The following is a 72,089-nucleotide window of genomic DNA, read 5'->3' as shown; positions in this document are numbered from 1 at the left end:
ATTCGTCCGAAGAGATATGATGATCAATTGATAATATTATCTGAATAAACAATACAAGCATAGTATTTAGAAAAACATGAACATGAAAACTAACTATAATAGAGAAACCATAATTTTAAAATTACTCACTTATTGAGGAATGCTGCTAATTAATATGCTTACGTGCACCAAACTTGTAGTTACCTTATGTCCAGTCACCGTTTTCTAACAATCATATCCTTTATATATTTAGGAATTATAAAGAATTTATTTAACCCCTCTTATCTTTGGATCATGTTCTAATATAAGAGAAAACATTGCATCTTCGTTACGTATAATGTAACATAACATGTGTTTGTGAGTGCAACTTTCTGTTTAGATATGTTTTGTATGATGTCAAAACTTTCCATTTATCGTGTATGTACATTGGACGATATCAACTTGAGTATAGTTGTGAATCTTGCAGTATAAAGCATGATAACAAGGTTGGAAATGGTTAAGGGAAGATTTATGCATCAAGAAAATGTTTTGGGAATTAAAGATACATTTTTGGGTGAAAACTGTCTATAGGTCGACACGTACGCTTTATAAGTTGACATATAGAAGAAAAATTGTATACAGGTCTACACATACGATTATAGGTCGACCTATAGAAGAATTGTTTCTACCACAAGTCAACACATATGATGCATATGTCGACACCCATGCCGCAGTATTGAAGCATGTAGTTCTGACTCATGTGCCGCCTCTTCAGGTCGACACACAGGAAGCACACAACCTATATAAGCCGACTCATGACTTGTATAGGTCGACTTATAGATCAAAAATCTTGAAATTTTGGTTTTTCTTTCTACTCCGTTGGCATTCATTTTGCTTCATACATGTTTAAATATATATACTTGGTACATACATCATTGTCTATAAATTTTTTAGTGATTAAAACCTATACGAAATTGGGATTTCAAAGCATTCTCATTGTCTTAAATCTCTCTTCTATGCATACACAAAATCAAACTATACATAATCATTTTTTGATTGGGTGCCATATAGATTAGGGTTGATAACATCCTATTAGGTTGCTTGTACCGTTGATATTGGGTTGAGAACTTTGAGGATTTCAAATCAAAAAACCAAGGTGGGGTTTTCCTTCAAGATCATTAGGGTTTGAAGTTTTTAGACAAGATTACGCATTCCGGATCTGACCTAGTGAAGTCTTTGAAGAACATGAGGTTATTGGGCAAAGTAGTAGCGTTGAACGATGGATCTCATTCGTAAATCTTGGGTTTCAACAAGTGTGCACTTGGAATTAATTCTACCTAGTGAAAGATTTGAAGAACAACGAGTTTCGTTTAAAGAAGTAGCATGAGAATGGTGAATTGAAGCAACATTGTTGGTTACTTGATCAATCTTTGATCAAGGGTTTTGGAGGTGGTAGAATCAACATCAAACCTAGGGTTTGTAGGGTTAGATTTATTCATATCTTGTATTCACACATTTGTAAAGTAAGATATAATATAATATCTCAATTTGAATTCGGATTGAGAGCAGACGTACCCATAGCAAGTGTCAAAGTTTTCATGTTTTCAAACTTTTAAATTTGTCAAAAATCCTTAAGTATGTGTCGACACATGTAACTGATAGGTCAGCACATAAAATAATTTTTTTAATTCTTTGGTATGCGCTTCAGTATGTTCTGACATATAACCTTGACAGGTTGGCACATGCGTTCAGAGGTCGACATATAACCTTTCATTTCCTTCACTCTCATACATGCAACTAAATCCCCAAATCTATTAACTTCATCTTCAACCTTGAAATTCATTCAATTTATATTAAATCTTGTATGTTTCAGTCATCCCATATAATTAACATTCTTATTTTCATCAAATCATTGCATTATTCATCAATTTCTCTCATTTTCCCTTAAAAACCATATTTCACTACAACTTACGAAAACTCCGAATTATCACTTATTTGTGTCTCATATTTACTTATTTATGTGTTTCCTTTATTGTGTGTCTTATTTGAGTGTGTGGGTATTCATAAATCTCTCATACTCATTCACTTTTAATTCAAACATTTCATCAAACACTTGGAGTGCACACTTAATTTCAAAAGTTACCATGGCTCTTAAGCTCTCTAAGACTAAAGGTGATGCCAAAGGAAAAAGTAAGGCCAATTCATCCTATTCTACTGTGGAAAATCCATTGTCCTTGGTTTATAGAAGGTGTGTTGCTGAGTTTGAAGAAAAACATAAAGATAGGCTTGTGGTGAAACAGTATGTGTGGAAGTCAAGTGTGGTTGTTAGTTTGGATCTTTATGTAGTGGTTGGCCTTATACCACATCAGTAGATTGACTATTTTCTGTAGCTACTCAAGACTATAATAAAGATCTAATCCATGTATTTTACTCCGGATTGCATGCTAGGGAAGGTTCTTGCTTCAAGTTTACTATTGGTAATGTTGTATATGAATTTACTAATGAATTATGGAAATCTCTTTTTAGTATAACTGTTGTTGATGTTGGTGTTGCTGATGATGATGAAGTTGATCCGTTGGTGACAGATATTCACACCCATATTCACTTTAAGTGGAAATTTCATGTGAAATAACTAATTAAATCTCCTCGTGATGAAAATTATTATGATGCCATTACCACTGGGCAGTTGAAAATGGTCCCTAGAATTATGTTATGGCTAGTTTCTCATGTCTTACGTCCTAAAAATGGTGGATTTTCTCGCATTGGTTTTGCTGAAATTCATTTGGTATACATTTTGTTGAACAAAATCAAGATCAATTGGCCTCACTATCTTGTCTCTCGTATGTTTGCTATTAAGGACTGCAACAAAGGAACATCTTTTTGCTATATCTCTATGATCCCTAAAATTCTGAATTACTTCAACATCGGCATGCCTAATCTCACAAACAAATCTCTTGGATCTGCTCAAGAGTTTTGTCAACGAACCCTTACTAACTTGGGGTGTTTTGGGGAAATAAAGCGTCGAGCATATTACTTTCGTACAAGTAAAAATGGCAGGAAAATTTACAACTTTGATGATCCTGCTGAGTTTGGTGATGATGCAGTTGAAGCTCATATGGAATATGAGCAGCATATGGGAGTTTCTCATGATGTTACTGACGGAGAAACTGTAATGCAAGATGCTCCTCATGGAAATGATCATGGTACTGGTTTTGCTGATACTTCCTCTATCATGACAATGCTTCAGAATATGCAATTAAGGTAAGATGAGAGATATACAGAGGATTGTCAAAGGTAAGATGTCTTTAAAGCTGCACAAATGGAGTAGTTTCATCTGATACAGGAGCATATGACTACTCAGGATGCTAACTTTGAGGCTTTTGCTTCATATGTGATAGAGAGTCTTGTGTCTTTAAGGAATGAGATGGACATGAATCATGTTGCCATCATTTCCAGAGTCAACCACATGATTGTAGCTCAGAATGAAAATCATTGTCATTATGGTAAGTTTTATAGAGAGATGTGTGATTTCTTGGATTACCATTATGTGAATGATGGTCAAGTATGGCATGTGGGATACATGTCAATGCCTAAGGGACGATGCGGAAGATGAAGTTGTTAGACGATAGTACTAACCTAGAAGGAGGGTTGAATAGATCAGTATTTTAAATTTAGCGCTTTTTAAATTTGTTTTCAACGGTTGCGAAAGCCCCCAAGATTACAATCGTCTAAACAATCTGTTAATGGAAAGATCGGATATGTGTGAAACCGAATGGAATACCTAAGATAGAGATAATCAACCACTATCTAAATCAATCAATTAACTACCACAATCTTTGATATCATTACCTCTAATAATGCGTTAACACAATAAGAGAGCAAGTAAAATATTAATAGATTTGTGTGAGATTAATTTTATCGAACACTTGGTAAGCATTCCTCACCAAATCTCAATTTCACTCAAATTGAATGTGCATAATTTTACTCAGTTGCAATCAAAGTGATTGCACCAATTTATCGAACAGCTACTGTGCACAACAATCAAACGAGATTGATTTTACTATTAATTTCACACACGACGTAATTAATGCAGAATTTAAAGAGTTAAGAGAAAGAGAGAACAACACCGGATTTATTTAGGTAGTTCCCCTACCGTCCTCGCTTAGGGTACGTCTGCCCTCAATTCTAAATCTATAATTGAGATATATTTATTATTAAGTTGCAAAGTTGATACAAGAGAAGAAATCATCACCACCAATCAACCCCTAGTGCTGTTACAAATCCTATTCACTTCTCTCCCCTTGATTCTAGTTGAACCAAGTCCTTCAAGCGTTTCGAACAAACCTCTGGTTGCAGCTACCTTATTGCAAGAACTCCACGTTCTCCAAAACTCTAGCTCGGCTGATTTCAATCAGATATGCGTGAAACCTCCGGTTGTAGCTACCTTATTGCAAGAAATCCACGTTCTCCAAAATTCCACCTTGGCTGACTTCAATCACAGACGCTTGAACCCTAACCTTCCTTCATAATCCTCCAATTATCGTTACTTGTTTGAACGAACCCACCGTTCTTCAAACCTTTCACTCGGCTAAATCTATGAAGCAAAGATCAGTGCAAAAAAACCCAATTCTTGGAGGACAAAACTCTAATGGTTTTATTCAAGAAAAACCCACTCAAAGTCTCTACCCAAAAACTAAGATTACACAATCCTATTTGGACGTTATCACCACAGCAATGCACAATGATCAACAAAGATTGCTATGTGTGATTGTTAAGAAATGCAATGAAGAATGAAGATGAAGAGCACTTTAGGTTATATCTTTCACTTTTCTTGTTATTTGTTGAAGAAGAGACTCTAGAATATTTATATGATGCATGGACCAAATAACAGACATAACAGAATTATTTTTCACAATTACACAGCTGAAAATTGAGTCCAAGCAGCGGCCACTCGACCTGTTCACACAGGTCACTCAACCTGTTCAGACCCGAGGCAAAATTATTCAAGTGAAGCAGGCCATGAGTCGACTCAAACAGGGGAAGAGTCGACTCAAATAAAGGTTTTCTAGGGTTGAGTCGACATATGACTCGACATGTTCAGACCCGTGGCTACATGGTTCAAATGGAAATAGGCAATAAGTCGACTCAGTCAATTTTCCCAGGATTTAGTCGACTTGCTCATACTCGAGAGTTACGCTCTGAGTCATGAGTCGGCTCATAGTTCTTAAACTGGAAAAAATAAGTTTTGAGATGTATTTTGATCAATTTAAACCAATCTCTTATGAACCTAGGGTATTTACGATGACCACGTGCATGATTCACATCTATGATATGCTCTTATATGTTTGGACACGTTGAACTTATACTTTGAACATGTTAGGGGATGAATGCATTCTATGGTATGATGACACCGTCCAAAGTACACGTTATGGGCGACTAGAAAGGTTTGGCATCATTAAAATACGAACTAGGCATATTTGCCTTCACATACTCCCCCTTTTTAATGATGGCAAACTGTGGCACAATCGCGTACTTTAATAGACATAATCCCCCTGATTTTATGCAAGCCTTCAAACATTATGCTATTATAAATCTACTAAATTTGCTATTGTGTTTCCATTGCTTCTCCCCCTTTGACAACATCAAAAAGAAACAATGAAACGGTCAACATGAAACAAAGATATTCATAAGCACTTAGTCAACGACTTTGCAACATATAGACATTAGCAACCATGCACATAACATGAAGTCAATGTAAGAAGTATAGGTATAAATTTACACGGAGCAAAATAAAATAAGTAAATAACATTGTCATAATTGTTCAACATAAACTTTAAGACAAATAAGTAAGTACAATAACATGCAAACATAGGGAAATAGAAAAATGGTCCTAACGATGAATGCATGTTAACTATGATACCTAAGCAAGTTCAAGCATAATTCAAGCATAGAAATGGATCACATTTAGATCAAACCATAAAATGAACATCAAGAATTACATAGAACAAGTATATACATACATAGTTGATCAATATAGGTCAAATAGATAGGAATGATATTACCTCCAATGGTGATAAACGACGAGTGCCCTACCATAGCCTGCACTTATAAATCAAGGAATAGACAGACATAGATATAGAGCAGGCATCATATATATATTTAAATGCGATCCGAGATATCGAGAACACCAAGTTCCCTACGGATGTGGAAGAAAGGCTTTGTCGCAAGTGGTTTTATGAAAATATCGGCAAGTTGATTTTTTCTATCAACATGCTCGAAGACAACATCACCTTTCTCAACATGATCTCTAAGGAAGTGATGTCGAATTTCAATATGTTTAGTGTGTGAATGTAGTATAGGATTTTTGGTTAAATTGATGGCGCTTGTGTTGTCACAAAAAATGGGAATATGTTTAAGTTGAACATTGAAGTCGAGTAATTGTTGTTTGAGCCACAAAATTTGAGCGCAACAATTACCCACATCAACGTATTCAGCCTCGGTTGTTGACAAAGCAACTGAAACTTGTTATTGCCCTTATGTGTCATTCTTTGTGAGTGATTCTTTACTTTGTAAGCTTCATTCTGTGTGATTGTTAGCTTATCTATCAATTTTGTTGTGTTCTGCTACATGTTGCCTTGATAAACCTGTTTTTTCTCTTCTTTTTGATGTTGACAAAGGGGGAGAAATGCAGATGTTGACAAACATGCACAAACTCAGGGGGAGTATCACACATCCTGCCAAAAATTTGCCATCATCAAAGAGGGGGAGTTTGTGAGAAAATTCTTTACTTTGAATAAATTTTGAATGATAGCAAATTGTGTGATCATCATCCAAATGTTGGCTGTGCATTACATTCATTACATGATACATTTGTGTTTTTATTGTGTTTTTATCCCATTCTATTGTTGCATAACTGTACATAAAGACCTACATTGATACATCTCTTAAAATAACACATAAAATCAATTGTGTGTCAGTATGCATCAACACATAAGCCTATGCATCGATACATACAGCATGCTGCAAATTACAAAACTTTTTTGTTCAGTATGCATCGATGCATACGAGTCATGTATCGATACATGGACAGGCAAAATGCTCTATGGATCGATCCATACGTGCCTTGCATCGATCCATGATTAGTTGAAATGTCCTATGTATCAATGCATACGAATTATGCATCGATGCATGTTAGTTGAAATGTCATATGCATCAATACATACGAATTATGCATCGATACATGCTTAATTCATTTCACCAAAAACTCATATATCTTACAGTATGCATCGATGCATACCCTGATGTATCAATACATAAGTTTGTTTTATGTTCTAACAGTTTCTGTTTCAGCATATATAAGACATGTTATGACAACAGTGGCAGCGACGAATTCTTTGAGAGAAAACAATTGAACACAAGATCAAAAGCAGTGTTGGAGAAATTGTTTGAGAGCACATAGAAACCTGAAAGAGACTTCATCTTCTTCATATTCTCAATCACTTTTCTTTAAGAACATCAACACATAATAATTCTTGTTCTTTAGATTAAAGAATTATCGAGATAACGTTCAGTGGTACGATCAAGGATCTAGCTGTGGTTTTCAGCGGAACGATCAAGGATCTAGCTGAGTTGAAGATTGAAGGGGGTTTCTAGGAAAAACCTACTGGTTTATCCTTCAAGAACTGGAGTGTTCTTGAGGGTTTGGGAGTCACGTTTGCAGAACAGATTCAGCCGCAGCGTTGCGATTGGAGATCGGGGGATTTCGCAATCAGGTCGTGGAACCGGTGAATTGTTTGCAATTTCGTGCAGGAAATTCTTGATCGTGCTCAGATCAAGTGAAGGTTCATACAAGAAGAAGTTCTTGGAATTTAGAATTATGTCTTTGTATCATAACCTTGTATCAACGGATTCGGCAATAATTGATAATCAAAGTTCTCAATTTCATTTGAAATTGAGAGGGAGACGTACCCACACGCGAGGACGACGTGGGGAACTTCCTTACCAAATCTCTGCGTATCGTATTCTTACCTTACTCTTTTTACGTTTAAAACAGTTTTCGAAATTTCAGTTAGTGTGTGTTGTGATTGTTCCTTTTGCAAGACAGCAGTGGCAAGAAAACAATTTCAATTAAACACTACTGCTGTTCATCATTGATCACATACACACCAACTGTTTGACAAAATTGTTAGCTAGGTTTTATTCATTGGAAATAGACTTTAATGATAAGTGCATTCAATTAGCTAAAATTCTGGTGTGGATTGTTCCTGTCATTCTTATTCAAATCCAGCATTAAGCTCGTGTGTCCGGTTTTCTAGTAGCGGTTCAGAATAGACGGAAGTCGATTCGGGACTAAATTTTTCCGCCAATTTTAAAAACTCTGATAAAACTTTAAATCCGTTAAATTTCAAAGAGGTGATCTATTCACCCCCCCTCTCGATCACTAGCCACACCGTCTAACACAACTCACTAAGGAATTTGAAAAAAAATCATAAGTGCCACTAGTGCTTTTCCTATCCGATTTGCAACCGGCAAAGTCGGAATCAGAGTAGCCAACCAAAGAGCAATCACTTCCCTTAGAAAACCAAAGCCCATACTTTGAAGTACCACAAAGGTATCTAAGTATGCGCTTGACAACCTTTAAATGTGACTCTTTGGGACATGATTGATACCTAGCACACATACATACAATAAACATAATGTCTGGTTGAGATGTGGTAAGATAGAGGAGAGATTTGATCATACCTCTATACCTTTTTATATCTACGGCCTTACCATTTTCATCCTGATCCATATTAATCGCAGTAGGCATTTGAATCTCGATTACTTTGGAGTTTGTCATATCGAAGCACTTGAGTAGCTTATTATAATACTTCGTTTGGCTCACAAAAGTTCCATCTTCAAGTTGCTTGATTTGAAATCCGAGGAAGTAATTTAGCTCCCCCATCATGCTCATTTGAAATTCTCCCTGCATCAACTTAGAGAATTCCTTGACCAGACTTATGTTAGTAGATCCAAAAATAATGTCATCTACATAAACTTAAACTAAAATGGAGTGTTTTTCTTGATGTCTAATAAAAAGGGTTGTATCAACCTTCCCTCTTGAGAATCCTTGCTCTAGTAGAAATTTGCTAAGACGCTCATACCATGCCCTAGGGGCTGATTTGAGACCGTACAAAGCACGCTTAAGCTTAAAAACATAGTTAGGATGCTCATAGTTTTCAAAGTCGAGAGGTTGAGATACATAAACCTCTTCATTAATGTAACCGTTTAGGAAAGCGCTCTTAACATCCATTTGAAATAGTTTGAAATCTTGAGAACAAGCATAGGCAAGCAAAATGCGTATAGCCTCGAGTCGGGTAACCAGAGCATAAGGTTCCTCATAGTCGATATCTTCCTCTTTGTTATACCCTTGAGCAACAAGGCGAGCTGTATTGTGAGTTATAACTCCGTTTTTATCTAACTTGTTCCTAAACACCAATTTAGTACCGATTACCCGATGGTCTCACGGAGGGGGGACAAGATCCCATACCTCATTTCTTTTGAACTGATTAAGTTCCTCTTGCATTGCTAAAAACCAATTATTCATCGAGTAATGCGTCTTTGGAGTTTTTAGGCTCAATTTGAGAGACAAAAGTGAAATGATAACAAAAGTTACTTATCTTTGACCGTGTGGTAACTCCTTTTGAGATATCTCCTAGAATATTATCGATAGGATGATCCTTAGAAGATTTCCATTCCAAAGGAAGATCATTGTTATTAATCAAATGATCCTCCTCTTTCTTTTCGGATATTTGATCCGACTCTTCCTCATCTTTTTCCGGATGGGGTTCAACACGCTTTTCTTCTTGATCTTTTATTATGTTTTCTGAAGGAACACTTGTACCATCAACAAGAATACCTTCTCCGACATTTTTCAGATAAGATTCATCAAAGGAAACATGCATGGATTCTTTAACAATAGGTAACCTTTTGTTGTATACTCTATATGCTTTACTAGATTGAGAGTATCCGAGAAAGATACCTTCATCGGCTTTTGAGTCAAATTTACCAAGGTTTTTTTACCATTATTTAATACAAAGCATTTACATTCGAAGACATGAAGATGTGAAACATTAGGCTTCCTTCCCTTTAGCAATTCATAAGGGGTTTTGTTTAGAATAGAATGAATGAGTATCCTATTCAATACATAACAAGTTGTATTTATGGCATCGGCCCAAAAATATTTAGGAAGGCCGTTTTCATTGATCATAGTCCTTCCAAGCTCTTTTAAAATTTGGTTTTACGTTCCACTACTCCATTTTGTTGTGGAGTTATTGGAGCAGAAAAATTATGATCAATGTCATTTGTTTCACAAAATTCCTCAAAGAGGTGGTTTTCAAATTCACCTCCATGATCACCTCGAATAATAACTATGCTAGTGTTCAATTTGTTTTGAGACATCTTGGCAAATTTTTCAAAAGCAGAAAAAGTGTCACTTTTACTTGCTAAGAAGATGGTCCAACAAAATCTAGAGTAGTCATCTACTATAACTAAACCATAATAGTTTCCACCTAGACTTTTAATTCTGGATGGCCCAAAAAGGTCCATATGAAGAAGTTCAAGGGGTCTTGTTGTGGAAACAATATTTTTAGATTTAAAAAGAGATCCTTGTTTACTTTCCCATTTGGCACGCATCACATAAGTGATCTTTTGAAATTTTGATTTTGGGAAGACCAACTACTAGATCTTTTGCAACAACTTTATTTAGCAAGTCAAAGTTGACATGCGTTGGTCGCCTATGCCAAAGCCACGAGTCTTCACTCATGGAGACGAGACATTTAGCGCTAGTCAAAGATACTTCATTCAAGTCAAGCATGTATACATTATTTTGCCTCCGGCCCTTAAGCACATCATTATTTTTATCATTATGTTCAATCATGCAACAATCTTTTGAAAATGATACTTTATATCCTTTGTCACATAATTGGCTGATACTAATGGGATTGTGCTTAAGGCCTTTAATTAAAAGGACGTCTGAGATAGTAATAGATGAGGGATTACCTACACTACCTTTTCCGAGTATATCTCCCTTGTTATTATCACCGTAGGTTACAAACCCTTTCTTCTTAGCCACAAAGTCAAATAACAAGGAAATGTCACCAGTCATGTGTCTTGAGCATCCACTATCGAGAACTCATGTTCTCTCTGTATCCTCAAGACATTCCACCTACAAATTTAAATAAGGGAATGAGGTACCCAATTTTCATTGGATCCTAGTGTGTGAGTGAAACTTTGGTTGCATTTGGGCAACCATTGAAAAATGCATTTAGGAACCAAGAATCTCCTAAATCGGCATTTAGCAATAGTATGTCCTCTTTTGCAACAATATACAAAATTTAAGTTCGGATGAGAGTTGCTTTTGCTAACTTGATCCTTTACCACATAAGTGTACTTTTGATAAGGATTATTCATGTTACTTCTAAAATGTTATTGATCAATAGAAAATATAATTTTAGTTTGTAAAGCCTTGTCTAATTTAGCTTGAAGAGTTCTAACTTCTCTTTGCCAAATGTGAAAAGTTTCACATCCAGACCATCTAAACCAAAATCCTTTATCATCTTCAGTTTTGCCTTTAGTAACCTCTATCATAGATTTCTTAAGAGTTTCTAATTCCTTTTCGGAATCAGAAATCTTCTTTTCTAAACAACAGAAAATTTTCTTATTTGAGGCTATGCGTTTGAAAGCTTCATTGGCCTCATTGTGTAGAGTACTAAAGGTGTTTTGCAAATCACAATAAGACATTTTATCAACATGATCATATTTATAATGACTTACATTCTTTTTCTTCTTTTGATGAGCTGTAAGACAAAGATTGGCATTTTCTTCTTCATGACTTGAGTTATCATCGCTTGAGGACTCACTATAGCTCTCCCATGCGATGTATGCTCTTCTAGCTTTGCTAGATTTTTTATTAAGTTTGTCTCTTCCTTTGTCTTTCTTCAGCAGGGGATAGTTCGACTTATAATGACCGGATTTTCCATAATTGAAGCATGATCCTTTTGACTTAGTTGTCTTACCTTCCTCTCGATTTCGGGAATTTTGATTGTCTTCTATAGTTGACAAGATTTTTATCCGAATGTTGAACTTCGTTCTTTCTAAGGTATCAGTTATACCTCCTTACGAACAGCCCCGTGTCTTCATTCGAATCTTTATCATCATCACTTGATTCACTTTTACACGCATCATTGGTGGATGACTTATATCTTGAAGCCTTTAAAGCGATAGACTTCCTTTCGGTGTCCTTAGCTTTCTCCTTCTTTTCCTTCTTTTGACTCTTCTCATGTTTATCAAGGTTCATGAGCTCTTGATCATGCTCTTGAAGCTTACCAAATAATGTTGTCATGTCCAATGTTCTTAGATCATTGGCTTCCTTAATCGCGGTGACCTTTGGTAGCCAGTCCATGTTAAGACATCTTAAGATTTTGTTAGTAGCAACATCATTAGGGGTAGTTCTATCAAGAGCATTTAATGATTGATTAGATGAGAAAATCTCTTTTGTATATCGGCAATGATTTCACCATCCTCCATATGAAAAAGGTCAAATTCTTGAGTTAAAGTGTTGATTCTAGCTAGTTTGACATCATTGGTTCCCTCATGGGTAATTTGCAATGAGTCCCACATAGCTTTAGCGCTAGTACAATGGGAAACCCTATAATACTCATCAACACCTAAGGCGGCGTTGAGTATGTTTCTGGATCTCCAATCATAGCTATACTTTTTCTCATCTTCTTCATTCCATTGTGCTTCAGGTTTAGGTATAACAACATCATCCGCATTGGTCACGGTTATTTCCATAGGACCATCTTGGATGACTATCCATATCTTCCTATCAATAGAGTTGATATGGATACGCATACAATATTTCCAATAACTGTAGTTTTCACTGGTAAAAATAGGCGCCCTATTGTACGCCCCTTTAGGATCGTTACTCATTTTCTAAAAAGCTATATGTGAAGCACTAGATGAACCGGCGCTTGTGATACCACTTGTTAGACAATAGTATTGATCTAGAAGGGGGTTGAATAGATCAGTATTTGAAATTTAGAGCTTTTTAAAATTGATTTAAATGGTTGCGAAAGCTCCCTAGATTACAATCGTCTATACGATCTGTTAATGGAAATATTGTATATGCGTGAAACCGAATGGAATAACTAAGATAGAGATACTCAACCACTATCTGAATCAATTGGTTAACTACTATAATCCTTGATATTGTTACCTCTAATAATGTGTTAACACAATAAGAGAGCAAGTGAATTATTAATAGATTTGTATGAGATTAATTTTATCGAACACTTGGTAAGCACTCCTCACCAAGTCTCAATTTCACTCAAATTGAATGTGCAGAATTTTACTCAGTTGCAATCAAAGTGATTGCACCAATTTATCAAATAGCTACTGTGCACAACAATCAAGCGAGATTATTTTTACTATTAATTTCACACACAACGTAATTAATGCAGAGTTTAAAGAGTTAAGAGAAAGAGAGAACGACACCGGATTTGTTTAGGTAGTTCCCCTACCGTCCTCGCTTAGGGTACGTCTTCCCTCAATTCTAAATCTAGAATTGAGATATATTTATTATTAAGTTGCAAAGTTGATACAAGAGAAGAAATAATCACCACCAATCAACCCCTAGTGTTGTTGCAGATCCTATTCACTTATATCCCTTTGATTCTAGTTGAACCAAGTCCTTCAAGCGTTCCAAACAAACCTCCGGTTGCGGCTGCCTTATTGCAAGAACTCCACGTTCTCCAAAACTCTAGCTCGGCTAATTTCGATCGGATATGCGTGAAACCTCCGGTTGTAGCTACCTTATTGCAAGAAATCCATGTTCTCCAAAATTCCAGCTCGGTTGACTTCAATCGCAAGACACTTGAACCCTAACCTTCCTTCACAATCCTCCGGTTACCGTTACTTGTTTGAACGAACCCACCGTTCTTCAAACCTTTCACTCGGCTGGATCTATGAAGCAAAGATTCGTGCAAAAAAAAACCCAATTCTTGGAGGACAAAAACCCAATGGTTTTATTCAAGAAAAACCCACTCAAAGTCTCTACCCTAACTAAGATTACACAATCCTATTTAGACGTTATCACCACAGTAATGCACAATGATCAACAAAGATTGTTATGTGTGATTGTTGAGAAATGTAGTGAAGAGTGAAGATGAAGATCACTTTAGTGTATATCTTTCACTTTTCTTGTTATTTGTTGAAGAAGAGACTCTAGAATATGTATATGATGCATGGACCAAATAACAGACATAACATAATTATTTTGCATAATTACACATAAGAAAATTGAGTCCAAGTAGCGGCCACTCGACATGTTCACACATGTCACTCAACCTGTTCAGACCCGAGGAAAAATTATTCAAGTGGAGCAGGCAATGAGTCGACTCAAACAGGGGATGAGTCGACTCAAACAGAGTTTTTCTAGGGTTGAGTCGACCTATGACTCAATTTGTTCAGACCCGTGGCTACATGGTTCAAATGGAGATAGGCAATGAGTCGACGCAGCATGTGGATGAGTCGACTCATTCAGTTTTCCCAGGATTTAGTCATCCTATGACTCGACCTGTTCAGACCCGAGAGTTACGCTCCGAGTCATGAGTCGGCTCACAGTTCTTAAACTGTCAAAAATGAGTTTTGAGATGTATTTTGATCAATTTAAATCAATCTCTTATGAACCTAGGGTATTAAAGATGATCAAGTGCATGATTCACATCTATGATATGCTCCTATCTGCCTGGACACGTTGAACTTATACTTTGAACATGTTAGGGGATGAATGCATTCTATGATATGATGACACCGTTCAAAGTACACGTTGTGGGCAACTAGAAAGGTTTGACATAATTAAAATACAAACTAGGTATCTTTTCCCTCACAGAAGTGTTGTGATGATGTCTTGGATTGTGTCTTTTGGTCTCATGTTTCATTATGCATTTTGTTGAGTTATGCTTTGAGTCATTATGCATTGTTCCTTTTATTCGTTTGTTTTTGTTGTGGTTTATGTATTAACAATATTATTTCTTTGTTTGAAGTTGTGACAATGGTTGTGTACTAATGTCTACTAGTTTAAATAATTAATGTGTAATGTTGGTTTGTTTATTAGTTTTATGTATTTTCATTATGGTGAGAATATGTGAGTGTACGTCTTATCTTTGCAACGGCCTCAGTATCGTATATCATATATGTGATATGATATTGCTAATAGCTTTCTTTGTTTATTTTTGATGTTGTTAAATGGGGAGAAGTATATGAAGTTATGATGCATACATTCAGAGGGAGCCTTTCATGGACACGAAACACATCGTCTCAAGTTTTGCCATCATTAAAAAGGGGGAGTATGTGAGTGCAACTTTCCGTTTAAATGTGTTTTGTATGATGTCAAAACTTTTCGTTTAGCGTGTATGTACATTAGACGGTATCAACTTGAATCTAGTTGTACATTTTTATTATGAAGCATGACAACATGGTTGGAAATGGTTTAGTGAAGATTTATGCACCAAGAAAATTTTTTGTGCATCAAAGATTCATTTTTGGGTGAAAAACTGCCTCTAGCTCGACACATACGCTTTACAGGTCGACCTATAGACGAAAAACTGTCTACAGGTTGACACATACGATTATAGGTCGACCTATAGAAGAATTGTTTCTACTACAGGTCGACACATAAGATGCCTAAGTCGACACCTATGTTGTAGTATTGAAACCTATAGGTTCTGACTCATGTGCCGCCTCTCCAGGTCTACACATAGGCAACACACAACATATACAAGTCAACTCATGACTTGTATAGGTTGACCTATATATCAAAAATCTTGAAAATTTTCTTTTTCTTTCTATTCCTCTTGCATTCCTTTTGCTTCATACATGTTTACATATATATATTTGGTACATACATCATTGTCTAGTAAGTTTTCTAGTGAGTAAAATCTATGTGAAATAGGGATTTCAAATCATTCTCATTGTCTTCAATCTTTCTTCTATGCATACACACAATCAAACTACACATAATCATTTTTTGATTGGGTGTCATCTAGATTAGGGTTGATAACATCCAATTAGGTTGTTTGTACCATTGATATTGGGTTGAGAACTTTGAGGATTTCAAATCAAAAACCCAAGGTGGGGTTTTCCTTCAAGATCGTTAGGGTTTGAAGGTTTTGTACAAGATTACGCAATCTGGATTCGACCTAGTGAAGTCTTTGAAGAACAGGAGGTTCTTGGGCAAAGGAGTAGTGTTGAACGATGGATCTCATTCGTAAATCTTGGGTTTCAACAAGTGTGTACTTGGAATTAATTCTACCTAGTGAAATCTTTGAAGAACAAGGGGTTTCGTTCAAAGACATAGCGTGAGAATGGTGAATTGAAGCGTCATTATTGGTTACTTGGTCAATCTTTGATCAAGGGTTTTGGAGGTGGTAGAATCAACATCAAACCTAGTATTTGTAGGGTTAGATTTCTTCGTTTCTTGTATTCGCACATTTGCAAAGTAAGATATAATATAATATCTCAATTCGAGTTCAAATTGAGGGCAGACATACCCATAGCGAGGTCGATTGGGGAACTTCCTAAACAAATCCTTGTGTACTCCGTCTCTCTATCTCTCTCCATCTCTTTCATTTTCAATTTGCAAATTGTCGATTACATTGATTGTTTGATTAATTTTGTTTGGATCATAATTTTGAACATATTTTGAAATTTGTGTTTTTGTGTAGATCACAAACCATTTGGTTGTATTGGATTTCTAGAACAACAATAGCACATAGAATTCCAAACATTATTGATCGCACATTAAGTGTTAGACAAATTGTTTCACTTGTATTTTTGTGTGAATTATCATTGGACATATACTTATCCGCATTACTTTGCATTCAACTAGTTGTGATTAGTTGTTGCTGATTAATTTGTCAATCATTATCATATTGTTATCTTTAATACGCATATCCGAACTTTTTGATAGAGGGTTCAGTTAGACAATTTTTTATCCGAGATATTTGTAACTAGCTTCCGCGCCATAAATTTTTTTAAACAAATTTTTTGTCAAGTTTTTATTTTGGGATTTATTTACCCCCTAGATCTAGGCCTATCGTCTAACAATGTTGGAATATGAGCCAATAACCCATTATGGATCTCTCTACTGGTGGGGGCGGTTGAACAGCTTCCTTTTATGCTTGTACCACGTATAACATTTCTAGCAGGCGATTGATCATCAGTATCATCATCTTCATTTGTACACTATGGGACAGTTCCACTGATTCTCTACATCATAAAAAAAAACACAGGAACATAAAAAAAATTAACACAATATATATATATATATATATATATATATATATATATATATATATATATATATTATATATATATATATATATATATAATATATATATATATATATATATATTATATATATATATATATATATATATATATATATATATATATATATATTATATATATATATATATATATATATATATATATATATATATATATATATATATATATAATATATAAATAATATGAGCCAATAACCCATTATGGATCTCTCTACTGGTGGGGGCGGTTGAACAACTTCCTTTTATGCTTGTACCACGTATAACATTTCTAGCAGGCGATTGATCATCAGTATCATCATCTTCATTTGTACACTATGGGACAGTTCCACTGATTCTCTACATCATAAAAACAACACAGGAACATAAAAAAAGTTAACACAATATATATATATATATATATATGTATATGTATATATATACATATATATATATAATATATAATATATATATATATATATATATATATATATATATATATATATATATATATATATATATATATATCATACATTTCAGATAACACAATTATCACTCTCACATACCACATATAACTCTTTTAATTCTTCAAATCCTTTCCTGCGAGTTTCCCTCTCCATTTCTAACTTCTCGTCAAATTCTTGCTTTTGAGTGTCTATCTTCCTCTTACGCTCTTCCAGCGTTTCTTTTTGAACATGTTCGATGCTTTTTTTAGACGTACTAAAAAACACTCTAAGGCCGATGTCATCTCTTACCCCACGGACACACCCATCATGCTTCTTTATATCGATTGCTTCTACTAATATATCATGTTGTGGTTCTAGAAAAAAGGAACCTTCACGGGCTGAGTTAACCAATGAATCCTACATAACATGATAAGACATACATTGTTTATTATCAAAGGGATTTAAATAACACATAACATATGCACAAAAAATCCTACATACAATTTTCTCAACGACTACTCTTGAGGCATATGAAGTGTACTTTCCATTTGGTCTTTGTCAAGCCCTCTTCCACTTCTCATGTCGTGGTGGTGGAGGTGGTTCTCGATCACGACTCATGGTGTCCCCATCTCCTACTTGTTATTTTTCAGTAATCATTGTTTTCTTAAGTTTCTTGTACCCCCCAATTCCCCGCGCAAGACAATCTATGATTGTATCCATAAAATATTAGGAAAAATCACTCTCTTGAGGGTATTTTGTTTAGACTTGTTCAACTTTCCTACTTCACTTTTAACATATTTTAAACATAGGAAAAATATTAGCATCGATGATTGTATCCATAAAATTATCAGAAAATACAACTCGTACTAACCATGAACTCCTCAGAACTACGAGACTTCACAAACTTTTTCCAAACCTTATTGTCAAGAAAAGGATATTTCACCCACGAGCGCTTAATATTAGGCTTAGGCTTCGCAATGTAGTCACTAGTGAGTCGTAACTTAAAACTTCTCCAAGTTGTACCAGCATAAGTGATCCACATTTTTTTCAACTTTAGATAATCACTAAACTCAAACGTCAACTACACATTTACATCAATAAGTATGTATTAGTGTTTATATAAAGTAATATCAAATCGATACAAATTAAAATTAATATATTTGAATGTATGTCCATATGCTATGTTTCACCTCAACTACTACATCTTTCCAATCATCTAACAATATGCTGACTTTACTACGTCCAAGGAACACGACATAACTCTTAAAAAGCGATGAATACAGACCATCAAGAATAGTATAAACAACATTAAACTCGACCTGAAGTTTGACACATGAGTTGCATACGTTTGCTAATTTAGCCATCATTGTGGCACCTCTTTGATATTTTTTTTTCTTTTGTCCTACTACATATTGAGAATCATTTGAACTTGTTTCATTTGTATACGTAGCTTCGTCGCTACTAGATGAAGAAGGGCCCATTTATCAAGACATAAAATAATCAACAAACATCATCAATAATAGTATCATTAACAAACATCATCAACAATAGCATCATTAACAAATATCATCAACAATAGCATCATCAACAAACATCAACATAATAACATCATTAACAGTAGGATCATCAACAATAACATCATCAACAAAAGTATCATCAATAATATATAGCATCACCAACAAACATCATCAACAACAATAGTGGCATCAAGGCACAAAAATCATCAACAATAGCATTAACAACAAAAAATACATAAACACCAATTGAAAATGACGGTACTGTAGATGCATGGGGAAAAAGTTTACGTATCGAAAACATGATGAATAAGTTAAAATATATTGTCAGAATCTTTGAGTTCCTCCTGATTGCTAAATCGAACGCGCATCAAGAACGAAGAACACGTTGTCGACTCCTTCCTCGATGGTACGAAAGCAAAGACATTGGTTGAAAATGTTGTTGTTTCTTCATGTTTGAAGATTGTGTTATACGTTTCATTAGGGTTGAAACTCGTTTTGTTTCGTTAGGGTTGAAAATGATGTTGTTTGGTTGAAAATCGCGTTGTTTCGTCACAGGTTGTTTCTTAATGGATATGAAAATATGGAACTGAAGAGACAAGTTAGCTAACTTTGTTTAAAGTGAGTAAAACATATCGCCACGGTTGTTAATCAAAACCGTTGTGATATCTGATGAAATTTTATAAAAAAAGTGTAAGGTTTTAAAAAAAAATACATAATGAAAACTATATTATAACGGTGTATTTAGACAACCGCGGTGATATATAATTTACATTAACGATATTTTATAAAAAAACGTCAGATTTTAAGCAATTAAAAATTTAAAAAAAAATAATGAAAATTATATCATAACGGTGCATTTAGACAACCGTGTTGGTTTAAATTACATTAATGACATTTTATAAAAAAAGCGTCATGTTTTAAGCAATTACATTTTTTTAAAATAATGAAAACTATATAATAACGGTGTATTTTGACAACCGTGGTGATATAAGTTTTTTTTAAAATAAAAATGAAAGGCGGTGATAAAATACGGTTGTTTTAAAAATGAAACGTATAATAAAAATGAAACATCAACTGATATCACTACCGTTGTTTTAAAAACTCGTTATAATAAATCAACAACGTTTAATTAAAAAATTAAAAATAGATTTTTTTAATTTAACCATTGTTATAAGTAGACGCTATCCCGAATAATAAAATGCGGATCTATAAATTATTTTACAAGAGTTATTTTATTTACTCATTGTTATAAATAATGTGCTACCAAACTTATAATCACGGTCACTCGCTTGTTGTGGAAATCAAACCGTCATTATATATATATTTCACAATCGTCATTATAATTGTTTTCCATAATAGTATAATAATATTTCTTTTTTAAAATATATAAAAAATAATAATAACTAATTATTAATAATAAATATCAGTTATATAAACACTTTTAAGACTCTTAACTATTTTCAAAGATTCAACTAAAAATGTAAAATTATATTTTATCTATTATAATCCTTTTATTTTCTAAATTAAAAAAAATGATTTTAATTCATTCTCTAGCAATAAATATTTATTATGTGTAGTGTTTTAATAATAAATTGTATCTAATTTGTTATAGTTATATTTTATTATTATTTAAAAGATGTTAAATTTAATTAATTGAGTGGATGACAAATAACTAAGAATAATAATAGGAAAGAAAAGATAAAAGTAAAATGACTTATGTATATAAAATAGTTAAATGAATAAAGATAAAAAATGAAAATGTGGCAAAACTCTAAGAAGCTTGAATAGATGTTTGAGTAGTAGTTGATTTTCAACTACTTGTGTTTCTTATTTATTAAATCCGTTAAATCGGTTTATTGATGAGTCCGTGTTGTTTTTCCTTGTTTAAAATAATGTAATAAAAATAATATTTTTCCAAAAATAAATCGATCACGGTGGGACTCGAACCCACAATCTCCCGCTCCGGAGGCGAGCGCCTTATCCATTAGGCCACGCGACCTGTTTGTTATATTTTGAAGATACAATTAACTATTCAATAAATAACGAGTTTTTGGAAATGGATGTAATTTCACACCTCTAGTAAGTTGAATGCTCTAATAGTACTTTTCAATTAAATGTTACTCTTGCAATATGGACCATTCTGTTGGACTAGTGTTATTTTCTTACAAAGAAAGAAACAAAAATATTATATATTAATATATATTATATATATATATATTATATATATATATATATATATATATATTATATAATATATTATATATATATATATATATATATATATATATATATATATATATAATATATATATATATATATATATATATATATATATTATATATATATATATAATATATATATATATATATATATATCAAGGAATATGATGTTGTCTCTAAGAGATGTAAAGATAAATTAACTCATAGTGGTATATTATATTTTCATAAATTTAAATTGATATATAATTTATGATATATCAATTTTTAAATATCATTATAATTCAAATGAGTTAGGGATTGTGAATTCGGATGATAAAAAATAAAATTAAAACTCTTTTTTTTTATTTAATCGATGTCCAAGATAAAAACTTATCATATCAATGAACGTTCTTTTCTTAATCTCGTACATCCTAAAAGCCATATTATTTATGTATTTCCAGTTATTTATCGTAAGGAAAACCAATCTTTCACTGTATTAACCTAAAAAACTTTACGAGCCTCCTCACTTATACCACATTAAAAACACTTAAATATAGAATCAATTTTAGAAATGATATCTACAAGAGTTTTGAGTAAAGAAATGAAGTAAACCGACAGAGCGCATAAGACAACTTTTAAGGAAATAAGATGACCTTCCAAAGACGTGTTGTGACTATTCCATTAAGGTACGTAGGCTTTGAATTTGTCAATAATAGAGTTTGAAAATATAGTCTTTGAAGATTGTCATTAATTGGTAATTCTAAATATTTATGCAGTGTTGTACCCATTTGACGATTCAAAATATTTGTTACTTCAGTCAACCAAGAACCACTGAAATTAATTTCAACCAACATACTACTATGAAAACTTACTTTAATCCAGAGTTAAGCTAAAAAAACATGAAACATTGTTTATCTTATGAATGTTTGACTTTACTTTTTTTTATCCCCATTCTCTAAAACTAACATTATCTTTATTGTTGTTTTTGTCTTTTAGTAGCTTTTTGTATTCGTGATATTTGGATTAAACTCTAACTTCAACAGAATAACTTCATGGTTCGATAGTAGTCGAAGATGTGCATGCCGAATTTGAAGTTTGTTTTAGTATGTAGTTAAGTTAACTTGTTGTTTAAGTTAGTATGTTGAATTTGGTCAGTTTGTTGGGCCAATTGTTTAGTGTTAGTTAAAAGTTAGAGTTTATTTTTCTTATAAATCGCATACTAGTCATCACTTCTCCAACAATCCCTGATAATCTTGATTAAGTGAAAGTGGTGTGGTTGAGATTCAATTGTAAACATTGTATTTAATATGTAATTGAATCAAGAATCTGGAGTTTTATACCATTTTGAATTGTCTTTCTCTTCTCTATTCTTAGTTTTCTATCTTTGTGGTTTTCTTACTGATAAAGAAACTGATCATACTTTGTTATTCTGGCATCGATTTCACAATAAATTGGTGCGGTGAGCGTGGAGGAGAATATGCCTTCAACAAAGTATGAGATTGAGAAATTCATCAGAGTGAATAATTTCAATCTTGGCGCTTGAAGATGCAAGCCCTTCTTGATTAACATGGTTTTTTAGAAGCTTTGAAAGGATCGGAGACGATGGATGCTTCCCTAACAGCGAAGGAGAAGACAACGATGATAGAGAAAGTCCATAACGCCAACGTATTGAGCCTTGGTGATAAGGTTCTCCGACAAATTTTGAAGGAGAAGACAGCGGCGGGTGAATGGACAAAACTCAAAAGTTTGTACATGACCAGATCGTTGGCCAATCGCCTCTACCTAAAGCAAGCTTGTATTCATTAAAGATGAGTGAAGATAAAGTCTTGATGAAACAAATTGATATGTTCAATAAGTTGATTCTTGATCTGGAGAATATAGAGGTTACCATCAATGATGAAGATCAAGTGTTGTTGTTGTTGTTCACTTTACCAAGATCTCATGCTCACTTCAAAGAAACCCTCTTGTATGGAAGAGAGTCTCTGGCCTTTGAAGAAGTTCAATCAGTCTCATTCTCGGAGGATTTGAATGAAAGAAAAGAGCATAAACCATCATCAGTTGGTTGAGATATGAAGTGCACTTTGATTATCATAGTAAAGGACAGGTAAGCATGATGGTGTTGCTTGAGATCATGAAGAAGGAAACAAAGCCATTGAAGTTCTCGAGTGGCTGAGGCTAAAGCCCGATATTCTGCCTATGCAGAAGAACACATAATAGTGAATTTTTTCTTATACTTGTTGGTGTAAGCCCTAGAGGTCAATACTTTTGGTACTTGTATCGAATTATTTATTAATTATAAAAGGCTTTTTCTTTATTATGTTTGTTTAATAAAGTCCCTAGAATAGCTAGTCCGTTTAATGCATCAAGTGTGACTTAATCATGAGATCACATTAAACATAAGGACATTATTCTTAAAGTATCCGTAGTCGAGATTTATTGTGAAGTGGGATAACATTGAAGCATTAAGACTATTATGTATATAGACTGATGATCACATCTCATGGATCATGGATAAGGAGTTATCAAGTCTTAAACATAGGTATAAATATTAAGAGTAATATTTATACTGGATTGACCCGCTATGAGAATACTATATAGAATGTTATGCAAAGTGTCATAAGTTATTCTCATGGTGATAATGGTGTATACCACCCTTCGACCTGAAACCACTATGGACCCTACATGTAGAGTCGAGTGCCTTGTTGTTGATCAAACGTTGTCCGTAACTAGATGACCATAAAGACAGTTGATTGGTACTCCACGAAGCATGCTAAGGGACATGAGTGACCTAGATGGAATTTGCCCATCCTGCGTAACAGGATAAATGTCTATGGGCCCAATATTGAACTGGACAAGGATGACACGGTCTATGCCTTGTGTTCAATATAGACATAAGGGCAAAAGGGTAATTATACACATAAGTATTATCACAAAAGGATTTGTCAGATCACATGACATTTTCGTGTCTTGGGTAGCAGTGATGTGTTGCTAGATACCGCTCACTATTTATTATGTTAAATACGTGATTTAATATAATTGCCAATGCCGTGAAAACCCACAGGGTCACACACAAAGGACGATTGATGAGAGATAGAGTAACTAAGGAACACCGTAAGGTACGGTGCACTTAAGTGAATTGTAGAACATCGTAAGGTACAGTGTACTTAAGTGATTTTGGCATATTATAATATATGGGCCACATACACTTAAGTGGGCTTTTTAGCTTATAGCCCACACAAGTGGTTCTATAAATAGAACCCTTGTGCAGAAGCATTTGTGCAGTTTCAATTTCGTTTCTCTCTCTCTCTCTCTCACTCACTCAAAGCCTTCATTCGTAGCAGCTAGCACTGAGATTAAAGGAATCCGTTCGTGTGGACTGAGTAGAGGCGTTGTCATCGTTCAACGTTCGTGATCGCTCCGTAGATCTGCATCAAAGGTTTCAATCGTCACAAGAGGTGACGATTCTATCATTGATCATGCCCATTCGTAAGGATCACTAAAGGAGAAAATTTTAAATTCCGCTGCGTTTTGGATCTTTATTCTCCTTCAATACTTCCAAGATATCATGGATTTACCAATGAAAAAACAATAGACTGAAATATAACGCATAGTGTCAATGCATCCGCCCTAATATGCACCATTGAAGTCAAGGATTTGCAAGTCTGAAGATTGGGACAAAAAAATACCTCTAGCTGGAGAGCGTTTGAGATACCTCAAGACACGGAGAGTAGCACGATAGTGGAGCTCAGTAGGTGCACTCATGAATTGACTTAGTCGTTAAGTTGCAAAAGCAATGTTTGAACAAGTGGTAGTAAGATAAAGCAACCTACCAACCAGTCTTTAATATGCAATGATGTCAAGAAAAGATGAGCCACCATCTTAGTGAAGGCGTGCAAAGGCATATAAAGGAGTTGAATCTAGTTTACAGCTAGTGAGACTCGAATCCTTGAGCAATTCTAAGCAGTACTTCTGTTGGCACAAAGTGATACCTTTGGAAGATCGTGCTACTTTGAGCCTTAGGAAGAACTTTAGCTGACCAAGATCTTTTGATATGGAATTTTTTATCCAATTCTCTTTTCAGATCTGCAAACACAGTTAGTGAAGTACATGCGAGGATGATATCATCCACATAAACAAGTAGGGTTGTGAATGAAGTGGAAATAGATTTAGTGAATAAGGTATGATTTGCATGAGCATGTGTGAGTCTTTGTGCTTGAAGAAATGTAGTACAATTTTTAAACCATTGTCGACTAGCTTGTTTCAAGCCATAAAGGTACTTGAAAAGCATGCAAACTTGATCTGGTTTAGGGGGTAACACTCTTTATGGTGTCTTCATGTAAATTGATTCATGTAAATCTCCATTGAGCAAAGCATTGTTTACATCAAGCTGACGTAGATGCCATCCATGAATTGAATCTAAAGCAAGTAAAACTAGAACTATGGATATCTTAGCAAAGAGTGATATAGTTTCAAAATAATCCAAACCTTTAGTTTGGTTGAAACCCTGTGCCACAAGTCGTTATTTGAATCTTTCTATAGAACCATCCATGTACCTTTTTATCTTATGCACCCACTTACTTCCTATAAGAGAAACATCAGTAGGAATATCTGTAAATTCCCATGTGTGATTGTTGTTAAGAGCATAAATCTCAGTCTCCATGGCCTTAGCCCATATAGGATCTCTCGACGCTGCTTGATAATTTGTTGGTTCACTTTCAGAGGATAATGACATGATATAAGCTTGGTGGTATGGTGAATTTTTTTAGTATGAAATGCAATTTTGTATAGGATATTGGCACGAGGGATTAGCATTTGAATTGCAAACATAGTCTTTTAAGTGAGAAGGTGGTTGAATGGTTCTTGTGGATTTTCTAGTGTTAGGTTATAGAGTTGTGTTAAGATGAATGTTTTGGTCATTTGGTATAGGTTTTAAAACATAAATATGTTATACATTCTCATGTTAAATTATAGTATGATCAAGTACATTGTCAATGATAGTCTTATTGACTTCATCAAGTTCAGATTCAAAAGTATTAGAAGGAATAGGTGAATTCAAAGGTTCAGGTTCAACAAGCTTTTGATTGGAAAAAGAATCCAAGTAAATGTGTGTTGGCACACTATCATATGATATATCATGATAAGGGAATTCTAAATAAAAAAACTTCAAATTTCTGGAAATTATAATTTCATGATTCACAATATCTAAGAGAATAAAGCCTTTCATACCTGCCTTGTAACTTAAGAAAGCACACATCCTTGCTCTTGCATCAAACTTGTGCCTATTTGTAGGCAGCTTTGAAGCATATCTTAAGCACCCAAATTTCCTTAGAGAACTAATATCGGGTATGTTTCCATACATTACTTCATAAAAAGACTTGTTCTACAAGATTTTTGTAGGAATTCAATTCATAAGAAACACAGTATGAAGCACTGAATAAGACCAAAATTATTTTGGCAGTCCAAATTAAAACATGAGAGCTCGACTAATATTCAATATATGTTGATGTCTCATTTATAATCTATCATTTTTTTTGCGGAGTATACACACAACTTATTTGATGAATGATACCATTGGAAGCCAACTCAGCTCCATTGTCACTTCTTATCATTTTAATTTTCTTTTCAAATTGAGTTTCAACCATGGTAGCAAAATCTTTTATCTTTTGTGAAACTTTTACTTTGGATTTTAACATCACAACCCATACATGTCTATTATGATCATCTATGATGGTTAAAAAATACTTGAATCCACGCACATAAGTAATGTTTAAAATCCCTCATATATCAAGGTGAATTAGATCAAACAATTGGTGTGGATTATTATGACTGATGGAAAAAGGTAAAATCTTTTTCCTAGACTGCTGACATACATCACAAGTTGTGTGTACACTGTCACGAATGTAGATACATGTCTTACTCGTACATTTCATCCTATCATAAGATATATGACCAAGTCTAAGATGCCATAGAATTCCTTATGATATACTTTGATCAGCTTTCTTGTTAGCAAAGATACTAGAAACAAGGCTTACATTATGTTCTCTTTGGGCTTCCAAGTGGTAAAGGGCATAAAGTTCTTTAGCTAAACAAATATTTCTCAAATCCTTCCTTTCCTGTATCACACATTTTGTCAGTTTCAAACACCATATTACAATCTTGCTCTTTACATACTTTTGAAATTGGTATCAAATTAACTTCAAATTTTGGCAAGTAAAGGACATCCCTAATGATTAAATCATTATATACTTTTACATTCCCACATATAGATGCATCTATTGAATTTCCATTTGGTAGATTAACCATTATAGGATTGATCTCACCATATTTAGTAAGTCAATCTAAAGAATGGCATATATGATGTGTAGCTTCAGTGTCCAATATCTATTTTACATTATTATTAACATTAAGCCTAACAATATGGGAATTACCTCATTTAGTTAAGTTGATTGATCTTGTGTTCTTCTCAAGCAATATCATCAGGCTTTGGTATTGATCTTTGATTTTGAATATTCACCTACTTGGTTGACATATGAGTTTTCTCTTCCAAAATTTGGTGGATATTCATGCTTCTTGTAGCAATTGTCAATCATGTGACATGTTTTTCCACAATAAGTGCAAACCGTCATCTTTCCTCTACCTCTTGTTGCATAGGAGTTACTATTTCCTCTTCCTTTTTCACTTCCAAATTATATTTGTAATTCTATTGCATTCACCATTCCTATTCCATCTTCTACCACAATTGCATTCGAAGAACTTGTACCACGCTGTATCTTCCTTTCTCGCTGCATAACTAGAAAGAATACTTTGTTCATCTGTAGCAATGGATCCATAAGCAAGCCTTGTGAAACCACTCCTTAATATTCTTCATTCAATCCAATAAGAAACTTAATTATTCTATCTTCAAATCTAAAACTCATGGTATTTCTCATTGCTAAACAAGCACAAGCCACGCGATAAGTGCAACTAGGCATTGGTTTATATTGATCAAATTCCCCCCACAAGCTTTTTAGTTCAGTAAAATAATCTGAAACTTTCTTATTACCTTGTTTTATATTTAATATTTCTTAATGCAGTTGAGCAACTCTAATTTTATCACCTCTCATGAATCTATCTTTGAGGTCATTCCATATATCAATTGCATTATCAATGAGCACCACACTTTGAGCAATTGATGGTGTGATAGAATTGATAATCCATGTATACACCAAGTTATTTCACCTTTGCCACATTGTATAATTCAAGTCGTCTTCATCAGGAACCTCAATTGGTCCATCTATGAACTTGAATTTGGTCTTGATTGTCAAATCTCTTCTCAGCTTCATCGATCACGCATGCTAATTATCACATGATAACACATGAGTTACACATATCTTTGATGAGTTTTCCGAAGAATGTACATAGTAGTGATCAAGCTAATCTTGAACTTGATTATTGTTGTTATTATTTCTCGTCATTAAAGACAAAGAAAAAATTTCACACAAATGAATATGAAATTGAAAAACTTCAAGAACGAAGCTTCTAACAGAATATAAATCTTCAAAACAAAGAAATCACCGTGAAACTAGAATTGAAGAAAACTATCGATAGCGCAACAGAAGCCGAGCAAGACGAACCTGCTCTGATACCATCTAAGAATTTTTATCAATCATTTGAGAAAAATAAATTAGAGAAAGAAAACGAAGATGAGATAAAAATCAACTCATATATTGATGATGAAAAAGTAGTTACAAAGATGCATTTATAGTTGCACCAACCACCAAAGTTAGTTATGACACCTTAACACCTATAACTAACTCTCTAAAACTGCATGATACATGATACATGAAATATTCATGGATAAACAATTATTCATGATTACATAAACACATGCATGATGAATATTTATTACTTGTATCGTAAGCAATGAGCTATCAAAGTGCAATCCAAAGTCATCTTCTATGACTTCTGTTAAGATGTATTTTTGTGTCAAATATAAGTGCCAATTCTATTAATGAAAAATTTAGCATGAAGCCAAGAGTAAGACCAAAACATTTGGATAAATGAGCATGAAAGAGAATAGTCGTAGTAATGTTGAAGCTTATGTAGTAATTCAAGTGTTGTAGCTGGTTACCACGGGTGTGTAACCAGTTACAGCTGGAGCTGACATGCATTCCAGTAGCTGAGAATTGGATTTCTCAAAGGTGTAATCGGTTACTAGAAATGGTGTAATCGGTTACCATTGAAGCTGAATTAATTTGTTTTAATTTCAGTGTCAGGTGTAACCGATTACCTATTTTGGTGTAACCGGTTACAGGCCCAAGTTTTTGTTTTTTCTGCTATTGTACTTGGTCAATTACATTCCAATTATTGTGTAACTTGTATATAAGTGTGTAGGGTTCACTCTCACCCTAGTTAATAAAACTATTTATTATCACCCTTAATTCTCTCTCTCTCTCTCTCTCTCTCTCTCTCTCTAAATTCTCTTCTTTCACTCTCCACACACTAAAATTACTCCATTATTGTTTCATCAACTTTATGGTTACTTGTTCTAACATTTGGCATCAAGAGCCTGGTTCAGATCCACAAACACCTTGTGTGAAACATGAATTTAATTTCCAATGAAAGAATCCATGCAAATTTACCCATTCTTAATGTGAAGAACTACGATAAGTGGTGCAAGAAAATGAAGGTGTTGTTTGGCTACCAAGATGTTCTTGAGTTGATCAAGAATGGTGTTACTCCTCTTGTTCAGAATTCTACTGAAGCGCGGCAAGCAACGCATAAAAAAGAGAAGAAGAAGGATTACAAAGCATTATTCTTGATTCATCAATGTGTTGATGGCGACAACTTTGAAAAGGTTGGTGATTTCGATTCATAGAAGCAAGCTTGGGATATCTTAGAGAAAGCTTATGCAGGGGCTGAAAAAGAAAAGGTGGTAAGGTTATAAACTCACAAATGATAGCTCAAATTGATTCAAATGGAGGAAAAGGAAACAACCAACGATTTTGTAATGAGAATCACTCGGTTGGTGAACCAAGTGAAGACATGTGGAGAAACCATTAAGTAGTAGTATGTTGTTGTTAAGATCTTGCATTCTTTAACACCAAGATTCGATATCATAATTATAGCGATTGAGGAGTCCAAGGATCTTGAGACGATGAGAAAATAGGAGATGCAAAGTTATCTTTAGGCTCATGAGCAAAGGATGAAGGAGAGGAATAACGATAACACAAATACGGAGATAGATTTGCAAGCTCGTTTCAATGAGAAGGACAAAAGATCGAAAGGAAAATGGCCCTCGAAGAACAAAGGGAATTTTCAAAATCTTGGTGGAAAAAAGTCCCAAAATTCAAAGAATTTGATGAGTCAAAGGGGTGAGAGCAGCTACAAAAATGATGGTCATGGCAACTTTAAAGGTGAAAGAAAGAGGTTTGACAAGATCAAGGAACAATGCTATAAATAGTTTGGTCATTTTGCGAAAGAATGCAATGCGAACAAGAAGGAATCTCAAGGGGAGGAAGCAAAGGTTGTAAGGCAAGAGTTTTATAAAGAGAATACACTCTTGTTCATGATCACATAAGTGAATTATAGCAATATACGAATGCGGGATAACAGCTGCAGGAGCTTAAAGAATTCAGAAAAATTGGGCAGCAGTCGGCTGAATGATACGGTTGACCGATTGCATGAAGAGGAAGACGCCATGATGAGTATGAAAGGAGTTAAATGTAGTGATGAGTTATATTTGGACTCGAGTTGTTCAACTCATATGATGGGAAGGAAGGATTGGTTTGTCAAAATCAATTGTGCCATGAAGAACAAAGTAAAGTTTGCAAATGACACCACTCTAATGGCCGAAGGTATCGGTGATGTTTTGATCATGAGAGGGGATGGTGGTCATTCCTTGATCAAAGATGTCTTTTATATTCCAGGAATTAAATGTAACCTTCTAAGCATTGGCCAATTGCTTGAGAAGGGGTACAAGATTCATATGGAAAACAAAGGGTTGCGCGTTTTAGATGCAAATGGAGTTTTGGTCCTCAAAGCGCCTATGGATGCCAATAGAACCTTTAAGGTTGAGTTGAAGGTTATGGAGCATAGATGGATTGCAACTGCGGCAAGTAGAGAAGAGTGGATGTGAACCATTTGAACCATTTGAAAGTTTTTGGTTCCATTGCCTACCGACATGCTCCAAGCCAACTTAAAAAGAAGTTGGACGATAAGGGGGAGGTGATGATTCTTGTTGGATACCACTCTATCGATGGTTACAAATTGTTTGATGTTGTTAACAGGAGGACCGTGACCAGTCAGGATGTTATAATCGATGAAATGAAGCAGATGAAATAGGGTGTAACTGGTTACCATTAGTTTGTAACTGGTAACATGCGGGCTGTAACTGGTTACCAGAATCCTGTAAATGGTTACAGGTATGAAATTTTGGATTCTGAGGTAGAAGGAAGTACAAAACAACATGTCGTCGAAGCCCAAGATGAAGGAAATCTCTCGAGGTCAACAAGGCAAAAAGGTTTTCCTCTGAGACTCCAAGATTGTGAGCTGTTTCGTGACAATGAGGTCAATGATGATGGTGATTTCATTCACTTTGCACTTATGGCCTAATTCGAACCTGCTAATGCGGAAGAGGCCTTAAGTGATCCAAAGTGTATTTGTGCTATGAAAGAGGTGCTAGAATCCATTGAGAAAAATAGTACTTGGGAGCTTGTTGATCTACCAAAAGGGAAGAAGGCAATTGGTGTGAAATGGGTGTTCAAAGTGAAGGCAAATCCCAAGGGTAAGATAATCAAGCATAAGGAAATATTAGTGGCTAAGGGATTTTTGCACAGAGAAGGTATAAACTTTAAGGATGTATTTACACCGGTTGCTAGGATTGAAACCATTAGGCTTATTGTCGGTGTCACAAATAACCATAATTGACCTATTTACCAGATGGATGCCAAACCTGAATTTTTGAATGAACTACTTGAAGAGGAGGTATATGTAGGACAACCCCCTAATTTTATTGTGAAAGACCAAGAGCTGAAGTTTTAAAATTTGAGGAAAGATCTATATGGTTTAAAGCAAGCTCCAAGAGCTTGGAATAAAGGAATTGATGATTTCCTAAAGGGCATTGGCTTCAAGAAATGTGTATCGGAGCATGGAGTATATGTGAAAATGGATGCTAGTGAATGAGTAATCATACTTTGTCTATATGTGGATCATTTATTGATCACAGGAAGCAATGGTGAGTGCATTTCAAAGCTCAAGAGTGAACTTATGCATGAATTTTGAGATGACGGGCCTTGGTCTCGTGACTTATTTTATTGGCATTGAGTTTCACAAGTAAAAAATTGGACTGCTCATGCATCAAAGGAAATATGCTCTTGAGATGTTGAAAAGGTGTGAAGTGGAGCATTGCAACGCTTTGATTTCTCTAGTTGAACCAAGGTTGTAATTGTCTAAGAATGAGGATGAAGAAGATGTTGATCCAACTCAATATAGGAAGTTGATTGGATCTTTGCATTACTTGTGCAATACGTGGCCGAACTTAGCGTTTAGTGTCGGTATTATGAGTAGATTCATAGAGAGACATATGGTGTCTCATATGGCAAGAGTCAAGAGGATCCTACGTTATGTCAAAGGTTCGGTTGGCTGCGGAATTCTCTTTCATGGAGCGGATACGGGCAGAAAATGAAATTTTCTCAGTTTTACCGATTCTAACTGGTGCGGAGATAAGGATGATCGAAAGTTTACATATTTATGTTCAGTGCGACACCAATCTCTTAGTGTTCGAAGAAGGAACCGATAGTTGTACTCTCATCTTGTGAGACCGAGTACATTGTCATTTTGTTATGCGCATGTCAAGCCGTATGACTTATGAATCTATTGGAGGAGTTGGGCAACAGTGAGGATGAGGTTGTCACACTCTTAGTTGACAATGTTTCAGCGATTAATCTTGCTAAGAATCTAATTTCACATGGGAGGAGCAAGCACATTGATATGATGTTCCATTATTTGAGAGAACTTGTTAGTGATGGAAGGTTACAATTGGGATATTGCAGAAGTGAGGACCAAGTTATTGATTTGCTGACAAAAGGGGTCACAAATGATGTATTCAAGAGGTTGAAGAAGAGCATGGGCATGGTGGAGTTGCAACACTTGAATTAAGGTGGTGTGTTGAAGTTTATGTAGTAATTCAAGTGTTGTAACCGATTACCACGGGTCTGTAACTAGTTACAGTTGGAGCTGACATGCATTCCAGTAGTAGATAATTGGATTTTTCGAAGCTGTAACCGATTACCAGAAAAGGTGTAACCGATTATCACTGAAGCTGAATTAATTTGTTTTAATTTAAGTGTCAGGTGTAATTGATTACCTGTTTTGTCGTAACCGGTTACATGCCTGAGTTTTTGTAACACCCACATATAATATATATCTAGAATACATATTATACATAGTGTAGAACTGGTACTGAAACACAAAAGCGCCTAACAGCACGATGTACATATACATACATGTCCAAAAGAAATATAACATGGCATAAAATGTACATAAAAGTGCCCAAAATAAAACAACTAGATCTAGATCACTAAACAATGATCCCAAAATATATGAACAGCGGAGTAACCATCAGCCACCATGTAGGCAAGACATCACTCTATCTTACCCTTACCTTTCTCCTGCTCAGAACCACCTGAAAAATAATCAACAACATGGGGTGAAATAATAATCTCAGTGGGTTCCCTATCTTATGGGTCCACTCGACTCTACAGGGTTTTCTAATCAATATTTAACTCATATCCAACTCAAGCCAACAAGGGAACGAAGACTTGAGCGATGGGGAAACTAACTCGCAATATATGGCAACATGCACCTGAGTTCTCACAATTCAACCACGATCATTATTCAGATCACGAAACATCAATTCCCGAACGAACTTACGTCTAAGCCAGGCCCGATTCATGCATGCTCGTATAATTTGACTTTCTCGGTGGATATCGGGTCCTCTATGAGTCTTAATCCCTAGTTCAAGCGACCGTCACCCATATGGGAATCTAACCCACTTAGGGTCTCTTTCACCGTATGGGAATCTAACCCATTTAGGTGTCCACCTTTCCCCTATGTTCGCCGTGGTTGGGGCTCAAACCCAATTGAGGTTCAAATCATCGGTCTCACATCCCAATGCTTACTCATCTAAGCATACCAAATAGAGATGTGCATCATCACAGAAAATACACATTCTGATTACATGATCGGTTCCACAAACATTGGTTCCACGAACCATAACAAAATTCGTCAATCACAGGTGACTTCATTCACCATAATACACAAATGATAACATGGCATGTTCCATACAATGCGTCTCATTTTCAATCATGGCAACAATTCGTCCACGACCTCCACATAAGCGTCATACGAATGAATACCATATTCTCATATTATCTAGGTTGTAAACCTAACTCATGACCTAATTTCAATCCTAAGTTAACTCACTAGATTCATCATGTAATTTTCACCATTAGCATGTATTCAACATAAGCATAGCATCACAATTGATTAATGGTTGGAAGAATGCATTTAGAAACACTTAAGAAATGGATTTTGAAGTTTTTAACATAAGTCAATCGATTGGTTGGGGAAGCCTAATCTTGGTTCCTCTCACATTTCTGTTTTTTCAAATTTTGCTGAGGATCAATCGATTGATCCTAATGTCAATCGATTGGCTCACTAAAAAATTTCCAATGTTCATATACAGAAAGTTTGTGCAATCGATTGTAATGCAGTGTCAATCGATTGGTCCTGCTAAAATTACATTTTTCTGCAAAATAAAGGGTTGTACAATCGATTGATGATAGAAACCAATCGATTGGTCCACTCACATTTTCACATTTTCCACTTCACAGACACCCTTGCCTCTGTTATTTCATTTCTAACACACCATCCATTTCTTATTCCAATAAAAATCATCATATTACATGCTCATATACACATGTATAAGAAGGATTCAAGGTTGATAACCACAAGGATTTCAACATCATAAACACAACCAATCATTTAACCACAACCACAACAAATCATGTTATCACAATAATCATAAAGAACATATCAAGCACATGTTCATAAAAACAACAACATCAAGAGAAATATTCATCACATAGCATGGATTGTTCATGATTTATCTATGAGTCCATAACCCTAATCTTCTAGAAACCCAAGGTTTCTAACTAGAACCCACCTTAAGAAATTGAAGAGGGGAAGTTGTTGAAGATGAGATGAGGATGAAGATGATGGTGTTGGTTCCAAGTTTTCCTTCTTCTTCTTCTTCTTCTTCACTAGCTTGTTGTCTATTCTTCTCTTGAGCTTCTTCTTTCTCTCTACTCTTCCTTCTTTCCTTCTGATGGCTCTACTGATAAATATCCACAAGGAACGTGTGTTATAACATGTGGTGGTGAGTGAGTCAAAGCTAGTTGCAAGTGGCCATCATGATTTGTGTGGTTAGTAAGTGGGTGGAGTGGTAGAAACAAATATCTCAAGTGGTACTAACTAGGGGTGTTCAAATCCAATCCAATCAAAAAAAAAACCGAAAACCGAACCGAAAAAACCAAAAACCAAAAAATACCGAATTTTTTTGGATATGTTTGGACCACCTTGTAGAATAACCGACCGGTTCGGTTCAGTTTTCGGTTGGCTGCATGAAAACCAAACCAATCCAAACCGAACCGATATTTATTCATATAGTATTCTCATTAACTGTAATTAATTAAATACAATGCACCGTTACAAATTAAATACAATGCACCTTTACAGCACATCATGCACTAATTAATAATATTATTTAAATATTATAATTTAAATACAATTAAATACTAATAAATACAATTGTTTAAACACATACTATTACTAGAATGCATACTAGTTAATAGTTATAGTTAAATATGATTTCCTACCCCTAAAAAACGTTTCGGTCATGCTTTAAAAAATATGATTTTCTGCAAATAAATACTATTAAATTTACTAGAATGCATACTAATTAAATATTATATGACAATGAAAAGCCAAACGTTTCGGTGATGATTTCCTACCCCTAGAAAATAGTATTATATTAAATATTTTGTGGGATTCCGCCGCCAAACATTGTCTTTTTAGTCCATAAAACTCAGAACTCAATCGTCCATAATCTCTCCTCAATCTCAATCTCAGATTTTCAATAATATCTACCCAATCTCAATCATCCCCAAAATTAAAAATAATAAATATAATTATTTCTTGGAAAAGCACGTTTAGCTTTAGACAATTCCTCAAGTTCCAATTTAAGCTCTCTGTTACATACAGGAAAATTGAATTGTTGCAAGATTCTAAAGTATATTAAATTCAATTAAATTAAATTCTTTATTGCAATTCTATTGAAATTATATTAAATTTATTGTTGTTCTTTTGTTCAAATCCAATCGTTGACGGAAAATTAAATTGAATTGTTTTCCTGTCATGCAAATTGATTGTTCAAAAAATTCACCAAGGCATGTAAAAAATATTAAATTGTTGCAGGAAAATTCAATTTAATATTTGAAGTGTCATATTGGAAAATTCACCATCCACGGATTCCACGGGCATGTAAAAATTAAATTGGTTTCTTATATATATATATATATATATATATATATATATATATATATATATATATATATATATATATATATATATATAATATATATATATATATATATATATATATATATATATATATATATATATATATAATATATAATGTCATATAGAAAATGTTTTTGTTAGAATTTAAAAAAAAAATTAAAATTATTTAGATTTAGAATATATATATATATATATATATATATATATATATATATATATATATATATATATATATATATATATATATAATGTCATATAGAAAATGTTTTTGTCAGAATTTAAAAAAAAAAATTAAAATTATTTTAGATTTAGAAGTAGTGTTTGTTTAAAAACCGAATAAAACCGAACTGAAGTAAACCGTATAAATTGGATCGGATCAGATTGAATTTTTTTTATTGTCATCCAATAACCGAACCAAACCGTATGCTCTTTGTATCTTTGGATTGGATGGTTTTTTGTCTCAAAACCGATCCAAACCAAACCGCGAACACCCCTAGTACTAACCATAATATTTGTTCTACCAGAGCTATTGACCCATTATTAGTGTTACCAAAATGTCTCAATTAATAAAAGGTCAGTCCCAATTAATATTAATTAAGTCAACCTAACTCACTATTTACTCTATTTATCCCAATCGAAAACTTTTAGAGCACATAGGAACTCAATTAATCTCAATTAATAGGAATTTAGGCATTTAAGAAAATACGGGGTATTACATCCTCCCCCCTTAAATAAAAATTAGTCCTCGGATTTAAATATTACCTGGAAGAGATGAGGGTAAGCTTCTCGCATTTCTGACTCCAGTTCCCATGTAGCATCGCCCAGATGTGATTCATCCCACTGAACCTTAACAAGAGGAATCTCCTTATTCCTTAATACCTTAACTTCTCGTCCTGCAATGCGACTTGGTATAGGTTCGAAAGTCAGATCTACTTCTACTTCTATTGAATCTGGAAGAATAGGCTGAAGAGAATCTGGAATGAACTTTCGAAGTTGAGATACGTGAAAAACATCATGCATTTCTGATAGAGAAGGTGGTAAAGCTAATCTACAGGCTACTTCTCCAATCCTCTCTATAATCTGGTATGGCCCTATATATCTCGGACTTAGCTTTCGTGACTTAAACGGTCCTTTCAGTCTCAACCTCGGAGTCACCTTCAAAAATACATGGTCACCTTCATCAAATTCCAATGGTCTTCTCCTGTGATCCGCATAGCTCCTTTGGTAATCTTGTGCTTTCTTCATCCTATCGTAGATCATCCTTATCTTTTCGGTAGTCTCTTGAATAATCTCCGGTCCTAAGATCCTTTCTTCACCAACTTTCGTCCAACATAAAGGTGTTTTACATTTCCGTCCATACAAGGCTTCATAAGGAGTCATCCCGATACTTGCATGATAACTATTGTTATATGCGAATTCAATCAATGGTAAAAGCTCCTTCCAATTCCTTCCACTTCCAAGTACACAACCTCTTAACATATCTTCCAGTGTCTGTATTGCCCGTTCAGTCTGACCATCCGTTTGAGGATGATTAGAAGTACTTAAACACAATCTCGATCCCATGGCTTGTTGGTATGCCTTCCAAAATCTCAAAGTAAACTTTGGGTCTCTATTGGACACAATGCTAGTTGGTACACCATGCAATCTAAAAGTTTATGAAATGAACAACCATGCAAGATGATTTGCCTTGTAAGTAGTCTTCACAGACAAGAAGTGCGTAGACTTAGTTAACCGATCCACAATCACCCAAATTGAATCATAACCTCCTTGGATCCGAGGTAACCCTACTTCAAAACCCATTGAAATACTATCCCATTTCCAAATAGGAATCTCTAAAGGTCGCAATAAACCACCTGGCTTCTGATGTTCGATCTTTACCTGTTGGCATACAATGCATTCCAACACATACTCTGCAATATCCCTTTTCATTCCAGGCCACTAATAGTCCTTTTTCAAGTCTTGATACATCTTCGATGAACCTGGATGTATAGTAAACACCCTTTGTGAGCTTCCTCCAAAACTTTTCTTTTCAGCTCGGCATCATTCGGAACACAAATCCTTTGATTAAACAGTGTGACTCCATCCGGTGACTGAGCGAAACCTAGTTGAATTGAGATCTCTTGCAACTTCTCATTTATCATTTGTCCTTGTCGGATCTCTTCCCTTAGGTTAGAAGTAACATTCAAATTTCCCATTATCACACCATCCTGTGTCCAACTAAACTGAAGATTAAGATCTCGGAACTTTTCCAACGATGCGTATTCTAACATCATGAACTCAGCTTTATGTATCTCTTTCTGACTTAAGGCATCCACAACCTTATTCGCCTTCCCCGGGTGATACTTAAGCTCAAAATCAAAGTCCTTCAAATACTCCATCCATCTCCTTTGTCTCATGTTTAACTCTTTTTGGTCGAACAAGTATTTCAAACTCTTGTAATCACTAAACATCTCAAAATGTACTCCATATAAGTAATGTCGCCACACTTTCAATGCAAAGACAACAACAGTCAGTTCAAGATCATGAGTCGGATAGTTCTCTTCATGAGGCTTCAACTAACGAGAGGCATAAGCTACAACCTGACCACTCTGCATTAACACCCCTCCTAATCCTTTCTTAGAGGCATCACAAAATACTTCATAAGGCTTACTAGGATCAGGGATGACTAAAATAGGAGCATTTGTTAGCTTTTCCTTCAAACTCATAAAACTCTTCTCACACTTCGAATCCCATTTGAAAGAAATTTCCTTTCGGGTAAGTCTAGTCATTAGTAATGCTATCTGCGAAAACCCCTTTATAAACCTCCGATAGTAACCTACCAAACCTAAGAAACTTCTGACTTTGGAAGCATTCTTCGGTCTTTCCCAATTAATAACTGCTTCAACTTTAGATGGATCCACTGACACTCCTCCATGTGATATTACATGACCAAGGAACTTCACTTTGTTCATCCAAAATACGCACTTACTTAACTTGGAAAAAAGTTGCTTCTCTTGAAGTACTGATAGAACAATCCTCATGTGCTCTCCGTGCTCTTGGGAAGTACGAGAATACATGAGAATGCCATTAATAAAGATCACCACGAACTGGTCCAGGTAAGGTTGAAATATCCGATTCATATAGCCCATGAAAACAGTTGGCGCATTCGTTACACCAAACAGAATTACAAGGAACTCATAATGGCCATATCGGGTTCTAAATGCGGTCTTCGGTACATCCGAACTCTTAACTCTTATTTGATGATAGCCTGATCGTAGATTAATCTTCGAGAACACGCAGGCTCCTTTCAACTAATCTAATAAATCGTCTATCCTTGGTAGAGGATACTTGTTCTTAATGGTAACTTTGTTCAACTGGCGATAATCAATACACAACCACATACTACCATCCTTCTTCTTTACTAATAACACTGGAGCTCCCCATGGTGGGACACTGGGTCGGATCAAATGCTTGGTTAACAACTCTTCCAATTGATTCTTCAACTCTCTCAACTCTAGTGGTGCCATGCGATACGGAGAAATGGAGATTGGAGTCGTCCCAAGTATCAGATCAATAGATAATTCCACTTCCCTTTCAGGAGGAAGAGAGGTGACATCCTCAGGGAAAACTTCCTGAAATTCACAAACAACGAGAATTTGTGTAACACTCAGGTTATCATTAGATTCCCTGGTGAGAACCAAGAGAATTGACTTTTCATTCACAAATAAGAAATTAACCATGCCAACCGTACCTTCCAAGATAGTAGTTAGTACATCCTTTGGAGTAGCTTCACTGGATGGAATGATAATCAACTTCTCTTCACATCCAATAAACACCGAATTGGCGGAAAGCCAATCCATCCCCAAAACCACATCAACCTTCTTAAGTGGTAAACAAATAAGATCAATCTGGAAAATTCTACCATTCACCGAGAGCGAACAATTTTCACAAATCAACGATGTCTCAACCACGTCATCCATGGCGGTAGTAACCACCATAGGAGGAGACAAGGGAATTGCTTGCAAGCCAGGACGCTTCATGCACTGAATTGATACAAAAGAGTGTGTCTCCCCACAATCAAACAATACAAAACAAGGATGATTATTGACAAGACACGTACCAACAATTAAGGCATTGTTGCTCTTAGCCTTCCTTGCATCCAAAGTATAAACTCGACTGGTGCTCCCCCCTGCACCTGATTCTTATTCTGAGGACATTCCCTAAACATGTGTCCCTCCCTCTGACAAGTAAAACACCTAACTCCACTTCTAACACATCTTCCAAAATGAGACTTCTTACACACTTGACATTGAGGAGGTTGGTTAGGTCTTGCATGTTGCACCTGTTTTCCTTTAAAAGCCTGAGATCTAGGCCTAAACTGGCTACCTGGCCTCCCTTGGTCTCTCTGTCCACTCCTATACTGATCCCTTTCTTCTTGAACTTTCTTCAAACTGTTCTCAGCCACATAGCATTGTCTTAACAGTTCAGCATAAGAAGTGAATTCCCTTTGAGAAGCACAATGAGAAATTTCACCCCTCAGACCAAAAAGAAATTGTTCAATCTTCCACCTCTCATCAGGTGCGTACGCGGCTTGTCTAGAATAAGCAGCCATATCTTCGAACTTCTCAGCATACACAGCTACTGGCATAGTACCCTGTCTAAGCTGCTGAAACTCAAACTCCTTCTGAGTCCTCAAAGAACTAGGAAAATACTTATCCAGGAAAATAGTCTTAAAATGCTCCCAATCCCTAGGTATTCCTTGATTGGTCATAAGAGTCAAAGCACTCTCCCACCATCTCATAGCTGGACCCTTCATCATGTGAGAAGCAAACACAACCTTATTCTCTTCACGACAATGCACTATCTAAAAAATCCTTTACATGCTGGTTATCCACTCCCGAGCCTTCACAGTATCCAACCCACCATGGAATTCAGGAGGATTCATGCGGAAGAAATCTCGGAAACTACCACCTGCAGCTTCCTGTGGAACCCCTTGAGGATGCAAACCACTACTCCACTACTGCATCATCTGTTGCATGAATTGATTCTGTTGCTGTTGCATCTGTTGCACAAACTGAGGCCATTGAAAACCTTCACTACCACTTGGCGATTCAGAGTCTGAATTATGGGTCTACCACGACCTCTGCGTCTATCATCCATGATCCTGAATGTCATACAAATAGGATTAAGTTGATCAGACTCAATACTATGAATATAACACCAAGGACAATGATGACAACCCACATATGAGGCAAAAAGAAATACTTATAATATTTCATGGCTAGGTCGAGGATACGACCTGCTCTAATACCAACTGTAACACCCACATATAATATATGTCTAGAATACATAATATACATAGTCTAGAATTGGTATTGAAATACATAAGCGCCTAACAGCACGGTGTACATATACATATATGTCCAAAAGAAATATAATATGGCATAAAATGTACACAAAAGTGCCCAAAATAAAACAACTAAATCTAGATCACTAAACAATGATCCCAAAATATATGCACAGCAGAGTAACCATCAGCCACCATGTAGGCAAAACATCACTCTATCTTGCCCTTACCCTTCTCCTGCTCAGAACCATCTAAAAAATAATCAACAACATGGGGTGAGATAATAATCTTAGTGGGTTCCCTATCTTATGGGTCCACTCGGCTCTACAGGGTTTTCTAATCAATATTCAACTCATATCCAACTCATATCCAACTCAAGTCAACAAGGGAACGAAGACTTCAGCGATGGGGAAACTAACTCGCAATGTATGGAAACATGCACCTGAGTTCTCACAATTCAACCACGATCATTATTCAGATCACGAAACATCAATTCCCGGACGGACTTACGTCTAAGCCAGGCCCGGTTCATACATGCTCGTGTGATTCGACTTTCGCGGTGGATATCGGGTCCTCTATGAGGCTTAATCCCCAGTTCAAGCGACCGTCGCCCGTATGGGAATCTAACCCACTTAGGGTCTCTTTCACCGTATGGGAATCTAACCCATTTAGGTGTCCATCTTTTCCCCACGTCCGCCGTGGTTGGGGCTCAAACCCAATTGAGGCTCGAGTCATCGGTCTCACATCCCAATGCTTACTCATCTAAGCATACCAAATAAAGATGTGCACCATCACAGAAAATACACATTCTGAATACATGATCGGTTCCACAAACATTGGTTCCATGAATCATAACAAAATCCGTCAATCACAGGTGACTTAATTCACCATAATACACAAATGATAACATGGCATGTTCCATACAATGCGTCTCATTCTCAATCATGGCAACAATTCGTCCACGACCTCCACATAAGCGTCGTACGAATGAATACCGTATTCTCATATTATCTAGGTTGTAAACCTAGCTCATGACCTAATTTCAATCCTAGGTTAACTCACTAGATTCATCATTTAATTTTCACCATTAGCATGTATTCAACATAAGTATAGCATCACAATTGATTAATGGTTGGAAGAATGCATTTAGAAACACTTAAGAAATGGATTTTGAAGTTTTCAACATAAGTCAATCGATTGGTTGGGGAAGCCCAATCGATTGGTTCCTCTCACATTTCTGTTTTTTCAAAATTTGCTCAGGATCAATCGATTGATCCTGAGTGTCAATCGATTGGCTCACTAAAAAATTTCCACTGTTCATATACAAAAAGTTTGTGCAATCGATTGTAATGCAATGTCAATCGATTGGTCCTGCTAAAATTACATTTTTCTGCAAAAGAAAGGGTTGTACAATCGATTGGTCCATTCACATTTTCACAGACACCCTTTCCTCTGTTATTTCATTTCTAACACACCATCCATTTCTTCTTCCAACAAAACTCATCATATTACATGCTCATATACACATGTATAACAAGGATTCCAAGTTCATAACCACAAGGATTTCAACATCATAAACACAACCAATCATTTAACCACAACCACAACAAATCATGTTATCACAACAATCATAAAGAACATACCAAGCACATGTTCATAAAAACAACAACATCAAGATAAATATTCATCACATAGCATGGATTGTTCATGATTTATCTATGATTCCATAACCCTAATCTTCTAGAAACCTAGGGTTTCTAACTAGAACCCACCTCAAGAAATTAAAGATGAGAAGTTGTTGAAGATGAGATGAGGATGAAGATGATGGTGTTGGTTCCAAGTTTTCCTTCTTCTTCTTCTTCTTCTTCACTAGCTTGTTGTCTATTCTTCTCTTGAGCTTCTTCTTTCTATCTACCCTTCCTTCTTTCCTTCTAATGGCTCTATAGGCAAGTGTGTTATAACATGTGGTGGTGAGTGAGTCAAAGCTAGTTGCAAGTGGCCAACATGATTTGTGTGGTTAGTAAGTGGGTGGAGTGGTAGAAACAAATATCTCAAGTGGTACTAACCATAATATTTGTTCTATCAGAGCTATTGACCCATTATTAGTGTTATCAAAATGTCCCAATTAATAAAATGTCAGTCTCAATTAATATTAATTAAGTCAACATGAACTCACTATTTACTCTATTTATCCCAATCGGTAACTTTTAATAGTAATTTAGGCATTTAAGGAAATACGGGGTATTATAATTTTTGTTTTTTCTGCTATTGTACTTGATGAAATTACATTTCAATCATTATGTAACTTGTATATAAATGTTTAGGGTACACTCTCATCCTAATTAATAAAACTATTCATTCTCACTCTCAATTTTCTCTCCCTTAATTTTCCTTTTTCACTCTCCACATACCAAAATTACTTCACAATTATTTCACCAACTTTGTGGTGGCGTGTTCTAACCAATAATATTAAGTAATTGTATATACTTTCTTTCAATCACATAATTTTGTTCAGATGCTTCTACCTAAAATACTTGATAAATGATTGCTAATAACTTGTAAAAAGAAATTATGAGAATTTTTGTTCGGCTATCACTTTTAATCCATTTGAGTTTTTGTAGAAAATCGTATTAAAATATAAGAAACAAGATTTTGAATTATAAGTCTAATTTCAGACTTATGTTTTAAAAAAAAATCTAAACAAATTTTTTATAGTAGTCAACAATAATAAAAAAATATATGAGTGATCATTAAAAAAATAGTCTTAAGAGACCCCTGTAATCTCTACATACAATTTGATATTCAAATAATTATACAAGATCGGTTTGTTTTAGATTTTTTTTTAAATGATTTTATAGTGTAGTATAATTTTATTTAAAAAAAATTTACAAATATTTTTTTAAAAAGTTTTAAATAAAAATTTGATATAAATAGTTATTATTAAAATGTTATTTAAAATATTTCATAATTTTATTTTAAAAAAATTGAATATTAAATTTTTAAAAATTATTTAATTTTGAAGTTATTTCAAATAGTTTTTCATAAAAATTATTTTTGAGATACAATTTTAAAAAAAATTATGATTTAAACTATATTTTAATCTTTAATAATATTTATATTATAGAATAATAAATTTGATCTTTTAATTTAAAAAAATTGAATATAAAAAAATTATAATATTTTAATAAACGGTCTTATAAAATTAATTTTAAAAAAAAAAAAGTAATTTAAAGTTAAAACAAACAGACTTATAATATGTTTGATAGAATAATTCTGTGTGAACAATTGGTATTATTGCTATTATATAGAATGGTGAAATGATTTTACTTGACTTGGACTACAATAGAAATGGGTTATAGCCGGTCAATCAAGCATTCCAATGCGTGTGTTGGATGAACGATTCCAACAGCTAATTGACAATTCATACTTCCGAGTCAACGCGCCTCTGATCTGTTTACAGGAAATTCATTTTGTCCTCTCGTGTTTAGAGCTGGCACGAGCAATCAAACAATGTTGTCTCACAAAAATTAAAGAAGGGTTATTGTGGTTGGTTTTTAAAAGAGACTAGGATTAGTGTTTGTTACTACTGATAATTGAACAAGCAACTTTTCAATTTAAAATATTTTACTATATGATGAAACCAATGCAATTAAAATCAAATTGAAGATTAAACATGTAAAATAACTTATTCAAGGTTTAATAACTTGAACCGTTATACCAACCAAATACAAATATTTTTACTAAACATATAATATTTATAGAGCTATAATATTAATTTTAAAATTTTGGTTTGGATTATGATTCAAAGAGAAAAAAACAATTTTATTCTATATTAACATTTTTTATAAAAAAAAAAACATCTATTCAATAGGTAGTTATTCTTTCAGTTAGATAGTTATAGCTTATGTTTAAGGGTAGTGCGGATTTTTGTCTTAAGGGCACAAATTAATAGATAATATAATAAAATTTTATTGAAAATTGTGTTTTGAATTTGATAGATATTTATAATTAATGAGTTTATTATTTTTTTAATACGAATTTTTTATTTTTGGATGTTTTAACATGTGCTTCAAGAACACAAGTTAGCATTACCCTATTTTTAATATCAATAGTTAGTTTTATTCTTCAGAGCCATCAATGATCCATCTTCTGCTAGCTATCTTCGTTATGATCAAACATAAACACGTCTTTTGCATGCATAAGCATATTCATATTACACTATTTGTATTATCTTCTTCCTCTCTGCACAAACACCACGTGTCTAGCTCCTATTGGTTTTCTAAAGATTTCACATTATCTCCCATTATCTTTGAATTTCCAAAAACAACTTTGAAAGTTTCATTCTCCTATTTTATTTCTCTCTCTTGTTTTCTTTCATTCTTCAATCCTCTCTTTTCTCTCACCACATCCAACTCTGCCATACTCATATTGTTCTTCATACTTTCTTCCCCCAAAATCCAGAAAACCATACCTTCAAAACCTCATCCTAATAAAACCCAAAAAACACATACCTTCACACTCGCATACTTTCAACAAATCAAACCCAGAAGACCCTAATTTCTTAGAACACTCTAACTTCTTTCAAGAATCATCAAATATCTTCTTCACACATTCAAACCATCGAACTTATAAATGCCTAATTTCTTCAAAAGTCTCATTTACCACCTTTAAAATCTTTATGTCACATTCATACGAAGCCCGAAACCTTCACTTCAGTCAAACCCTAAATCCTCAATCATCATCTCAACATTTCTTCACATTCCTTCAATGGCTTCCAATGTAAATTCCAAGCCACCATCTCCAGAATCTCCGACCCACACTACATTTCATCCAAAAGATCAAAATCAACATAATTGTGTATCTTTATCTTCCACCTACAACTATCAAGTTGACATGTTGGACCTTTTCGCATGCACCTAAGTGATAATCCAAGTCACGCCATCGTCACATATGCATTTAATAACAACAATTACCACTTATGGTTCAGATCAGTGAAACTTGCCTTACAATCCAAAAACATATTAGGGTTCATCGATGGAACCCTAATTCTCCCTTCCAACACTGATAGAACATTTATATCTTGGGATCAATACAATACCATGGTGATGGCATGGATAACGAATTAAATCGACAAAGAAATCTTTGAAAGTGTCCTATAGATAGATATTGCTAAAGAAATTCAGGATGGGCTTAAAGAACGATATCATCAAGGAGATCTATTTTGAATATCTGAGTTACATGAAGAAATTTATTCTATGAGACAAGGTGTAACACCCTAAACCTACACATAATTTATCGCGTAATTTAAATATAAAATAAAACCACGTATGGTCTCACACATTCATAAAACACACGACATGCTCCGTAACACGTGTTTCTATAGTAAATTTCAATACACACATTTGTAATAAGGATGTTTACACGACATCCAACTTATCTGAATCATACATGGGATGTTTACACAACATCCATCTCATATGATCGGTATCACATATTCACATAATAAGATATTCACAATTTGTCATCGCACGCTCACTTCCATTTTAAAGTATCATTGCAACAAAATCATCATCAACAATTATGGAAGATTAATCAAGTAATGAAATTTAGTCTCAACTTCAATTATAATAAAAAATAAGAGAGTTGTAATTAATCAACTCAACATCTTAAGAATGCTCAACCATAAAATTAGTCTTATGACTTCAACATAATCGGACATAAGGAATAAAACAAGAATTTAACTCAACCCGATGTTACATGATCAGAGCAAGGTACCACTAGTAAAAGCGACAAAGTAAAGAAGTAAATCCAAGAGCTATCTTCTACCTACTTCAGTGATGCTACTCCTGAGTATCTGCATGATGCCCATGTAAAGACAACATTCAAACAGAAGGGATGAGAATACACTTTAATAATTAGCGGTGAAAAATAATCGGAAGTAGATTAACCAAAAATATCACACTAATTACAATAAATATATATATATATATATATATATATATATATATATATATATATATATATATATATATATATATATATATATATATATATAGTATTCTAATCCACACATCATAACACCAAAAATAATCACCAAATGCAACACAAATGCAAACGTACTCAACAACTGACTCAACATGCATGTGATACCAATTTATGAATACTTATGTTCATTTCACTCCATGATCCATACTATAGGATTGATTCCCTCTTGGAACCGGAGCACACAAAATCACTACCATCACCATAGGTAACACTTCACTAATCCCCCACAATAGGAATTAACTACTCGCACCCGGACCATCACCATAGGATTGAGGCTCATCATAAAGAATTGAAGTCCAGACAACATGAATGTGTAGACTCTTGATCATGCAACAACAACACATAATTATCACAACTTAATAGTCATGTTCAAAACCATATCATCAACACCTTAACAACCTTATCATGATAGCATCAACATATCAACATCATTATCACACGACACTATCACAACAATGCATTGATTCATCAATGAACGTATAAACAATCAACTTCACAAATAGATTATACATGGGAATAATAGTCAAAAGATTCACCTATATCTACCATGTTATAGCTCTGTGTGTTAGCTTCCTAACACTTCAAACGACCCGTCGTTTGGATACACGGTTAAAAACTTATGGGGTAAAACATCAAAGTATGTCAAAGTCCAAAACATGAAATTAACAACCAATTGTCACAAAACAACAATCAATTGTTCTAGCCTCTGTAACCCCAAAATCACGTATTTTAAGCATAACAACTGATTGTTACAAAACAACAATCGATTATTCTAACCTCTGTATCCCAAAAATCACGTATTTTAAGCATAACAATCGATTGTCTCAAAACAACAATCGATTTTCATAGTGCACCTTTCCAAAAATCCCATTTTTTCCAGTGACGTGAATCCCTCCTAGTTTTCACTTCAACCACCAACCAGTTTCAATTTTGTGCATCCAAAAACATCCCCATATATTTTCTAACAAGATCAATACATATATCATGGTAATTATCACCAATCTATTAATTTTTATCATGAATTAGACACTTGTATTCATGCTCGAAATCACTCAATCTCATATCAATTTTCATGGATTCATTTGATTTCAAGAACACAACAACAACACATCAACACACACAATTGCAATTCACATCATGGCATATAAAAACAAAATTATCATTCAATTTCTATCAATATTTCATCATAACTCACATGAAGAACAAACCCTATGGAGGTTAAGAGTCCATGTATTCTACCCTTCATCACACCCCTATTATTGAACCGAATTCTCACCTTTACCTGAATTCCTTACAAAAAATTTGAATTAGAATCTTCACTCTCTTTCCTTTATCACCTTGTCTCTTTTCTCTTTGCTTATTTTTCTCAAATGTTACATACTGTGAAAATCTCCTTATACCTAGGTTCCTCTTAACTTTTTATTTTTAGGGTAAACTTTTCCAAATTACCAACTTTGCTCAAACTTAATTATCCTTTATTCCTTCCTCCCGCTAACTTTCTCAATCTCTCATATTTGTCCCAATTATTCTATTTTCACTAATTAATATAATAAAAATAAATAAAACATTATTTTTAATTACTAAAACAACTCTAAATTATTCTACTCACTTATATCATCTATCTATACCCCTAACTCAATGATACATACCCCGCTAACACCCAACCATAACATAAATAATCAAAATGCATAATTAAAACAATTAAAATATAATAAAAAAATCTAATAAAAAATGGGGTGTTACAACTCTCCCCCACTTAAGAAACTTTCGCCCTCGAAAATTACCTGAGGAAAACAGAGTCGAATACGACTTCCTCATCTGCTCCTCACGCTCCCACCAACTGGTCCACCCCAAACTACCTTCACTAAGGTAATCTCTTTACCATGCAACAACTTCACTTCTTGATCCTCTTTCCGCACGGGTGATGCCTCAACAATCAAGTTATCTCTCACCTGCACATCATCCACCTAGATCACATGAGATGGATCTGGAATGTATCCCCTCAACTAAGACACATGAAACACATCATGAAGATTAGCAAGCGACAATGATAAATCAATTTGATAGACCACCTCTCATATCCTCTGTAAAATATGGTATGAACCAACAAAACGCGGTGTGAGCTTTCGAGACTTCAAAGCTCGGCCAACACCAGTTACCGGTGTAACTCTCAAAAACACGTGATCCCCCTCTTAGAACTCAAGTGTTTTCCTCCTCTTGTCATGGTAACTTTTCTGACGACTATGCGACACTTTCATCTTTTATTGGATCATTTTGATCTTTTAAGTCTCTAGTGAACAATCTTAGGTCCGAACACAGCACTCTCTCCTGATACATACCAACACAAAGGAGTTCTACACCTCATACCGTACAACTCCTCATATGGTGCAATTTCGATACTAGAATGGAAACTGTTGTTGTAGGTAAACTCAATCAACGACAAGTAGATATCTCAAGCACCTCCTTGTTCTAGCATACAATCCCTCAATAAATCCTCCAATAACCGGAGAATCCTCTCTGATTGACCGTCAATCAAGCAAAACTTAACTTTAGCTTAGTACCCAAAGCAGCCTACAGACTCTCCCAGAACCTCGATGCAAAATTCGGATCTCTATCTAACACGATGCTTTAAGGAATACCATACAGCTTCACAATCTCATCAATATACAATTCAGCCAACTTCTGCAAAGGATAATTGATTCTCATCGGTATAAAATGAGTCGATTTGATCAATTTATCCATAATCACCCAAATTGAATCACGTCCCTTTGAAGTCTTCGATAAACCTGTTACAAAATCCATGAAAATGCTATCCCGTTTCAACTCTAGAATATTCAATGGTTGCATCAAACCCAACAACTTTTAATGTTTGATCTTTGACTTCTGGCATGTCAAACAAGCATACCCAAATTCTGCAACCTCTTTCTTCATTCCTGACCACCAAAACATCTTCTTCAAGTCTTTATACATTTTGGTCGCATCTGGATGGATACTCAGCTTACCATGGTGTCCTTCCTCAAGAATATTCTTAAGTTCGGGCACATCTAGAACATAAACTATAAGAATACTCTTCTTAAGTTCGGGCACATCTGGAACACAAATATGTCTTTGAATCTCATCACACCATTTTTGTCAATCATGAAGTCACCTCATTCACCATGATTGATCAACACTAACTGATCAATCAATCCTAAGTCGATCTCCTGTCCTTCCATGATCTCATCAAGAATACCACTGGTCAATTTCAACATACCCAACTTCACACTGCTAGGGGTCTTTTCACATACCAAACTCATATATCTGAATTGTTCAATCAATTCCAACTCTCGAACCATAAGCATAAACATGTGCAAAGACTTCCTACTCAATGCATCAGCCAGGACATTAGCCTTACCAGGATGGTAATTCAGACCAAAATCAAAATCTTTCAACAACTCAAGTCATTGCCTCTGCCTCATTTTTAACTCCTTCTTGATCAAATAGGTACTTCAAACTTTGTGTTCACTAAAGACTTCAAACCTAGAACCAAAAAGATAATGCCTCCAAATTTTCAAAACAAAAACTACAGTCGCTAACTCTAGGTCATGCGCAAGATAATTCCTCTCATGAACCTTTAATTGCCGAGAAGCATAAGCCATAACCTAACCATTCTACATCATCACACTGCCTAAACCCATCTTTGACACATCAAAATACACTACAAAAGGTTTTGTCGGGTTTAGCAGAATCAAAACTAAAGCAGTCGTCAACTTCTTCTTAAGTTCAACAAAACTTTCTTCACATGCAACATCCCACACATAAGCTTGACCCTTTCGAGTCAACTGAGTCAAAGACATTTCCAAATTCAAAAAACCTTATATGAACCTACGATATTAACCAGCTAAGCCAAGGAAACTTCTAATCTCAGTAATAGACTTTGGAGTCTCCTATTGCAACACAACACCAACCTTCGACGGATCAATAACAATTCCCCCACTAAAAATCACATGGCCAAGAAAACTCACTTCTTTTAACCAAAATACACACTTGGACATTGGAATAAAGTTTATTCTCCCTTAACACCTCAAATACAACTTTAAGATGCTTCTCATGCTCTTCTTTGGATTTAGAATATATCAAGATGTCGTCGATAAACACCACCACAAACTGATCTAGATAAGGATTGAAGATTCTATTCATATACTCCATAAACACACCTGATGCATTTGACACTCCAAACATAATTACTATATACTCATAGTGACCATACCTTGTTCTGAAAGTGGTCTTCAGAATATCTTCTGGTTTTACTCAAATCTAATGATAACCCGAACGTAAATCTATTTTGCTAAACACACAAGCACCTGCCAGCTGATCCATCAAATCATTAATCCTTAGAAGTGGATGTATGTTCTTGATCGTCACTTTATTTAGATTTTAAAAATCAACACACAACCTCATGCCACCATTTGTTTTTTCTTAACTAGCAACACCGACACACCCCACGATAAAACACTCGGATGAACAAACTTCTTCTTAAGCTGATCTTCCAGTTGCTTCTTCAATTCACTCAACTCTGAAAAAAGCATTCTATAAGGAGCCTTCAAACACCGTACTAGTACTAGGTACTAAGTCTATAGCACTCAACTTCACGCTCTGACATCAAATCACTAATATCATCAGAAAAATCTTTTGGAAAATCACACACCACCGGTAACTCACCAATCACAACCTTACATCCAGCCTTCATAGAAGCTAATATCATAATTATTGTAGCATCATCCTTTACGAACTAATCCACTTGCTTAGCAGGCATAAGCCACTCATCACTGGCGTCCAACTCTAGAAATGACACTGACATGTCAAAATCGTTGATATGAACTTCGAATCTTCCTCATGAACAACTCAGGAAACAACACGGATTCATCCAACAATATGTGCTCTTACAATCAACAACACGCCAAACCAATCTTTCACACCTAACACATCTTAAAAAAGCATAAGCTTCTCCACGACTTATGTCAATCACATTCCTACATGTAAGCGGTTAGAAAACAAGTCAGCTCCGACAATGTTTCACACACATATCGTGTACTAAGGAATAAACAACATTAGTCAACCTTGTTGGACAGACCGACCTGCTCTGATACCACTATTATAACACCCTAAACACCGCACATAATTTATCGCATAATTTAAATATAAAATAAAACCATGTATGATGTCACACATTCATAAAACACATGACCTACTCAGTACCACAGGTTTCCACAATAAATTTCGATACACACATTTGTAAGCTTTTAGTATATTTAATTTAAAATTATCAAGAATTCAAGAAGAAATGTTTAAAATGAAATTATATTTGTGATATAAAATATAATATATGACTTAAATTGAAATTTTGTGATACAAATTATATAAAAATCTTTGAAGAAAAAAATATTTTTGGTCCAATATATTTTGGGAAGTATATCCGATTAAAATAAAATTAAAGATATCGATGTTCATAAATAAAGGTTTTAATTAATTATTTATATACAAAAATTTCCAAAAAAAAATTAGGGAAAAATCTATATATAAAATATAAAAAAAAATATAAAAAAAATATTTTTTAATGCTTCTATATATAATATTGTTGTATTAAAAAATTAATATTTAATGCTTATATATATAGTATTGTTGTATTAAAATTTTTAAAAAATATTTAATGCTTCTATATATAATATTATTGTATTAAAAAAAATTAATATAACTAGTTACTAATTAATATCTTTGATATAATTTTAATTTAATTGATATAATTTCACTATAAGAAGGAAAAAATATATTAATTATTTTTTTTGGATAAAAAAAAGTATTTAATACCTTTTATGAATAATAATATTAGGTTAGGTATTTTTAAATGTATTTAAATTATTATTTTAATTGTGAAAAAATATTTATTTTATAAATAACTTATATATATAAAATATATATATATATATATATATATATAAATATATATATATATATATATATATATATATATATATATATATATATATATATTATAAGTTATTTATAAAATAAATATTTTTTCACAATTAAAATAATAATTTAAATACATTTAAAAATACCTAACCTAATATTATTATTCATAAAAGGTATTAAATACTTTTTTTTATCCAAAAAAAATAATTAATATATTTTTTCCTTCTTATAGTGAAATTATATCAATTAAATTAAAATTATATCAAAGATATTAATTAGTAACTAGTTATATTAATTTTTTTTAATACAACAATATTATATATAGAAGCATTAAATATTTTTTAAAAATTTTAATACAACAATATTATATATAGAAGCATTAAATATTAATTTTTTAATACAACAATATTATATATAGAAGCATTAAAAAATATTTTTTTTATATTTTATATATAGATTTTTCCCTAATTTTTTTGGAAATTTTTGTATATAAATAATTAATTAAAACCTTTATTTATGAACATCGATATCTTTAATTTTATTTTAATCGGATATACTTCCCAAAATATATTGGACCAAAAATATTTTTTTCTTCAAAGATTTTTATATAATTTGTATCACAAAATTTCAATTTAAGTCATATATTATATTTTATATCACAAATATAATTTCATTTTAAACATTTCTTCTTGAATTCTTGATAATTTTAAATTAAATATACTAAAAGCTTATTTCATTCAATTTGTAACTTAGAATTTAACTTGAGTAACAATAATATTTAGTTAAATTGTCCCTTAAAACCCCAGCTGAATCATGAGCAAAAAGCTTCTTTGGCTGAGACTGTTAATGAGAAAGAGATTTGGACTACCCTTCAAGATATAGGAGACTTTAAAGGCCTAGGAGTAGATGGATTTGGAGCTAAATTCTTCAATTCTGCTTGGAGCATTGTGAAACATGACCTTATTGATGCTGTTAAGGAGTTCTTTGATAGTGAAAGAATGCACAGTACAATAAACAACACCTTGGTAACATTGATACAAAAAAAACAATGAAGCCAAAACCATGAAGGACTATAGACCTATCTCCTGTTGTACTACGATCTACAAAATTATTTCTAAAGTGATGACAACAAGGCTTAGAAAAGTCCTCAAAAGTATCATCAACCAGAGCCAAGCTTCCTTTGCCCCTGGCAGAAAATCCATGATCACATCTTGCTAGCTTATGAGGTAATTCAAGGTTACAATAGGAAAGGAGGTACACTTTATTGTATGTTACAAATGGATTTGCAGAAAGTCTACGATACGGTGGATTCGTTAGCATTGGAGAAATTTCTGAAAGAAGTGGGGATTCCTAATCAGTTTATTAGGTGGACAATGGCTGCTGTTACATCTGTGTCGTATAAATTCAGCATAAATGGGGACCACACTAAAGTCATGAAAGCTAGAAGAGGACTAAGATAGGGTGATCTTATATCACCCCTCTTATTTGTCATAGTAATGGAGTATCTACACAGGTCACTCCAAAAACTAAAGGGCATCTATGATTTCAACTTTCATTCCATTTGTGTGAGATTGAATATTATCAATTTGAGCTTTGCTGGCGATTTTCTGTTGTTTGCTAGAGGGGATAATAGATCCAAAAACTAAGGGATGAAGAAGAAGAATTGTAAAGAAACTTTTCTTGTGTATCATTGATAAAAAAGGAAAAGATTACAAGATAAGAGTTTATATACAAACACTAAGAGGCCCAATAAGAAGTAGCCAACTGTACAATATATTATCCTATAGTAAAAAGAATAAAAGAATAATATAAGCTATTCTAATATGCCTCCTCAAGTTGGACTATGCAAGCTGCAGAGTCCTAACTTGTGCAAAAATGATGAAAAAGCTGGATAGTGCAGCGGTTTGGTGAAAACATCTTCCAATTGAGCTGCAGAGGAAATAGGAAGCAAGTGAATAAGTCTTGAGTTAATCTTTTCTCTTACAACATGACAGTCCAACTCAATATGTTTGCTTCTTTCATGGAAAGCAGGATTATGAGCTAGATAGATAGCAAATTTGCTATCACAATAAACGGCTGCTGGTTGAGAAAAACTAATGTTGAAGTCATTGAACAAGTAATGTAACCATTGAATCTCACAAGTAAGAGAAGCTAAAGCTCTGTACTCGGCCTCAATAGAGGATCTGGATACTGTGTTTTGTTTCTTGGGCTTCCAGCAAAGAAGAGAAGAGCCAAGAATCACACAAAAACTAGTAACAGATTTCCTTGTGGTGGGACACCTGGCCCAGTCAGAATCAACAAAAGCACACAATTTAAGAGTGCTGGAAGCTGAGAATAGGATGCCTTTAGCCGGAGAAGACTTAAGGAATTTCAAAACCTTAGTAGCAGCCTGATAATGAGAATCATGAGGTTTAGAAATGTATTGACTCAGATGTTGCACAGCAAATGAGATATCTGGCCTAGTGTTGGTTAAGTAGATCAATCTTCCAATGAGTCTTCTATATAGGGTGGGATCAGCTAGAGGAGCACCATCAGTAGGAGAAAGCTTGAGGTTCGGATCAAAAGGAACAAAGGATGGTTTGGCTGCAAGAAAACCTGTGTCCTCCAACAATTCAAGAGTGTATTTCCTCTGATTCATGAAAATGCCCTGAGAGGATCTAGCAATTTCGAATCCCAAAAAGAACCTGAGCTTACCAAGGTCTTTTATTCGAAATTTCTGATCTAAAACCTGCTTAACTTGTGCAATCTCAGACAAAGAACTTCCAGCAATGACTATGTCATCAACATACACTAAGATAGCAGTAAAACAATTATGGTGAGACTTCACATACAAAGAGTGATCAGCTTGAGATTAAGCATATCCTAAAGAAATCAGAAAAGATGAGAGTTTAGAGTACCATTGTCTGCTTGCCTGCTTGAGACCATATAAGGATTTTTGCAACCTGCACACCTTAGAAGAAGAATCAATAGAAATTCCAGGAGGCATTGTCATATATACCTCTTCATGGAGGTCACCATGGAGAAATGCATTGTTGACATCCAGTTGCTCAAGATGCCAACCTTTGATGGCAGCAATAGACAATAGAACTCTAACTATGGTAATCTTTGCCACATGTGAGAATGTATCAAAATAATCAACTCCCTCCATTTGTGTATAGCCTTTAGCTACCAGCCTAGCCTTATATCTTTCAATGGAGCCATCTGATTTATATTTGACCTTATAAACCCATCTACAACCAATGGGAACTTTACCAGGTGGGAGGTCAACCACTCTCCATGTATGGTTTTCTTGAAGAGCCTGCAGTTAAGCATCCATAGCCTTTCTCCAACAATCAAGTTTAATAGCTTGATTGAAGGTTTTTGGTTCAACAATAGAAGAAACAGAGAAACATAAATGTTTATATGAGGGTTAGCATTTATCATAACTAAGAACAGAAGATAAGGGATAAAGGACTTTGGAAGAATGTTCAGAGGAAGTTACATAGCAATGATAGTCTTTTAGATGTGAAGGAGGATGAGAAGTTCTAGAGGAATGTCTAGTAGGTAAAGGCTGAAAGTCTGTTGATATGAGATTATCCTGTGTATTCGTGACAGGCATGGGTGTAAGGATGTTATTTTGAGTATTTAAAAGAGGGTCACTAGAAGTAGATGTAGTAGGTTCACTAGAAGTAGATGCAATAGGGTTGTGATTGGTCAAATCAGTGAGTACAGGGGAGACAGAGCTAGGAGAAGTAGGGCCAGCAGGATCTGTACTTGTAGAAGATGAAAAATCAGAAGATAAAGTCATGTCTGTACTATGCTGCTGACCAAAAGATGACTGAGATGTGGGAAGGAGGATATCATCCAGATTTTGGGCAGTGTGTGGAGATATAGCAGGGGGAGAAATGTGACTTTTAAAAGGAAAAGTGGTTTCATAGAAAACAACATTTCTTGAGATAAAGATGTCATGGTTTTCAAGGTCATAAAGAATGAATCCTTTGGTTCCTTCTTTATATCCTATGAAAACAGCTTTTCTAGCCCTAGGTTGAAATTTTGTTCTATGTGCCTGGAGGGAAGTAACATAGGACAAGCACCCAAAGACTTTGAGATGCAACATGACAGGAGGTTGCTTCAACAAAATTTCATAAGGGATTTTATATTTCATAAGAGGACTAGGGAGTCTATTGATGATATGCACAGCATGCTGAATACAAAAGTTCCACAAATTTAAAGGTACATTAGAGTGAAAAAAAATTGATCTAGCAACATTGAGAATGTGTTGGTGTTTTCTCTCAACCACCCCATTCTACTGGGGTGTCTCAACACATGTTCTTTGATGAGTAATACCTTTGGACAACAGAAAACTAGTCATGGCAATGAATTTTGTGCCATTGTCTGTTCTCAAGCATTTAAGGGTGGTATGAAACTGATTTTCAATGTAAGCTATGAAATTGATGAGACTTTGTTTGGTTTGATCTTTAGTTTTTAAGAAAATTACCCAAGTATGTCTACTGTAATCATCCACAAGAGTTAGAAAATATATATGTCCTAAAATGGAGATGGTAGAAAAGGGACCCCATAAATCAGCATGTAAAATATTGAAAGGAACAATAGATTGAGATATACTATTAGAAAAAGGCAACTTTATTTGTTTAGCAAAGTGACAAGAGTCACAAGGTACATTGTCATTATTACATGTTGTAACACCTCAAAATTTGCCCTCCTCTTCTTGGGACTAGTTTGGAACATTGCATTTCATGTTTTAGGACATTAGGCATTTGCATTTTTGCATATCATATGAAAATAAGAAGATCATCCTCCAAAGTCTTTTTCAGAATATGGAGAAGTCATGTGGTTCAAGCCTGAGGGTCTATATGAATTGATCATCTACCATTTGAGGGTTTTGCATCTCATCAGGGATTCTTGGTTCTTCAAAGGTTGAGCATTATCTTGATTGCAAGGATATATCATCATCATCATGGTTTATCATCTTCAGGGGATTCATTATTCATGCCTCAGATTCCTTTGGATTAGGGTTTTGACCTCGGGTCAACCCTAATCAATGTTTTCTTCCAATCAGGGTTTATCAAGGAGATGAGGTCTTTCTTGAGATGGAGATAATCATATGGTTATATTGAGGAGCTTACATGAGCTAGGGTTTCATTTCTGAGCCATTTCCCCAAGTGATGGAGGTTCAAGCTGATCAGGGCATTGCAGGGTCATCTGAGGACCATAAAGTCAACTGTGCAAGAGTTGAAACACTTCATTCATGTTCAAGAGAAGTTCATTTGTCATTACAAACACCTATCTTGAGGATTTTGAAGTCATGGCAAAAGTTTCCAAAAATGGAAAGTGACTTGTAATTTTAAGTTTCCAAAAGTGGAAAGTTTTTTATTCACATTCAACTTGACTTTCCAACATCAAAGAAGCTTCAAATGGATTTTTGTTGAACATGAAAGTTGAAGATCTTTCTCCCCTCTTTTCAAAAAGTCCAAGATCATGATCATCTGATGAATGGTTGAAGAATTATGGCCAAAGGATGACAAAGTGCACATGGAAGTTCAACATGGCATAACTTTTGCTCCAAAACTCCAAATTGAACCACTCTTTTTGCATAATTCTTATCATGACCAATATTTTCCAAATCAAGCATTGCATTACATGAAATTAACTCATATGATCATTTGTCCATGCATGAACATTTTGGAGGGAAAATGGAGAATTCAAATTCTATTGATCATACATGAAAAATACCAATGCCATTGTGATCCTTGGATGTTTTTAAGTGATTTTGAACCATGCATGTACACTGTTCACGTGTAAATTTCCCATGCACCTCACACTTGCCAATTTTGCATTTCACCTTACATTTCACTAATCTCAATTAACCATTGCTTAATGATAATTTCAGGGTGATTAGCACATGGTATAAATAGTAAATCATAACAGAATTTGCTGATAATCACAATTCTAGATCTGAAAATTTCCATTCTATCCATTTTTTCTCTCACTTCAAACTTCAAAATTCTTCACACAAACCTTGATTCTCTTTGCATATTCTTACTCCTTGTGGAATTCTGAGCAAGAAGCATTCATCATTCGTGGCAATTGAGCTGGTTTTAAAGCTATTCAAGTGCATGGACATGGTGATGGAACTTGAAGATTGAGCAAGATCCAAGTGCTTTCAACCATTAATTCTTATTCAAAGCTTCAAATCAAGGTTCAGGAGGTTGATCTGGAGCTGGAGGAAGCTGGAGAGCACGATTTCAGTACACTGCATCTCAAGTAGGTTGAAATTCGATTCTCACCATTTGTTATTTCATGTACATGATTATATAGATCTCTTGATGTTGAACATGTTGATATAGTTAGATTTAACTTTGGTTAAGAATTGAGGAAGATATGATGATTTTAAAGTTTAGATCTAAGAACTTCTCGCCTTCGATTTGAGCGATTCATGGAGAATTAGGCTTAGCTATTGTGATATTTGAGATGTGCCTGAAGAGACCTTTCCAACGGTATATAGTTTATCAAATTCTGGAAAAAAAGTTGCAGCTCTGCCGTGTACACGGTCGGAGAAGACGACCGGAACTACTGTTCCGGCGTCTGGTGTGGTGGCCTAGGGTTTAGTCCAAACGCAGCGTTTCAGCGCTTCTTGGACAGGCAGCGTGCGTGTTCGATTCTTCACCATGCATTTTTCATAATTCCAATTGAGCGCTTATTTTACCCGTCCATACCTCAGTTCGATTCCATGCCATGCAGATTTCTGAAATTTATTTTTGAGCGCTCCTATTGACCTAGCGCGCCTGTGTTCAATTCCATGCCAGGCACATTTGTGAATTTATTCTCATAAGCGCTCCATTTACCTTGCTAACTTGTGTTCAAGTCCTGCTGAATGCACATTGTGATTTCATTTTTTGAATTGGCATTTCCCTCTCATTTTCATGCTTAATTCAATTATTTCATCAACTTCCAAAAATCACAAAAAATAGCAAAATGATCCAATTTCACTCTAGTTTTTTTTCACATGCTTGTGTTGATATCTTTTATTTTTTGATGTGATTTTCATGATTTTTGTGCTGCTGGATTTTTACTTTGTGACTTTTGTTTGAACATGATGCCAAAATGACATGTTGTGCTAATTGATTTGTGAAATGCTCATTGTTTATCCAATTGCCTTGAAATTTGACATGCTTATTCCTAACATGTTACATGATTTTTGAGACTTGGTTTGGCATTTTTATCATTTTTCATCTCTGTTTTGGACACATGGATATATGTTGTAACATTTGGTGTCACATTCTTGACCTTGTACTTGTGTATTTTCATTCACACACCATTTGTTATCTTCTGGACCCAATTTTTAGTATGATGCTTGTCCATAACATGTTGTGTTCACATAAAAAATTTCATGATCATTGGATTCATTTCCGTTTTAATGTGGATTTTCTATGTTTGATATCCAATTTTGATCACATTATTTGCCTTTGCCTTATCTTGTTCAATTGATAGCTTTGCTTATTGATTTGGCTTTGATCCTTTTGAGGCCTTCTTCTTGTTTGATTAAATGTGCTTCATATGATTTGTTAGCTGCTGTTTTGACTATTTGCCTTGCCTTTGACCCTAGTCTTTGTACTAGTGGTTTGTACTCACCAATTGTGTTTGTGTTTCAGGTATTTAGCACTAATGGTTGGTTTGGCCTCATTACTTGAGATGCGAATTGCTTTGATCACTAACTCTTGCTGTTTTGTAGGTCATTTGATATGGTGAAACCATTTGAGTGCTTGCACTTATGCCTTGCTTTGTGTAACATTGTTGATTGGTTTTGTCTGTTTTCTGATTGTTTGTCGGAGTTACTAATTGACTAGCCTTTTGTACAGGTACATTAGTCGCTTTTAGCTCTTGCTTGAGCTTTGCTTTGGTTTGTGGTTGGTATACCACTTAGGTAACCATTCTCTTTCTCCACGTAGTCTGGAAGCCCTGTCTCTTTTTTGGCAGGCGTTTGGCTGAAGCCCTCCTTAAGAGGCAATGTCTGTGTTTGTTTATATTTGTGCCAAAGACCTCTAAATGAGGCATGTTGTTTGTTAAGTCCTCCTAAGTGAAGAGGCAATTGACAGATAGAAGGGATTAGTAATCAATCCCCTGTTAGTCGTTGAGTCGTTCACTATGCTCGCACTACGTGCTGATGCTCTTGAACTTAACCCAAGATCCTTGTATAGAGTCAGTCAAGTGGAATAGGGTCCCTCATTCTGGACCCCCACACTTTCATTGATTGGAGCTCACCCAGGCCAGGGTTAAGAACCTGAGGTCTCATCCTCAGTACCATTTTGATTTGCTCACCCTGCCGTTCAATGTCAGTGGTTAAGAGCTCCTGTTTACCTTTGCATTTTGGCTTGTTTGTCGAGGTTGATATGACCCCTTGACTAAAGCCCACCTTTTTTGTCTGAGCCTCTTGTTTGTATATAGAGTGTGATGATTGCTTTTGATATGTTTATCTGCTTTCCACTCCTCACCTCCTTTTCTGTAGGAGTCGTACGATTAACTTCCAAGGAAGTTGAACGTATGTAGAGATAGACTTGAGTTGACTCACTTCCTGTGTGAGTCAAACTCTTGTTAGAGACCTCAATCTAGGGTTATTGTTTGCATGACAACTATTAGGCTCGAGTTAGTCTCCCTTTTAGTTTGTTATTCCCTTGGTCTCTGGTTAGGAGAGAGTTTCTCCCCTGTTGAGGGGAACTACGTCGCCCTGATCCTCATACCAGATGAGGTACGTAGGCAGGAGATCGAGCGAGATCTCTCCGGGCACCCTTTTTCTTTTTGTGTGTGTTTTGCTTGACAGCTATTAGGTCTGAGTTCCAGACTCCTTATTAGTTTGTGTGTTCAACCTTTTGTTTCTTTTGACGTCTCAGCGTCTTCTTGGTGTTTGTGTGACAATTATTAGGCTCGAGTTCCAGACTCCCTTTTAGTTTGTCGGTTGGAGAACCTTTGGTGTTTGCTGGTTAGCGATTGTTTATTTGTCTGGAGTCGGATGTAAGCCCAGCTATTGGCATTCTATTTATTGTTTGCTTTGTCTGGAGTCGGATGTAAGCCCAGCCATTGGCATTCTGTTTCCTGTTTGCTTTGTTTGGAGTCGGATGTAAGCCTAGCTTTTGGCATTCTGTTTCCTTGTTGAGTTTTTCTTTTGACGTCTCAGCGTCTCTGTTTTGTGTTTGTTTCGGCGTGCGTTAGCCGAACTACGACAACTCTGATTCTTATTCCAAATGAGATACGTAGGCATAGGATGCGATATCCTAGCGAGCACGTTTCCCATTTCCCCGAACTACGTCGACTCTGATGTTTGTTTCTGATAAACTACGTAGGCCCAGAACGCGACATCCTGCCGAGTCCGCTTCCTCCATCTCCTTTCACCTGTTTTATTATTCCAGTGTATGCATTTCTTTGAGCAGTATCCATCAACCTTTTCCTATTCTTTTGAGCGTGGATCCCGTCGAGTACGGCGGACGTGAGGGGTGCTAATACCTTCCCCTTGCGTAACCGACTCCCGTACCTTGCAATCTCTGGTCGTAAGACCGTTCCTTTTCCCCTTCTTAGGTTAGTCCTGCGCTTCCTTTCCGTCATAGGATGAATAGCGTCGGTGGCGGCTCTGTAAACTTGTTTTTCCCGCCGGTTGTTTTTCGCGTTGCGACAGCTGGCGACTCTGCTGGGGATATACTGAAGTTGACCTCTTGTTGGTCCATCTTCCCTAAGCGAGTCAATCCTAGCGCTCTCTAGGGTAGTTTGGGTTGCTTTTATTGCTTTATTTATGGCATTTATGATTATTATACTGTGATTGTATATATTTGCATATATGTTTGCATGCATCATATTATCATTATGCTGGATTCTGTACAGGTTGGTTCCTCTGATTTGGGGTGGGTGTTCTGAGTGGGGCTAAAACCCAGGCCCGAGTATACACCTAGGATTAGCGTGGTCTCATGTTGCCTCTCATGTTAGGTCAACATGTTTTTGGCGACGTGACATACCACAAGCCGGACGAGGTTCTTTGGAGAAAGCCCTTCCGGGTGGAGTATTCCACTTTGATTGGGTTGCCTCTTTTGAGCTGTTGACTTCGGTGACCGTTCTTTCCCGAATCTTTGGTTTAGATGATCTTATGAGAGCTGCAACAGCACACCCGAAAGGGCAAACTCGTTGAGTATCTTATCCGATTGTCAAGACCATTATCCGCCTTAGGATGGCCTTATTAGACTTCACCTGTGAGGGGAGGGGTTTGATTCCTATAGTACAGGTTCTGTCAGCGATTCTGTGATGGTGACTTTGATTCGGGTTGTGATTAGAGTTCTATTTATGAGTCGGATTTATGGAAATTTATTTCTGACACGCCGGAGTTCTGTCCGTGGTATTTATCAGCGGTGTCATACGGTGAACTGGACTTTTTGTGTTTTTTATCGCAATGTCGCGGTTAGCAAGAGTCGCCACCGACTTTTCTTTTATCCAATAAGGAAAGGTGGAAAAGAACAGGAAAGACCTTAATTTAGATTTTTGGGTTCGGGAGGTACATTATACAAAGGGAAGGTGTTAGCACCCTTTGTATCCATGGTTATCCATGGGCTCTTAATTGCTCGATCACTTATATTATTTTTGTCTAAAAAAAAAGTGTTTGTGAATTGTTTGGAAAATTGTTTTGAAAAGAGAATTTAACTTTGTAATGATTCTTGTATGAATGTATACAAAGTGGTTATCCCGTTTTAGTTTTGAAAATTGTTTAGAAAATATAACTCGGTAATGATTCTAGTATGAATGTATACCAAGTGGTGATTTTCTAAAGGCATTTTGAAAGGTGTGAGGTGCAAAAAAAATGTTTTAAGTTGTGAGCCAGCAATTAAGAGTTATACCGACCCAAGGTCTTTACGGGCATTTCCTATCCTTATGAGGGTAAAACTGTCCTTATTATTGAGAAATAAGTAGTTTTATCCTTTGGATGTAAAAGGGTCATCGTAGGGTCATCGATTGGTCATTGAAGGCAACAGTTATGAGGATACCTTAGCATTCGAAGGGACTATCATCTTTTAACCGTAGGCAACATCGGAGGGTCATCGAGGGACAAAGTTGTATATTCGAAGGCAACATCCGAGGGACTATAATTTATTTTATGATGATTTAACCGAAGGGTCTTTGCTAAGGGTATCCCCACGTTCGCGGGACATGACCGTAATATCGTAATCGTAAGGCAACAAAGAGAGGTCCAAGATCACTTATTCAAAGGCAAAGTTTTACAATTAATTATATAATTAGGATGAAACTCCACATTAAAATTATTAAAAATAATATATTAAAAAATTAATACATTAGAAATTAATACATTAAAAATTAATTTAGGGTGAAACTCCACAAGGGTATCCCACAAATAAAGTGGAATACCTAGCCAATAACCTTTTCCTGGGATATGTGAACCTTTACGAAACTCAAAAAAAGAAACATGTCAGAACACCAAATCAGGGTGCAATCGAAGATTACACCGGAGAAATATCACAACAATAAATAGGATAGGATGAATAATGCATGGCTATGATAAAACATAAAAAAAAAACAGAATAGAAAAGTCAGCTACTGTCTCGTTCGCCTCTGCCTCGCCTAGCGAAGGCCAGGCGAATACTCGCCCCAGGCTCGCCTAGCGAGGTGCTAGCGAGCGGCCACGGATTTTGAATTTGAAAACAGCCCCACGTTAGGAACTTTGAATTTTATGGCATTTTATCACAGGAATAACATGATCAAACATTCAGGGTATTCAGGCATATTTAAATTCCCATACGAAAGCAAATTATATATCAACATTTAATCATGATGCATTATATATGTAGATATGGCCAATTGAAAGTATAAACAATAGAGATACGCAAACCTGTTTGCCAATTCAAGGTTGAAGGGATTGACCACTTGTAGTATCGGAATAAGTTAGGCAGCGGGAATTGGACGGCGATGGCTTCGGTGCAGATGGGCTGCCTTCAGGGTTTCTTTACTCTGAATTCTCCGGGTAGGCAGGGTTCCTATGCCAAAACTTCTATTCGTTCTTCTCTGTTCTCCTCCTCTTTTTTTTTTTTTCAGTGAATCTCCCAGTGTAACTCCAAGTGTAACTCCCCTACTGAAACTTCAGTATTTATAGACTAATTTCGTGGGTAATGGGCTTGGAATGAGGGAGACCCAAGTCCAAAATAATTTGTTATATTTTATTTATTTATTTATTTTAATTATTTAATTAATTAATTAATTAATTAATTAAATTTTTTTTCTTTTTTTTTTTTTTTTTTTTTTTTTTTTTTTTTTTTTTTTAGGAAAAATGATGGGTAATTTTTGGGGTATGACAGCTGCCCCTGTTCAATATTCTTGAACCGAGAGAGTTAGGATGGCGTGTATGCCATTCGTGGTCTGGAGGTGGAAGATTATTGAACACTAGAATGCCCCAAAAATTTGCACTTGAGAATCGACAGTTGGTCTTGATGGAGATGGGCTTAAAGATGCCATCCGGGAGGTTTGATGACGAAAGCTTCAGATCGCGCCGTATATTAGGCCAATTTGAAGACATGGGTGCCACACTGGGTCGTACGTTAGACCGTATAATGAGTCATCCATTAGGCTGCCGACTTCGCTGGGGAGTCGGAGTGTGTCATATGCTGTTGGGGATAAAGGATCAGAATGGACCATACGCTAGATCGTATCTGAGTTGCAGAATGAGCCGTACGTTAGGCTGAATCTGATGACGAAAGGGGTAGTCGTACGTTAGACTACACTTCAGAAATGTACCGTATGTTAGGTAGGATCTGATGATGAAAGGGGTAGTCGTACGTTAGACTACACTTCAGAAATGTACCGTATGTTAGGTAGCATCTGAGGGGATGGACATCCGAACGGGTCGTACGTTAGACCGTCGCAGAATGAGTCGTCTGTTAGGCCGCATCTGATGATGAAAGCGGTAGTCGTACGCCAGACTACACTTCAGAAATGTACCGTACGTTAGGTAGCATCTGAGGGTTGTAAGATCCAAACGGGTCGTACGTTAGACCGCGTTGGGGTTGTTGAAGTTCAGACTGGATCGTACGTTAGATCGTATCCGAGTTGTAGAATGAGCCGTCCGTTAGGCTGCATCTGAAAAAGAAAGTAGTCCGTACGCTAGACTACACCCCTGAATGTACCGTACGCTAGGCAGCATCTGAGGATTTGAAGGTCCAAATGGGTCGTACGTTAGACCGCATTGGAGTTGCTGAAGAAGTCATATGTTGGGCTGAATCAGAATGAACCGTACGTTAGGCTGTATCTGATAACCTGTATATGTTGTACTTGCAATAAATGTCTGGGATGGGCTTAGAGATGCCATCGTTAGGAGGATATCGAAGTGTTGTCAGAATGAATGTTCCCATGAACTGTATTTGAAATATGTATCTGAATCTTGAATGTGATTGATAAAGGTGTCTGTCTGAATGAACCTTCTACTTTGACTATATCAGGAGGATAATTAACCTGCAAAGAAAAAGTTAGCTTCATGCTATGTCATGATGCATGAGATGTTTCGTGTTATGCTAAAATAAATGTGAATGTTGTATGCATGCGTATGCTGTGAAAGGATGTAATGAATGAGTTATGCGTATGAGAAGTTCTGCTTGGGGACTCTATTGGGGAAAATAAATCCCCATCTACTGATTTGAGACATTTGTGTCGATGACCCTTTCTCGGCTGGGGATGCTTGATTTCTGTCTGATGGTGGAAATATTCAACAGAGCCTGGCTGGGGATGGATGAGATGATCAATCTGTCTGGTGACACCGACCTCTGTTGGGGAGTAACTGGCTGTGCCTGGGGATACTGCCATTTTCTGAGGAAAAAAAAAACAGGCTTGCTGGGGAAGAGAATTGGTAGCGGATTCATTGGAAGCATGATTAGACCTTTTCCTTGATCCTGAAGTCGGGTAGTAATTGCTATTGCTATTCTATGCATGTATTTTTGGTAAACATCAGTCATATTCAAATGCACATATTAATTCAAATTAAATCAATGGACATTTACGCAACCAAAACAGAAAAGTAAAAACAAAAACATCTTTTTTTTGAAAGAGGGTTGTATTGATTTTGAAAGGAGGCCTATAAACAGGCAATTTGTGTACAAGGAGACAGAAATCCTAGTAAGAGGAAATTGTCGAAAACAAAGAGAAAGCTATGTGGAAGAAGTCCTATTGATTTTAAGCCTACTACTGTCATTATGTCTTCGAGCATCTCATCCCTTGCTGTCGGATAGAAGTGATTGGCTTGGTCAGTCCCTCGAACTTGGATGAAAGTTGACTGAGAACGGGACATAGTCATACGCTTTAATCCCTAATTTTTGCCTGGACCGCCTTTTCAGGTTTTCAGTCCACCAGGATACCCTTTTTTGCCCAAGCCGCCTTTTCAGGTTTTCGACTTGCCGGGTGTACATTTTTTTTTATATATCCCTAATTTTTGCCCGAACCCTTTTGGTTCGCCGGGATGCCCTTACTTTTGCCTAGATACGTCGATCTAGCGGGTCTCTTTTATGCGTAGTATTTTTTAACTATGTCCGCGTTCACGGGATGTGGGAAGTCTTCACCATCCATAGTAGCGAGTATCATGGCTCCACCAGAGAATACCTTCTTAACTACAAATGGCCCTTCGTATGTGGGAGTCCATTTGCCTCTGGGGTCAGTTTGTGGTAGGATGATACGCTTGATCACCAAGTCGCCAAGTTGGTACACCTGTCTCTTAACTCTTTTGTTAAATGCCTGGGTCATGCATTTCTGATATATCTGCCCATGACAAACAGCCGCAAGTCTCTTCTCATCCATCAAATTTATCTGATCGAGTCGAGTCTGAATCCATTCGTCCTCGTCTAAGCCCGCCTCTTTCATGATCCTTAGAGAGGGAATCTGAACTTCCACTAGTAAGATGGCTTCCATTCCATAGACTAAAGAGAACGGAGTTGCCCCTGTCGTAGTGCGCACTGAAGTGCGATAACCGTAAAGAGTAAAGGGTAACATCTCATGCCAGTCTTTGTATGTTACTGTCATTTCTTGCATGACCTTCTTGATATTGTTAGCAGTCCCCACGGCGCCGTTCATCTTTGGCCGGTACGGAGAAGAGTTATGGTGTTTTATTTTGAACTGCGTGCAGAGTTCAGTAATCATCTTGTTGTTCAAATTAGTACCATTGTCAGTGATAACTCTTTCAGGAGACAGCAGGTTTCTCAAATAGGTATTTGATAGAATCCATCTTAGAAGTCAATAAGGTGGTATGATTCAACATATACTGTCTTAGTCGGCGAGCAGCCCAGGCCAAAGCACAACAAGCTTTCTCGGGCTGTGAGTATCTTGTTTCACAGTCGGTACCTTTTGCTAAGGCAGTATATGGCATGCTCTTTTCGACCAGACTCGTCATGTTGCCCCAACACACCTCATTGAATTTTCTAACACGGTCAAATACGTAATTAAAGGTCTTCCTTCAACTGGTGGCATCGGAACGGGAGGTTCTTGGCGATATTTCCTGATTTTGTCATAAGCTTCTTGGCATTCATCATTCCATACCATCTCTTGATTTTGTCTCAGTAATTTGAAGATGGGTTTGCAGGTAGCAGTCAAGTGTGGAATGAATCGGGCAATGTAATTCGAGTGCCCCAAGAAACCTCTGACTTCTTTCTTGTTTATTTCAGTACCCAGATTTACAATTTCAATTGATTCCTCATGCGGCTGTATAGTCCTTTCTTCTTGTAGTAACATTCTGGCAAGTTCTTCAGGTACTTCACAATCTTCCTCACTTCCATCTTCGGCTCGGCAGATCGGATTTTCAAAGTCATAATGAACAGTAGTAGAACTATTATCAACAGGATCCAGAGTGGATAGGGATCTGCAATTCGTTACGTGCGTGTGTGTAAGAAAACATAGCTCGTTTTAAAGATAATAGGAAAGACAAAGAGCGCAATATTTGAATGCAAAACGTACATTGATTTATTGAATATAAATATGCTTATGAAAATGACAAAACCCTTAACAAATTAGCTATTGTGCCTCGGGCATAGACACAATGCTTTAAGAAGTTTGATTGTAAAAGAAAATTAAAATTTGCAATTCTAGAATAAACAATAATAATTACTCCTGACTAAAGGAAATCGGGATAATGTCTTCAGTCTTCCAATTGTTGAGTCCGTCACCAATTGTTGGGAAAATCCAGCTATCCAAGTCGCAATCACTATCAGCATCTTCCATAGCATTAATCTGATTTTTGACTATCTTTCCAGAGTTAAACCCCAGGCCAGCTTTATCAGACTTGTACGGTACATTGATCAGTTGACCCCAACCAGCACGATCACCATTTTCAATCGCGGCTTGAGCATCTTTCAGAGAGATCATGACAGGGGGAGCACGAACAACCTTGGGCACAAGGGGAGTTGGCTTAAGGACAGGACTGGGTGGAGGAACCACTTCAAATGACTGAGAAGGAGTCTCAAAGAATTCACCATCCATCTCGACGTATTTGAAGGCTTGCACACTACTGACAATATACTCTTCTTCTCCATATACAGTGACAACCATGCCTGCTATTGGATACTTCAGCTTTTGATGAAGCGACGAAGCTACCGCACCTGCCCCATGGATCCAAGGGCGCCCCAACAAGCAGGAGTAGGCGGGACGAATGTCCATCACGTGAAAGGTAGTGTTGAAGACTTGAGGTCCTATCTTGATAGGGAGAACCACTTCACCATAGACAACACTCTTCGCACCATCGTAAGCACGCACCACAACATCACTAGGTTTCAGTTCAATGCCATTGTAGTCAAATTTATCGAGTACAGCTTTCGGGAGCACATTCAAGGAAGAGCCGTTGTCGATCAACACGTGAGCCAGGGTGATCCCCTCACACTCGATGGAGATATGCAGAGCTTTATTGTGATTCTTTCCTGCTGGCGTCAGGTCAGCATCGGAAAAGCCTAGGCCATTGTCAACAGTCAAATTAGCAACATAATGTTCGAAATGATCGACGGATGTTTCTTGAGGCACATGAGCGGTCTTCAAGAATTTCATCAATGCATTGGCATGGGATTCAGAGGATAATAACAAGGACAACATTGAGATTTTAGACGGAGTATGCCCCAATTGTTCCACTACATCAAAATCGCTCTTACGGATGATTTTCAGCATCTCTTCCATTTCCTGTTTGGCAACATCTTCAGAAGTAACTTCGACCGATGTCTCTGACTGAGGAGGATTGACTGGTCTTTTTCCTCGAATTTCGGGAGCGGGAGGTGAGATTTCTGGGGAGTAGATCCTTCCACTTCGAGTAACTTTACTAGTCCCCACAATATCATTAGGATTAGCAGAACTACCAACTTGCTTTATGCCATGGATGTAAACGTCGCCTCCATAGTTCCACAGAATAGCTTTGCTGGAGGAATATGGCACGGGGCCAGGTGCGGTAATAATCAGGGGAGCCCCTTTGGGCTCAGCGGTAATCTTCACAGGCACTCTAGTAGCGGTAATCTTCACTGGAGCTTTGGACCTAGCAATCACAGATACCTCTTCAATAGAGTTGTCCACCTTAGGAACCCTTTCAAATAGAATTGTACGATCATCCATCAGCCGTTGAATGCCGTTCTTCAACTTCAAACAATCATTGGGTCGGAGTACACAGA

General features: G+C 35.5%; 2 protein-coding genes and 1 non-coding gene across 3 annotated transcripts; 1 reads left to right on the top strand and 2 right to left on the bottom strand.

Annotated features, from left to right (window-relative positions):
* Window positions 1–21,213: 21,213 nt before the first annotated feature.
* TRNAR-CCG (transfer RNA arginine (anticodon CCG)) lies at window positions 21,214–21,286 on the bottom strand. Its single transcript has one exon. It is a non-coding gene; the product is annotated as a tRNA-Arg (tRNA).
* Window positions 21,287–31,065: 9,779 nt separating this feature from the next.
* LOC127078869 (uncharacterized) lies at window positions 31,066–31,602 on the top strand. Its single transcript, XM_051019289.1, has one exon. It carries the CDS (start codon window positions 31,066–31,068, stop codon window positions 31,600–31,602), a length of 537 nt encoding a protein of 178 aa, XP_050875246.1.
* An 8,794-nt stretch (window positions 31,603–40,396) lies between these two features.
* LOC127078868 (uncharacterized) lies at window positions 40,397–41,125 on the bottom strand. Its single transcript, XM_051019287.1, has one exon. It carries the CDS (start codon window positions 41,123–41,125, stop codon window positions 40,397–40,399), a length of 729 nt encoding a protein of 242 aa, XP_050875244.1.
* Window positions 41,126–72,089: the final 30,964 nt, after the last annotated feature.

Source organism: Lathyrus oleraceus, chromosome 5 (assembly GCF_024323335.1).
Source record: "Lathyrus oleraceus cultivar Zhongwan6 chromosome 5, CAAS_Psat_ZW6_1.0, whole genome shotgun sequence".
NCBI lineage: Eukaryota > Viridiplantae > Streptophyta > Magnoliopsida > Fabales > Fabaceae > Lathyrus > Lathyrus oleraceus.
Note: the sequence above shows the minus strand (reverse complement) of the source record. Positions and strands in the feature narration are given on the sequence as shown.

Bases quoted from the DNA above. Each gene is read 5' to 3' on its own strand.
- LOC127078869 (XM_051019289.1), top strand. From the start codon at position 31,066: ATGCGGGATAACAGCTGCAGGAGCTTAAAGAATTCAGAAAAATTGGGC.
- LOC127078868 (XM_051019287.1), bottom strand. From the start codon at position 41,125: ATGAAGCGTCCTGGCTTGCAAGCAATTCCCTTGTCTCCTCCTATGGTG.